The sequence below is a fragment of the Lepidochelys olivacea genome (assembly GCF_965140295.1).
Source record: "Lepidochelys olivacea isolate rLepOli2 genome assembly, chromosome: 6".
In the NCBI taxonomy this organism is placed as follows: Eukaryota; Metazoa; Chordata; order Testudines; family Cheloniidae; genus Lepidochelys; species Lepidochelys olivacea.
This window is the reverse complement of record NC_140416.1, coordinates 108,506,181-108,578,269: the sequence shown is the minus strand read 5'-3', so window position 1 is coordinate 108,578,269 and position 72,089 is coordinate 108,506,181. Positions and strand designations below refer to the sequence as shown.

The 72,089-nt window shown below is 43.7% G+C and overlaps 1 protein-coding gene across 1 annotated transcript; it reads left to right on the top strand.

Moving 5' to 3' along the window:
* Positions 1-35,973: 35,973 nt before the first annotated feature.
* Positions 35,974-71,283, top strand: LOC311521842 (myb/SANT-like DNA-binding domain-containing protein 7). Its single transcript, XM_084630521.1, has 4 exons — positions 35,974-36,112; positions 47,978-48,078; positions 53,376-53,544; positions 70,608-71,283. Exons 3-4 carry the CDS (start codon positions 53,485-53,487, stop codon positions 71,226-71,228), a joined length of 681 nt encoding a protein of 226 aa, XP_084486647.1. The 5' UTR covers positions 35,974-36,112; positions 47,978-48,078; positions 53,376-53,484; the 3' UTR covers positions 71,229-71,283.
* The last annotated feature ends 806 nt before the right edge of the window (positions 71,284-72,089 follow it).

The following is a 72,089-nucleotide window of genomic DNA, read 5'->3' as shown; positions in this document are numbered from 1 at the left end:
GACGTAACTTAGGTTGACTGACAGCGGTGTCTACACTGTGCTGTGTTGATAGGAGACATTCTCCCACCAACTTACCTTATTCTTCTCAGGGAGCTGGAGTACAGGAGTCAATGGGAGAGCACTCTGCCATAGACTTAATGGGTCTTCACCAGACCTGCTAAATCGACACCATTGCATTGATCGCAGCAGTGCTGTTCTAGCCATAAGTTTAGAGAGAACCTTAGTTTTTGTAAAAATGAATAACAGATTGTGGAATACAAGATAGTAGCTGATGTGCAAAAGTACTGGTTCACTGATCACCATTAGTCATACCAATTCAACATCTGCAGCCAGGCCCTTGATAAAGAGGGAATATCCTGCAGCCCCAAGGCAACTTATGTTATTGGAATAACTTACACTGTATATCATGAGGCACTGGAAAAAAAGTTATGTATTAATAGGCTTTTCTACGGGACTCATCACTATAGCATTTGGGCACCTCACAAACACAATATTGCCAACCTAATCAGATATCATGAGTCAGACCTTCAAAAAATGTGATTGGCCCCCAAATTAATGATTTTAAAAAAAATCAAATCACATTTTTTAGTTTGTCTCTTGACTTTTTAATTCCCTTCTGTTCCTCTGCCCATGAGCCTGTTTCAGGCTGAAAAAATAACCTATAATGCACACAAAAATGGCTGCTCATATGGAGACTCTACTTACCTGCTTTTCATCCTTAAGCTAGTGGAAATTCCCTCCACTTCCTTTTACTGTCTTCACCCAACAGCCCAACTCTCCTGCCTCCCACTACCCCAGGACACTCTGTCTGCTCTAAGGCTGCACATGAAGTCAGCGTTGAGTCGCAGGGCAGGTTTGTTGCAGGCACCAAAATCCTGCGATTCACGCTCAGTTTGTGAGAGTGGCAATACTGCCTTCCCTGGCTGCTCAGAGGGGACTTCCCTTCCCCACCACTACCTCCAGGCTGTGGGAGCTGCTATCCAACTGCCCATCACTATCCTCTGTACCCCTCAACACCCTGCACCCCATTCCTCCTAAAACTACCTCCTGCTCCCCCTCATTTTCCCCATGCACCTTTCACAGTGTCTCTGCTGCTCCTCACAATCCCTGCATCCTGTCCAAACAAACTATAGAGTGGCAGCCATTTTGCCTGTTGGCATGGCTTCAATCTCATTGAAAACAATGAGAAATGGTTTATCAAGAGCAGCTTCGCTCCCATATGCAGATAGACTTAGGCAAATGGCAGCCACCTTGCTGGCTGCAGCCACGCTGATAGTCAGTGGAAGTTGCCCTTTGAGTCTATTTTCCTTCGTCCTGAGACCATGAAACTTCAATTGAAATAAATGGGAGCTGTGGACGCTCATCACATCTGAAAACCTGCAAGTGCAGGCAAAGTGGAGACCATGCCATGGAGGCAATTCCCTTCTGTCACCCATTCTGCCCAGTCAAGATCTGCTGGGTTCTGCTCTTCTCCACCCATAGAAGCTGAGGGCAGCATTCAGGCCCATATTGAATTTACCTCATTTGGCTGAACATGAGCTCTCCTGCCAACACTACATATTAAAAAAGTAACATGTACTGTATAGTATTCGAATGCATCAGGTATGTTAGAAAACATGAAAAGTCCTTGGTATTTTATGTTATTTATAAATTAAATCACCAGTGCATACAAAAAGGTTGTCACATCCATTAACAAAAACAATCTTGAGCTTTGGCTTGATTTCATATCCCTGACCAATTGTTGGAATTAATACAATTGCTTGCATTTTAAACAAATCCCATGCTTTATGTGTGTGAATTGTCAGAGGGCGTGAAAACGTACACATGTCCCTTGTAATGGAAGGTCCAGAGCCTCAAAGTGAGCATGACAGTATAAGAGAGACTGGGGTGAGGGATAATAATTCTGCTTGGCTGAAGATTCCATGTAATTGGATTCCTATTCATCAGTCTTAGTTATGTGATATAAGACAGGCCGGAGTTTTCTTAGATCACAAAGATTTTTGATAGAGCTAGTTGGAAAATATTGGGGATTTTTTTTTCTGCCACAAATTTTGTTTTCGTCAAGATTTTAAGAAAATTTCAACTTTTTATTGAAAAACTGAAACATTTTCAACTTTTTGTTTTTCAACAAAAAATTGACAATTTTTGAAGAAAGGAGACATTTAGGGCTGCTCTACACTATGGGGGAGATCAATCTAAGTTAAGCAACTTCAACTACATGAATAACGTACTTAGTTCTCCCGTCGATTCCCCTTGCGCTTCTTGTTGAGGTGGAGTACCGGAGTCGATGCTAGAGCGATCGACGGTCGATTTATCACGTCTATACTAAACATGGTAAATCGACCCCCGCTGGATCTATCGCTGCCTGTCGATCTGGCTGGTAGTGTAGATAAGCCCTAGTTGAAAATCCAAACGTCCAGAACTGAGTGAGCTTAAAAAAAAAACCAAACGACGAAGCCCATTTAACATACCCCAGAGTGAGTCCCTGTTGGCACAAGTGAGCTCATTGGAATCTAGATACTGTACCTGGGATGTAAGAAATTATTGTATTTTCCCAAAGTATAAAGAAGAGCGTTCTTCCAATCTATGCTGTAGCAGGCAAGAAGAATATGAGCAGCAGCTCTATACTGTGAACCTGAGGAATATGCTGTTTATCATGGGAGTCACTCCTCTGAACAAATATAAGAGTTTTCATACAGTAGAAAATTGACTTTTATGCTGGATTGTAGACTGAAAGATCGTAAGCACCAAATGAGGTTCTGATGATATAGGATAAAAAACTTTCATTAAACTCAGGACAAATTTCTAACAAATAGGGGATGTCAGATGTGTTGCTCATGTGAAATACATTGGGCTAAAATGTATGACTGTAGATACATAGGATTCTCCCGTACTTCCAAATGTTTTATGCCAGATCTCTTCTGTATGGAGGTTAATGGGATGTGGTTTGATACAAAAGTGGCACCTTTTAGCACAATGCGGCACCTTTTAGCACAATGCATCACAACAATCAGATGATCCATTCCTGACAGTGCCTTAAATAAAGGCCACTTCATTTGAAAGAGGTGTTTTAGCCTTCACATACAAATGTCAAGAAGCATACATCAGAGAGGAGACACCAATAAGTAGAAGGCTGAATAAATATTCATGAAAATGGTAGCACTTAATATTACATGAATTTCATAGATTCTAAATCCAGAAGAGACCACTGTGATCATCTAGTCCCCAAACTTTAACAACCTGTGAACCTCTTTAACTAAAATGTCAAACCCCCCCTCCTAATATATGGCTCGTGAACCCCCCTCCTAAAAATGAATATTTCCAGGGATTTTCTCCTTTACCTGAGTATAAATTATAAAAGCAGTGATCTTGGAAATATAACATTTGTTTTTATGACATGCTTATTACACACTATTTATTATAAATTATTATTTATCATTATTTTTATTACATTATGAAAACGGCAACACTCTTCCAAGCTCTCACTTTTGTAGCTTGTATCACTTTGAATAAGCCTGTTATAAGACAAGGCTCCTATGTTTCATCAAGGAGTATCAGATGTGAAACAGCATGAAAGTATTTAAGAAGCCAACTCAAAGAGTTCCTCCTACACAAGTATTCAGGTCTTGAGCAGTCCAGGCAAACAACACAAATTACAACAAAGCTTAAACTTGTTCTTCATAATAATTTTAAAAACAATACTAGCTACCTATTTAATTTTAAAAACAGCAAAAAATATCCACCTCCCTTTCCATTTCTTATAAGGAGTCTTGAAGTTTAAATCTCCTCAGTGTGATAGATATGCTTGGTTTGATCTGCTTAGCTCTTGGAAGTCCAGGAGCTCCAGGCTGCTGGCCCCATGCTGCCCAGGGTCCCTAGGGACAGCTCCGTCCGCCATTATGGAATTTTTCCCAGAGAACCCCCTGTAACATTTTGCAAACCCCAGTTTGGAAACCACTGATCTAGTCTGACCTCGTGCATAACGCAGGCCATAGAACTTCTCCAAAATAATTCCAAGAGCATAGCTTTTAGAAAACACTTAATCTGGACTCAAAAATTGTCAGTGATCCACAACCCTTGGTAAATTGTTCCAATGGTTTATTACCCTGTCAAAAATTTACACCCTATTTCCAGTCTGAATTTGTTTAGCTTCAACTTCCAGCCTCTGGATCATGCCACACCTTTTTCTGTGAGACTGAAGAGCCCACTATTAAATATTTGTTCCCCATGTAGACACACATATACTATAATCAAGTCACTCCTTAATTCTCTTTGTTAAAGCCAAATAGCTTGAGCTCTTTGGCTCTGTCACTATAAGGCATGTGTTCTAATCCTTTATGGCTTTTCTCTGAATCTTCTCCAATTTATCAACATCCTTCTTGAATTGTGGGCACCAGAACTGGCACAGGATTCCAGCACCAGTCGCACGAGTGACAAATACAGAAGTAAAATAATCTCTTTACTTCTACTTGAGATTCCACTGTTCATGCATCCCAGGATCGCTTTTGGTCACAGTGTCACACTGGAAGCTCATGTTCAGTTGATTATCCACGTGACCCCCCAAATCTTTTTCAGATTTGAGACTTGGAGCTGGATTTTAGTTAGTTTTTTAAATATATCTATTGGGTAGGTTGGTAAAAGTATAATGCTGTCCTCATGCTTCATCCTAATTAATGGTAAACTACTCATTGTCCTTAGACCAACACATTGAAATGTAACAATAAGAATCATGGCACAGCACAAATCTACTTGTACCTGCATAAAGTTCATTTGGGGGCACCTGCTGAAATCGGATACTTCTAGGATAAGCAAGCTGGGTTATAGAGTTTTCTCAAGTGTATGAACACCACTGAGTGAGTGAGTGAGAGAGAGAGCGCGCTCTCCAATGCTGAGTCATTTCAGGTACCTGCTTTTCAGGTGTTGCAGTAGGAAGGATGGTCTAGTGCACTGGGTGATAAACTGGGTTTCAAAAAACTGGGTTCAATTCCTGGCTCAGCCACAGGCTTCTTGGATGAATTTGGGAAAGTCACTTAATAGATGTTGTTCTTCAGTTTTCTATCTATAAACTGGAGAGAATATGGTGGGGGGTGGGGAGCGAGCTGTTTGGAGCCTAAATTAGATAGTTTGTGAATTGCTGAAGTACTACCACGATGGGGGCCACATAAGCATGTAAATAGATGGCAGGCAGCCTCCCCAGTGCTATGCCACAAGCTAGCATAGAACAGCCAGAAAGTAAATCCCAGTCTTTTCTAAGGAAAAGCTATCATTTGCAGGATATCTATATATCTTCCGCTTCACTGACCTACATACCACAAAATGTTACAACCTCTCCTGCTTCCTTTTTAAATAGAATCTCTCGATAATTGTAAGCATGATTGACAGAGTCCAGCGCTCAAGTTTCATGATCTTTATCCTTTTGGTAACATGACATTTTTGGAAAACATTGTTCCATGATGGATTATCCCAGTCTTTCATCTTTTCTGCTGTATGATGCTGCTTTTCCAGCATAAGCACAGAACTTCCAGTAATGTTAGTCCCTATTGGGCTCTACAACAATCTTTCAAACAAGTGTTTAAAATGTGCACTGTATTAAAAGATGAATGAAAATGAGCCAGCTGGCCTATTGCTAGTGTGTCATGCAACACAGGGCAACAGAACTAAGAAGGTTGCTTGAATAAGAGAAATACAAACCTTAATAATTTTAAAGACAAGACATAACCCATGAATTCTGAGTTCCCTCGTCTAGGAACAGCTCTATTAAAAAGAGGGGAAATGGTCAATACTGTATATAAGGAACTGGAATTGAATTTAGAATAGTTTATACAGAGGAAAGTGGCCATTAACTGCATAAAAAACAACGTGAGAACATTCAGTTTGCAGGGCATGAGTTTGCTTAACTGACTAACTAAAATGGCTTCTGTATTATATGCGGAATGGGAAATGAGACCCCCCCCCCAGATGCCATTTTGTATTTTTCAAGCAAGTCTTTGATGTACCAGGTCTTCAAATAGGTCTATTATAGGCTTTTAATAAATTGTGTAATACATCTATGGGACATACAGTAGTTGAATGTTATGTACAGATGACATTTTACAAAATTGGAAAGAACTGAAATAGAGCAAAATCTAACAATGTCTTATTCCATAAAACTTTTTTTCCACATTACATGAAATATTATACTATAAGCTAGACTAGAAAAATATGACAAGGTCTTTTTTTAGTTTCTACAAAGTTTTTTCATCCAGAAAAAATACAAAATAACCATTGAGTTTCAGATAGACAACACTGTTGTACAGAGACAAAATAATGACACATAGACCTACAAATTGAAGAAATAGGGCTTGCTTTTTAAAAACAATGTTCTCTCTTTCCACCTTGCTCTTTTCTCTAGAGTGTCTGGCCTACTTTCAGGAAAATACAAACTTTTTTTTTTTTGTTCTGTGAGTTTTGTTAAACTGAGGCCATTTGGCTTTAGTGGAAAGCTTTAATTTTAAGAATCCATTCACTTCCATTAAAATGCTTAAAAGGAGTAATATGAAAGAGGAAACAGGGAAGAGGAAAATGATTAGGTTGAACAAATGAGAAAGTACAGCAACTCTGTATGGGCTGTAGTCCTATGTAATTCAATGAAAAAAGTAATACTGTGTGGCTATCTTGCCAATTTATGCCTAGGGTTTTTTGTTTTGTTTTGTTTTTTGTGCTTCCTGGGAAAGTCCCTTTGTCTTCAGCTGGAAACAGGATATGGCCCCTATGGGGTAAGAAAGGGTAAGTTGTCCAAAAGCAGAAAGAGAATATTGGGGAATAATCAAGTTTTTCCATTTTGAAAAGAAAAATAAATGAGGTGGCATGTTTCAAGTCACCCCAAGTTCAGTTGGGCAAAGCTGCAGGTTATTACTTCAGTGAATTCTCAGAGCTAAACTCAGGGTTTTTCCAGGCTGTTGTGAAAATTCTTGACAAGGAAAGCAAAAGTCCAGTATTTTAGAGCATGCCACACACCCACTCAGTTGCCTCACTGCTGTGGTTGGCTACCTGTTTGTTTTTTCTGTCATAGTGGAAGTGATGTAGATCATACCAACTTAGGCCCCACTGCCCTGCTCCTGTCAGTGCTGTGTTATCACTGCATCCATGCCTGGTCCCTGGGTACTCAATGTGTTACTCAAACAAAAATCTTGAGTTTGTTCTCACTTTTTTTTGGTAAGAGCAGTGCCACTAAGACCACCAGGCAGAAGGGGCTAACAAGAGTCAGCAGCCAGACGCTGCAGAGGGCTATGAGGCCCTCCTCAAAGCTTCAGGTACTGTTATGAATTCTGGACAGTCTTTAGCCAGAATCCCATCCAGCCAACAATCTCATTTTGTGAAAGAAAAGGTATGAAAGTCTACAGCAAAAGGCAAAACAGACTGTTATAAATGTTTGAAGAGCAAAGTTCAACCAAATATTACATTATAACTATACTACGCTGCTTATAAAATGGTCACAAATCCCAAACACCCCAAATAGTGAACTATATACATATACATACATTAATGTTGCTTTGAAGTAAAATAGTCTCTTTCCTTTGTACTAATAAACATTCATTCCACAGAATTCTTTGTACGTAAATATATTAAATTTGGTGGCTAAGAATGTATAAAATTATCTTATTAACACATCTGGCCAGTAAATTTTATTGATCATCACACACTGAAAAGCTTCCTCTAGAGAAAATTATTACTGGACAAAAGAATGCACTTGAAAGTAAACAGAGTAAATGCTGGAAGAAATTGTATTATTTCTTTAAATCTGTAACAAGCTGCTTTTTCCGTCTGAGACATTAACTGGAAATACAGGACCCATCCAGTCCTGAAAAGGACGGAGACGTGGACAGTTCTAATTCCATAGTTTACAAGGCTTTTGTCAGTTGAAGAGTGGAATCCTGCTGAATGTATGCATATCCTCCATCAAACACTATCCACTGGGTAATATTTCTGGCCCAGATCATCCCCTCCCATGGGATGGGGCCCAAGGACAGGGAATCTCTGTAAGGCTCCTCTCTGTTGGGGGCAAAGCCGGCTCCCCAGAGAAGGCTGTAGGGCCCATCCCCAGACATGGCTGATATGGAGAATCCAGGGGAGCCCAGGGCATCCCTGGAGGTCCTGTGTCCCAGCACCAGCTCTGGCCTCCAGAAGATGGCTCCATGGGAGCTGTGCTACCAAAGCCTCCCCCTGGCTGCAGCTGCACCCAAGAGCTTAGCAGAAGAGATTAATGCAGGTCCAGCCCATATTACTTTTGCTGATTGATGACAGGGCGGGATGGGGGAGGATATGCATTTACCCAGCACTATCCCACCCATTCCTACCAGAAACTGCCCTATCTTCACTCCCTCCCCTGGCGCAGACCTCACACCATGTGGCAAGGCCTCAAAGAGTCCAGAGGAAGGCTGATACCATTGTGGTCCCCCACTTTTGCAGGTCGAGGCGGAATGGTTTGCACCTCTCTACTTATTTTTGATACACTAAACATAATGAAAGAATAATCACAACAGTTCCTATTAACATCTTGGGGCAAATTCAGCCTTGGTGTAAGCAGGGGCCATTTCTACTGGTGTTGGTGGCGATGACACTCAGTTACACCAGGGCTGAATCTGGACCCTGCAGTGTGTGTGTACAAACAGCACAGTCAACCCCATCAAATCTACAATAAACAGTCTCACTTCACAAACACCAGTGACTAGCTATTCCGGTTCAAGAATTGTACATCAACAAAGCATTTCTAAGACTTTTGCTCCTTGTTTAAAACACTGTTAATAAGAGGCTGGTTCATTTGAATTTGCACAGATTGGTCAAAGGGAGAGTACTGCTCTTTTCTTCACCTGTAAAGGTCATCTTCAATTTCTGTGTAGCCATGTATGCAAATGTTATACTTGTGTCTCTATACAAAAAGTTACAAAGTCAAAGAGTGACATTATATTAAATCTATTGTCCATAATATCACAGTGCTAGTTTTAAATGGCTAAAAACAAAGAAAGGTTTTAGATTTTAAGATGTTCCTTCTGTAGAAATGCAAACCCTTTGTGCTGCTGTTGAAAGCAGCTTGGTTCCAATAAGGCGAATCCACTAAAATGTGCTAATTGAAATTGTGAGCATTTTCACTTTGTGATCTCACAGTAACTGGAATGTATTTCCTAATGTGTCCCATTGTTTCCTAAGGAAAATTTAAACAAATAATATGAATCCCAGCCTGAAAAATTAAATGTTCAAAAGAACAGTTCTAAAGCCCATACACTTCTTACCATGTACTAACTAAATAAAACCTTTGCAGATTTAAATACAGATTACTTTAACATGTCTTCAGAATGTGTTAGCTTTTCAACAACATTCACAATGAAGTTTCACTTCTGAGGCTGTGGAGTTCCTAGTCATCCTTTTCAGTTCTGCTTTCAGTGTTATCTGTATTGCCTTCCACTTCTGGAGCTGGATGTGCTAAAATATCTGTAAAGAAACAGTTCATTGGTGTTTATTTCCCCATATGACTATGATAACCTTACTTGATTCACTGTGTTCACTGAAGCAGATGATGTGTATTTATGGGCTCAGACTTGCAATTAGTAATTAACTGTACTTGCAAACCAGCTGTGAAATCCAAAATAAGAAACACTAACTACACAGTGACTTGACTTTACAGGTGACTTCAGAAACCGAAGACTGATATTATGCAAATGGGGAAGTACTGAGTCCTCTTGTTTGAGATATAATGCCCACTGAAGTCATGGCAGTGTATTGGCTGAGTAAGGACTACAGGAGCATGCCTTATATATCCAATGTATTAGGCCTTCCACTACTTAAGGACCTCAGGTACAAGTGTCAGAAAAATGTTGTGGTCATGATGTGCAGACCAGATTTTTGAATACAGATCATGTTCACATTTCCTCTTGGAGCAGACAGAAGGATTATATTCTTCTATTGCCTCCAGCCTAAAATCCCAACATATTGACTGACATGGTGAATGGTTTGATTGATTTCAAGAACAGAACTATTTGTCCTTCCTCAATTTTTGGAGATAAGGGGGGCTGCGTGCACTGAAGAAAGATTTTGCAGCCCCATCCTGCAACCATTTTTCTCACAGGCAGTCCTACTGAAGTCAACAGGAGTTTGGGGTAAGAAGGGCATGCAGTTTGGGATTCCAATGTTGATGCATTTAAATGCAAACTCCATAAAGGTTTAAGAAGACAGTCCTTTTTTCTTGGCCTCAAGTATTCTACTATCTATAACAATCTACAGAATGTAGGACTTCATGTAAGAACTATACCCTTACACGTTTATATCTTTTAGCCAGATATTTACCACCCATAGTCATAATAGTCCTAATATATGTATGTGTTAGCGTGTATGTTGAACTAATGCATGTTTCAGTGACATAGTGATGCTTTGGAAACATACAGTTATTAAATACTTTGCTTCTAGGCTTTTATATATATAAATAGAAGGGGATTATGACTGTTGACACATTTGTTTCCCAGTTCAGAGTGAAGTGCTAATAATGTGCAATAAGCTGGCTGTTAGCCAGCTGAATGACCAGTGGTAAACTTGAGTTTTAGGCATTTCAGATGCTCAGCAGCTAACCTTGATTGTTCATTCCTTAAACAGATCTATATTCACCTCAGGTATTTCGAAGGCACCTGTCCCTGTAGTATCTAACTACACATTTAGTGGCTTCTGTATATCAGCAATGAATTCCAACATATTACCCTGTCTGGAAATGTCATTTTTGTATAGTGGAGGGTGAAGATCATGAATTCATACTTTCCAGATCCATTTGCTGCTGTTGAACACAGACTCTTTGGTCAGCAAGGGGATTCTTGTCTTCCATGGATTTCAGGTCATCAGGTGGCCAGCGTAGCTCTCCACTTTCAACTTCCCCTGACTCAGTTGGCTCTACCACAATTGATGGCAACCTTTTTGACAGCTTGGGGTACTTCTCACATGAATCTGGAAAAGCCTAATAAAATACTGGGTTATATGTGAGTCAGAATAGCACACACTGATATTTTTTGTATTCGGGCTGTGATGGTGAGTACAACAGAAGGCCTTCATAGGGAAGAGGTCCTCCTCCTTCCTAACTAACTCCAGGGTATCCTCCCCATTTGCCACTCTACTTTAATATCCATCATACTGTAAAGAGTGTGTGTCCCATCCACCCTACCTCCAGTCAAGAGGTACTGGATAGCATGCCATTGACACAGCTCCTTAATTGACTGATGTAATCACTGTCGGGGATTCACAGAAGCATTCCCTCCGGTTAGTGCTATGTGCATTGTCCTATGCACTGACAATCCTTGATTGTCTGAAGAGTAAGAGATTGGGCCCAGGAATCCAACACTTCTCCAGCATGCTGTGCAAGCAATTAGTGATCACTAGGGTGACCCAACATATTTAATAAAAATATTAAAAGAGTTAAGCAAAAAATTCCATTTCAATATAGGTCGCCTACTAGTCTAACATTCATATGTAATCACTGGAGGAACTGTAAGACACAAGACCACATCTGTGTTACTAAATCACACATCTTCAATCCTTTGCCCTTCACTACTATTGCTCAGATGTGATTTATTCATGATTTCTTGCCATGAAAGTTTATTTAGAAGCCAACATTTCGATGAGCTATTTTGTAAAAGGTACAATTCAATATTTAATAGCACATTCATGCAAAACAGGCATCCATGGAGACCATCATAGCCCAAAGAACAGCTCAAGTTATTATTTTTAGTTGACCCATTAAATCTCCAGGTCACACACTATATAGAAATCAAAGATAGAAACAGAACTTTTTTTCTTTTTTTAAAGGTAAGAAGCTTCATATATTAAATTGAAAACTAGATATTCTTAGCAAAGGATATATTACAACTTGTCAACAATTGTCTTTTGCTTTTCAACATTTGTAGATCATATAGTATTTTTGAATCCTTTGTTTTCTTAGGAAAGTAAGAAAATTAAATACAAACGCTTCCAGCATGTTAATACAACGTTAATATTGTTGCCACTTTGCTGAAGCCTTACACTTGGATCTTCCCCAGCTTTTCTATGTTCAAGTCAGTACAGGTGTATTGTGTTATTTTCTTCTCAACATTTAAATTTCTCTTTATAACACTAGAGGAGAGTTGGAGACTAGTGGACGAAGCAAAGGACTGGGGGGCCAGGAACTCTCAAATTCAATTCCAGGCTCTGCCACTGATTCACTGTGTGATGCTGGGCAACTCACAAATTCCACTCCCACTCCCCCACCTCCATCTACACTAGAGTTATAACTAAATCAGGGAACCCAGTTACATCATGGTTGTTATCTGACCCAGCTATAACCCATTTCCAGTTAGAAGTAGAAACAGGACCTTTACCATGTTCCCCAACGAGGCTAAAACATTGAAAACGTGGTTCAGGTCCTGTCTACGTGACAAACTGGAAATGAATCACAAGACAACTGCATTTTACCAGGTGCCTTGACTCAGAAAGTGGGCATAACTAAGTAACCACATGACCTTATTTTTGTAACCCTCATCCACTCAGGCTCCTAGTTACCCCAAATGTTGCGGCAGCTGTCATGTGTCGTATCATGTCTTCTATTAGAATGTAAGCTCTTTGGGGAAGGCGATGTCTATTCCTGTATGTCAGGAAAGCACCATTTTTGGCACTGCTATGATAGATAAAATATGTAACTGTAACCTCTGTACAGGTCTCCCCATCTGTAAAATGGGAAGGATGATAATTCGCTACCTCACAGTGGTGTTGTGAGGATTAATTAGTGTTTTAAAGCTCCCTGAAGATGCAGTGTTACACAGCATGCTTAATGTGACAGACTGCTAAAGAAATTATTAAATAAAGGCCTTCAGTATACTAGAAAATTCCACTGTTTTAGCTCAACAGTTTAACAATTGTTCTAGTTAAACCTTTCCACCCCTAAAATAGATGCACTTTAAATGGCTGGACCCTTCCTTATTATAATCAGGGTTGGTAGCACACCTAGTACTAAGGTTGCCTGACACCTCCCATTATATGACCATATTTTCAGCTGCTTATAACTTTGCCAAACTTTAACCATTTGGTTTGAAATTCTCCATCTCAGATGTCTGCCTCACACTGAATTTTTCTGGAAAATTTTCAGCCAAAATTGTTCAGCTGTATATGGGAATAGGGCTAGGGAAAAATTATAAATGGGTTGGAGCAGGGACTTGAAATCTGTGTGAGGCATATGCCTTTTGCCTTCTATGGGAAAACCTGCCCAAATTTGCCCAAGTATTAAACCTTTGAAAAACTGCAGTTTGTACATGCTTAGTAGAGACTTAGGATTTTAGCTGCTAAATTCCATCTTCACTGAGCATGCTCCTGCCTGGGGCCGAGCAAAACTTTCCCTGCAATTGCAGTTCTGGGCTCCTGTGAGCAGTGCTGGCTCTGGGTCTGATCACCTGAACTGGGAGCAGGAAGAATGCGTCTCTCTCGTGTACTCTCAATGACCCCTTCTTGGGCCAGCCAGTGTGGAGAAGGAAGCTGCCGGATTTGCATGCAGAGCAGACAAGAGTCAGAGTGGCGGGGGTGGGGAAAGTAGATTGGGACAAAGGGTGGGGGGGACGGAGACTGGACTAAAGGCTGGCTGGAGGGAAAGAGTGGGAGTTGGGATGGGGGGATCTAGTCCTGGCTGGGCAAGGAGACTGGCAGCTGGGGAAAAAGTGATACCGGTTGGGGGAGGATACAGGAACTAAGAGCTGTTGGAGCGGGGAAAAGGTGGTGAGGAGAGACAGATGTGACTAAAAGCCAGCGTGCAGGAGGAGAACTGGGCCTGGCTGGGCAAAGAGATTGGGTCAAGGAATCCTGGAAGGCAGGAGGAAGGCTGAGATTGGACGAGGAGCTTGGTGAAAGAGATTGGGATTGGGAGCCAGTGGGGACAGGGAATGTGGGTGGGATGGTGGGGTAACTGGAGGCCAGGGTATGCGGGGAGAGAGGGAGATCAGATGAGGAACCAGGAGGGGATGAACTGGGACTGGCTGGGCAAGGAGACTAGGGACAAGAAAATGGGAATGACTGGGCAAGGAGAGTAGGAATGAGACAGGAGAGATCGGGACAGAGAGTCAGGTATGATGAGACTAGGACTTTAATCCTAATTTAATCCTGAAATAGATGATACGCATACTTGCAAAATCTACTTTTTTTAAAAAACAGTATGTTATGCCTTGTTGATAAACTTTACTCTTTGTCCGTACTGTAGCCCTGTCAGTGTCTGAACATTTATTATTGCATGAAACAAGGCTTCCTCCCATTCAAGTCAATAGCAATTTTGCAATTGGCTTCACTAGGAGAATGATCAGGATCACAGACTTTACATTTTTAAAATTAAAACTGAATAGGATTACAAGTATATTTTAGACATTGTTTTTCTGTGTCCCTTACTGTCAGTTGATCTAGGTTGCTGGTTAACGTATAAAAGCTACCAGTTGTATTACGTTGCATATGTTTTTTGTAAAGCAATACAAAATACTTTCTGATTCAGCTGAACTTACCTGGGTAGAAGGGCCGCCTTCTTCCATAACAGGTTCCCGTGTGTTCATCACCTCTGTCATGCTGCAAGTATTAAAATCAAATTGGATAAATTCAGCTTTGCACTTGTTAAAATAATTTTGTTACAGGCTGTCTTTTAACATAACCTCTTGAAATCTGTTTACTTATTAACAGTGTTTTTCCTCCTGTCAAGGTTCCTTCCCCACTCTGAACTCTAGGGTACAGATGTGGGGACCTGCACGAAAACCCCCCTAAGCTTATTTTTACCAGCTTAGGTTAAAACTTCCCCAAGGTACAAACTATTTTACCTTTTGCCCTTGGACTTTATTTGCTGCCACCACCAAGCGTCTAACAGATATATAACCGGGAAAGAGCCTGCTTGGAAACGTCTTTCCCCCCAAAATCCTCCCCAAACCCTACACCCCCTTTCCTGGGGAAGGCTTGATAAAAATCCTCACCAATTTCAATAGGTGAACACAGACCCAAACCCTTGAATCTTAAGAACAATGAAAAAAGCAATCAGGTTCTTAAAAGAAGAATTTTAATAGAAGAAGAAAAAGTAAAAGAATCACCTCTGTAAAATCAGGATGGTAAATACCTTACAGGGTAATCAGATTCAAAACATAGAGAATCCCTCTAGGCAAAACCTTAAGTGACAAAAGGACACAAAAACAGGAATATACATTCCATTCAGCACAGCTATTTTATCAGCCATTTAAACAAAACAGAATCTAACTCATATCTAGCTAGATTACTTACTAAATTCTAAGACTCCATTCCTTTTTTGTTCCCAGCAAAAGCATCACACAGACAGAGAGAACCCTTTGTTTCTTCCCCCCTCAGCTTTGAAAGTATCTTGTCTCCTCATTGGTCATTTTGGTCAGGTGCCAGCAAGGTCATCCTAGCTTCTTAACCCTTTACAGGTGAAAAGGTTTTTCCTCTGGCCAGGAGAGATTTAAAGGTGTTTACCCTTCCCTTTATATTTAAAACACCTCCTTTGTACACACAATTATTGCTCATAGTCACAGGACTACTAAGATTGGGCCACATGCTACACTCTGCTATATGGTGCAGGAAGTTGCTAAACTGCCAAATGAGGAGCCAAATCCATGGGGGGGGGGGCGGGGGGCTGCAATATGCCCTCTTGTACGCCACAGACTCCCTGGAGGTCCGTCCATCTGGTTGGCACTTATGGCTCTTGGAGGTACAGTCAGAGGTGGGGAGAGGTATTGTATCAGATTCTAGATAGATAGGAAAGGAAAGAGCTGGCAGAACAGCTGCTAGACATGACATGGTCCTTTTCAGTGTGAGCAGAATTCCAAGCAGAAATCTACAAGCTGTTTATTACTGGTTAGTCCTGACATCTCTGGGTTTATGTGGTCAACCCTCTTCTGCCTCTGAATGGGAGATTAGAGAAGAAACTCCAAATTCCCACACTCCTTGATAGAAAAATTGGCACTAGGGCAGCATTTTGCAAAGCAGAAGTATCAAAGTATTTGTGTTGGGGGAAAACAGAGAAGGAGAAACATATAACAAGAAATCAAGGCTAGTTTGGGGCCTGCCAACCTTGACAGTGACCTGTTAATTATTAATATATGGTCATATAGATTGTATCTATAGGCAAATATGTACCCAAAGAAATACTAAACAAACTTGAACTAAACTAACTTGTGATATTTTATAATGACAGACGCTTACAATGACAAGATGTCTTTATTATTTATTTATTTATTAATGACACAATAATTCCTACTAAACCATTAACTGCATTCAACCAAATTGTTTTGATGTCTAGGGGCCAGACTTTCAAAGGTGTAGATAGGCACCTAGTGGATTTTCAAAAGCACCTAAGCTGATTAGGCCTGTAGGACCAGATTTTAAAGGTAGTATCTGGGCACCTAGCTCCTGTTGAAATCAATGGGAGTTAGCTACCTAAACACCTTGACAAATCGATCCCCCAAATCTTATTAAACCAATGGGTGTTAGGTGCTTAACCTGCTTAAGTGTGGCTATAAATCCCACTAGCACCTATCTGCATCTCTAGGCACCTAAATGCCTTTGCAAATCTGGCCCTAGCTTTCTTCTGATTCTGTCTAGCACACATAACTGAAAATAGAGGGATCTAAGAGGGACCAGACACTGGCAAGGAGATGGTCACACAATGATCTTCACTACAGTGAGTTACTTAGTCTACTGCATGTCTATTATTTATACTTACTTCCATACAATTAGGATTTTCCCCATACTTGAGCTTTATAAATAAAATATTTGTCCTTCTACTGAAAAAAAATATGGTAGTGACTGAAAATGACACAAATTATTAGGAAAACTGCAGCCATCAAAAGATAAATCAATCTCCCAATTAATTATCTAAATGTATGATCTACCGACAAAATGGGCTAAAATCATCTTGGGTGTAACTCCATTATTTTTAGTGGAGTTATGCCCTGGATGAATTGGGCCCAGTGTGTTTAGTTCTATCTACTAAGAGTTCAGCAAATGAAAAGCTACTCACTATGTGAGACTCCTTTAGAATATGTAATGCCGGCACTATCAGTTACACAGTTCTGCTATTTGCCACAGCAAAGACTGTTTGATGCATTCTGAAATGCCACTAGTCCTATTGGTCTCATCTCTCAAACTGAGGCCTACATTGTTAAGACTATTTCTACACAAAACAACAAACTAACACATCTTAAGGAGAACATTTTTCAGGCCCATGTGACCAACTGCCCCATGAATCTAAAACATACAATCTCTGGAGTTAATATAAAACTCTTCACAATTACTTTAATTAACAGCAGCACAGAACAGCATGGTATCATTGGGATTGTAAAATCCCACTGAATCATGTTTTTAAAACCAAACCAAACCAAACCACAGATCTGCTACAAACTTGAGATTAGACATGGGCCGGAACCAAAATCGCAGAAGCATTCTCTGGCTTCAAAAATTTCTTTGGCCAGATTAGATCTAATATATGCTATTAGCTCAGTTGAATTCAATGGTGTTTATTCTGATAGACAGCAGAGTAAATGAGAGCAGAATCAAGCCCATCATCTCTGCAGTGGGCAGAACCAAAAGCCTGAATCTGAGCATTCCTAAGCTTAGATGTTCTAAATCCACATCAAAATCTTCAAGTTTTTTCAAGAATCTCCAGATTCTGTCCATTATAGATAGAGGTTCAAGATGAGGGCTCTAATCTGGGACTTGGACCCATCCTAAGGAGATAGGAAGATTGACAGACATTTCACCTTGCTATTCACTCTGCTTCTGCTATCCAGTATTGAAAACACTTCCCTGCCCTTGTTCCATAGAGCAATAGCCTTATGCATATATTTAAACGAGTTGTCTAAGCAAAAAAATGTCACTGCGACATAATGAAATCTCATTATTGGTCAATAACTGACTTGGTACTTCCCTGAGACCATGGTAAGCCCTGCACATTGTTTCTCAATGACTAAGATAAATTATTCTGGCTGGGAAAGTGGAGACTGTCGTGCCAGCGTCACAAAAGATGCCTTAGTGAATCAGAACTCAAGCTGTTGAAGTCCAGTTCATTCCCTTCAAAAAAATCTATGGACCTTCAGCATTTGGTTCAATAGGATGGCAGAAGTAATTGTACTTCATGCATTTCAGAAAAGAATGTAGGGCCATAGAATTGGCAAGGAATTAGGTTTTAACTGAAATAGATTAATTGTTCACAAGCTCTGGTTATAAACACTGAAGGAGAGCAAGAGCTCTCTCTATAGTCTAGGGAATGCAGTGATGTTTGTAACACACTTAACTAAGTATTTAATATTAATAGCTAGCAATAAGAGAACTGAAAATGCAGCTGCACATCAATTCAGCTGAAAGATGGAAATCGCTTGCAGGACACTGGAGAATGATTTCTAGCACTGCTGAATCTGAAAGACCTTTTGTGGCTGTGACATGATATTAACAGAAAATAATTTTTTATTGTTGAGGTGATCTTGGTGGGTTTTATTGCTGCTTTTATATAAGTAGCTCTAAACCACAATGACAGGTAATTAACATAAAATTTATCATTTATCATAAGAACTGCATACTCTTTTACACGGGGTCTTGATTTCATTTTATGTACAGTACTCTATGTGCTGACATCACCAATGACATACAGTAGCCATAGCAATGCAAAGCAAGGTGATAAACAGCATTTTACAAACAAAGGGAATAAATTCTGTTCTAATGGATGAGTCACCTACTCTGAGCCTTAAAATTCTTTTAGCGATGAATTAAGAGATACATTTACATTCCCTTGGCTTTAATTGAGCTAGAATGTACTAATTAAAAAAGTAGCAAAATCTATTCTTGCTTTTCTGTGAAAAACCTAGATGCAGAGAACATTCTCTCAAATGCAATCAGTCAAATTTTAAACTAAATGTGATGAAGACACAGCAACAATTCCATGCTCTGTTGGTATAATCCCGTCCCAATTTCGTTTTGGAGGCACTAGCAAACAAACAAGCTTTGTCTTTCTGCTGGTGATGCTACTTAAAAAGGTCAGTGGGGTAAAGAGCACTAAACTGTTTGACAAATGATGAGCCTCTTATCACATGAGTGAATACATAGAGAGAATGTCATAACTATGTTTAAAAACAATATAAGAAATTGCTTTTTTACACAGGCGTTAACCTGTGGAATTCACTGTCAAAAGATAGCACTCAGGCCAAGAAGAGCTTCAGCTTCAAAAACATTAGACACTTATATGGCTAATAAGAACATCCACAGTCACATAAGACATGTTAATATTTCATAAACAGGGTAAACACACTTCAGGGCAAAAACCACCACAAATTAGGACTAAATCTCCCCATGAGCAGGTATTGTCCATTCCAGGATTTCTTGCACTTTCTTCTGAAACATCTGGTACCTGTCACTGCTGGATATATGATATCAGACTGGATGGGCCGCTGCTCTGATCTAAACAACTCTGAAATGGTTGTACACTTGGTTTAATGGAGGCTGCAGCTAGGGCAGGGATAGAAATAGCTCAGTATCACTGGCAACTTGCCAGGAACCTTGCTCTTAAATTGGATGTACGTATACTATACGTTTCTATTAAAGATGAATGAAAGCTAGATACTTGTACTTGCATGTACCTCGATAGAAGAACTGAAATGGCGGTTTTAGTTCCCCTCTATAAACCTGTCATCAATCAGCTTTGGCCTCCCCTTGCAATTCCCAGCTGCATTTCATGACTCTGTGAGTATCTGGCTCTCTGGTATCATGTAGGGTGTCACAGTCCAGTGAATCTTCAAATAACTGTAGAGTTCTCAGACTTCATGCTCCTCTCGCTGGCATCAACACTTCCTCCGTTGATTTCGAAGAAGTTAATCCAGATTTACACCAGAGTGCAAGAGCAGCATTAGACCCACTACGTGTTTGTATACCAGTGCCACTAGAATACGTTTCAAGAGAGGGACCATGATGCGGCACAGCCATTCCAGAAGATTACAGTACCGACACTGGAAGCATTTGTTTGCAGCACTCAGACAAACTCGAGGGTGAACAGTCATCTGTTTCAGATATTTCATTGTGCTTCAGGAAGAGACCCTGTATGATACTGCCAAATTTTTGCAGTTGACAGACAGAACCATATAGTTCACTCTCTGACTCAATGAGGTTTTTTTTCTTTTTTTTTTCTTCTTTTTTTTTTAACAAAAAGCTAAGACTGAAATTGAGAGCAAAGGCTTTCAGACTGTCAGGATAGGAGCAAATATGACCCTGAGATAAATGCCAGGAAGGTCTTTTGATTCTTAGGAAAAAACAGGAAAGGAAGGGAGAGCAAGATAACAGCAACAGCTTCTAAACTGGAGTGATAAATAATAAACACAGGACAATGAAATGAGTAGTATATTACCTTTAATCACATGAATGGATGTCGTTTCCAAAAACTGTCTCTGCTGCCAATGTTCACTTTGGTGATGAAGTGTCTCTCAGAGTCAAATCCTAAATGTATCTGAAAGAGACAACATTAGAGAAAATCAAAAAATGCAATGAAAATGACAAAGCTGGCAGAGCCCGGTATGAAAGATTACTACTATAAACTTCATGCTTCAGAGGGAGGAGGCAGAAACTCCTACTTTGGAGGCTTGTATAATTTTCAATGCCAAATGGAAATCAATCTTGATTAGGAAACAGCTATTAGCAAATCCTAGTGAATTACTGAGGCAGTTAATACTCTAGAGCCCCCCAAAGGCTGTTGGTTCAAATAGCTTTGCATTTGACTCTTCATGACTAGAGAACCTTAGTCCCTAATCAGAAGCAAAGCCACATGCTCGTTATTGAAACTGGGACACGCTTTGATTCTTACACATAGGAATTTTGGTTTTATGAGGGAAAACAGCTAGTAAGTAGTAACAATAGTGTAAGTCATTTAGTTTAGTATTGACAATGTGCTTGGTGCAGTACAAAACATAAAGTAAAGACATTCCCTGCCCAAAGAGCCATCAATCAAGAAACATAGAAGACACATACTGGGAAACCCAGAGAAGGCGATAATTTAGGGGTTGGGGGGCAGATCTATATTACTGTATTCTTATGGGCATCACAGAAGAAGTGATTTTTAGGAGGAATCTGAATGAGAAGAAGGTGATGCCCTGAACAATGACAGAGTGGCTGCTTGGTGAACTGAGATAGGGCTCCCATTATAGTAACATGCATCACCCATTTTTCTACTTAGTTTTGGGTGTAAAATATTAGCTAAATAGCTTGAAAAGTTACAGTGATGAAAAACAGTACATAGCTGAACTAAACAAACTTTGAGAAATACATTTAGCCCTATGATTTGCCAAAGCTACTTTTATGCCAGCCACAGCTACTTCTTTGGACGTGAAAAAGGCATTTTCCCTGACGTGAATGGCAGTAGTGTATACATTTTATACTCTCCAGTGGTTTGGATTCTGACCCAAGTGATTAAACAAACCTACCTGTTCTGGAGGCCTTTCTGCCAGAATTTATATTCCTGCATTAACTGCACACTGATTTTATTCAAAAAGAGTGGCTAGGCAAAATTGCCTCTTGTGTTCTAAAGTTTCTTCTCTTGCTAGAGCCCATGGCTATTGCCTTTAAAGAAGGAGACAGTCTCAGTGTGCTTCTGGTGCAAGCCACGTACCTTAGCATTTCTCTCCAAGTCAACACAGTCCTCTCATATCCCCAGAATTCAGTTCAAAACTGTTTAATTCTTGTCAGGTGATTTTTCACTCCTCTCCAATTATCAGATCAACTTGAGAGAATCGGTTACTCTGTCCCTTAAGAAATTCATGACTGTACTCAATATTTTACTCTTATTTGGAAACTGGACAGCATTCAAAACCTAGTGATCCAATACACCGGTAGGAAGATTTTAATCCCACTGACCACTATAATACTGCTATTAGTAAAACCCATGAAAATGCAGCAAGAACTGACCTATGTTAAATCTCTCCTTTAGAAAAGATTAGATGTTGTAAGGACAGTTATTATACACTGAGTCAGCTATCAGTGACAGAGTAAATGATGTACGCGATTATTAAATGGTTATAGAATTGCTTTCCTCTTGGTCACTGCTATGAATCCAGCACAGGACAGCAGCTCCCTGAAATTATCACATCTGATAGCTGTTCAGTGGCTTATAAGAATCCAGTAGCTTCAGTCCACTCCCTGCAGAACAATTCACCAAAAACACCATCATTACTACCACTTGTCCAGTCTCAGCAGAGAAGCCAGTGATTGAACTGACTGGGACACTGAACTTCTGCCCAGAACAAGGTTGAGCCCCCTTGGCTATGTAACACCTGCCCATGCAGCACCTGCTCTCTGAGGGAGATGTTAAGTCACACCTCTGATGTTAAGTCACATGAAAATTATAATGAGAAAGAATCAACCTAAAAAATGTCCAGTGGAAAGAGACCCAAACCCTCCAGCAAAGCCATATTTAAAACAAACAAACAAAAAAACTCTCTCAGTCTAGAAGTCTTAGAGGGAAATTCTTCCAAAGTACAAAGCAATCAGAATGCCGTTATTCTCTGCGTGGAGATATACTCACTTCATCCAGCAAATAGACATGATTATCTTCTTTGGTTTACATTAAAGGAAACATTAACAAATACCCTTCCTTCAGCAATATTGCTTAATCTTTTAAAACAAGGCACAGCTATTGAGGCCACATGGTGAGCTTTAATGATGTGGAAGCACTGCCTGAAAATGACTCCAATAAAACCCCTCCCTGTTGATCTGCTCTTGTCTCTTATTACACTACCGCACCTCCTTTGCTGTGCCACTGATGCCAGCCTTGAGTGCCAATTTGTCTATATTTGTCACAAATAAGTGTGCACTTTCTTCCACGCTACCCCTTGCACATGGAATGCCCTCCCTGCATTAATCTGCAGACCCATTTCCCGTCCCCTTCTGATGCCCCTCCTCAAGACAACTTCTGCTGTGATGCCTGTAAGGGATCAGCCAAAGGATGATGACTTAGCTAGGCAGCTGTCTGGGATAGCTCCTATTTTATTTTATTTATGTCACAAGAAACCAAAAAATTCAGTTGATCTGAAAACACCAAGTTGTGCAGCAACTGAGCTATGTCACTGGGTGAGCCTGTAATCCTTACCGCCAACCTCCCTTTCTCATCAGCGGTTTGTCATACTCATGTGCCGGGTCTTAGATGCGATTGTAAGATTTCTGGAGCAGGGATTGTGTGTTGTATTGTGCCTAGCACAATGGAGCCTGAATTCTGATTGGAGCCTTTAGGGCACTACTGCAAGAAACATAATAAATATATGAATGATGCCTACAGCATTGCCAAGCGGGACGATTTAATCAGCTCTTCTCTGAAAGGTAGGTTACTCCAAACTCCCCTTGCCTGCAGGCGGATATCCCTCGTACAACTTTTGGGGAGGCAGGAATTCACTCAGGAACCACTCCAATGCACAGATCTATTCACACACCCTTCTCAGCATGGCGAGCTGAACCACAGTGTCCCCGATGGGCACTGTGACTGAGAGTGCAATGACATCAATCCAGGATGCTTAACAAAAGAGCCCTGATTCCCTCAGTAACAAACAGCCCAAACAGCTCCTTCAGCAGAGGTGACGTGTGGGGGAGTATTTGGGGGTCACATGTCCCCCCACCAGATTTGCTGCTTGGCTTGTACTGCGCATGCTCAGTAACATCTCCTGAAGCCACTGCCCTCACTCTTCCTCCCCCCCTTTCCCCTCCCCCCAATCAGCAGGTATGGGTCATCTCTGCCCTTCAGCCTTGGTTCATTAGCCCAGATTAGGTCACCACCTTCCCTTTGGGCCATGACTGATTTGTACGTCCAATGCCCAGCAAGCATCTCTGGCCACAAAGCAAGGCAGCTGGCTGGGCCTGTCTCCTGGTCCAAAGCTCAGCCTCTGGGCCTGCTGTCCCAAATGGTGATTTCTAGAGTGGCATTTCCATCCTCCAGAAGGAAAAGAGCTGGCAGCAGGAAGCAGGGGTGGGATTTGCAACCAGCTCTCTAGCCTCCCCAGGTGGATTGAAGCCAGTTGCTCCTTTGGGCTCCGCCCCTAACCAGTCAGAGCTGTGGGGGCAGGGCTGGCCTTCCCATGTGGGGGAGCGGGCGGCTCCGTGATGGTCTGTGGCAGATTAACTACAGTATTGGCAACCCCGAAGGTTCAAAAAGTCATGAGCCAGACACCAAAATGCCATGAGATTGGCCAAAAATCATTCAATCTTTACAACAGATTATACTGTGCTTTTGGGGCCGTCTTTTGATTCTTGAACTCCCCCTGCCCATCCCCAGGGCGTGGGTAACTTAGTGTTGCCAACTCTCCCAGGTTTATTAAGGTGATTTTGGCCCCCCCAAGGGCGATCATCCATCCATCCCTTATTTCAAGAGATTGTTCCTTATTTCATTGATTTTCCCCCGAGGGTGACCACCCATCCCTTATTTAAGATGTATTGAAATGTATTAAACCTGGTAAGTACCATTTCAAACAGTAAATTGAAGCTTATGATAATTGCATTGTATACTTGAGGGCAGTAGAAATTTACACTTGAGAGAAAAATACATGCTATGCTAAAGGAAATGGTGTAAAATAAAAGCATTCTCCCTTATTTTTCATGTGGTTTTCCCTTATTTCCATTCAGCAAAGTGGTTCACCCTATCTCACCCCCACATCTGCTCATCCCCCTACCCAGCAACTAATTCTGCCCCAATCCCTAAATCAATCCTGCTCCCCCTAATCCCCCCACATCTGTCTGTCCACTAGCTCCTGATCATTTCTGCCCCCACATCTTCCCCCGCAACTCCTCCAATCAGTTCTGACACCCCTGTTGCCTCACATCTGCTTATCCTGCAGTTTCACAGGTTTTTCACTCCACTCTCCTGGGCCCATGGATGGGGGAGCTGCAGAGGGTCCCGTCCCCCTTCTCAGGCCAGGCATTGCAGGGAAGCAGGAGCAAAGGAGCCGCCCTGTTGCACACAGAAGATGAGGAGAGTGTGGAGATGCTGGGCTCTTTCTGTTCACTCTCCCCCCTTCTGGGAGAATAGCATCAGCTCCTGAGGAGAGGAAGAGACCACAGCCTGCAACCTGCAGCAGCTCTGATTGGCTGCTCTTCCCCAGGAGGCAGGCAAGTGGAGACGGCCAGGCTGAAATTCACAAGGGGGCAGGAGCCTCTCATGTCATCATGAGACTGCCGGCTGAGAGTCCATGACTCATGAAAAAATCGTGAGAGTTGGCAACACTCACAGACTCATAAACTTTAAGGCCAGAAGGGACCATCATGATCATCTAGTCTGACCTGCAGATTGCAGGCCACAAATCCTCACCCATCCTTTGCTGCAGAAGGCCTATAACCTCTGGCTGAGTTACTGAAATCCTAAAATCCTGATTTAGGACTTGAAGTTACAGAATCCACCATTTACACTAGTTCAAACCAGCAAGTGATTCATGCCCCATGCTGCAGAAGAAGGCGAAAAAAACCCCCAGGGTCCCACCAATCTGACCAGGGGGAAATTCCTTCCTGACCCCAAATATGGTGATTAGTTAGACCCTGAGCATGTGGGCAAGACCCATCAGCCAGATACCTGGGAAAGAATTCACTGTAGCAACTCAGAGCCCTCCCCATCTAGTGTCTCGTCTTTGGCCACTGGAGATACTTGCTAACAGCAGTCATGGATGGCCCATATGCCATAATGCCACCCCCTCCATAAATTTATCAAGCTCAGTCATAAAATAAGCTAGGTTTTTTTGCCCCCACTACTCCCCTTGGAAGGCTGTTCCAGAACTTCACTCCTTTGATTATTATAAACCTTTGTCTAATTTCAAGCCTAAACTTATTGATGGCCAATTTATATCCATTTGTTCTTGATCCAGCACTGGCCCTTAACTGAAATAACTCCTCTCTCTCACTGGTGTTGATCCCTCAGATGTATTTATAGTGAGCGATCATAGCTCCCCTCATCCTTCCCTTTGTTAAGCTAAACAAGCCAAGCCCCTTAAGTTTCCTCCCGTAATGTAAGTTCTCCATTACTCAGACCATCCTAGCAGACCCTCTCTGTACCTGTTCCAGTTTGAATTAATCTTTTTAAACATAGGAGACCAGAACTGCACACAGTATTCCAGGTGAAGTCTCACCAGTGCCTTGTACAGTACTTCCCTATCTCTACAGATGCATCTTAGGATTGCATGAACCTTTTTCACAGTCGCATCACATTGGCAGCTCATAGTCATCCTGTGACTGACCCATTCCTCCAGGTCTTTCTCCTCCTCTGTCATTTCCGACTGATACATCCATAGTTTATAGCAAAAGTTCTTGTTGTTTGTCTGCAAATGCATGACCCTTCACTTCGCACTATTAAATTTCATCCAATTTCTATTACTCCAGTTGTCAAGGTCCTTCAGATCTTCTTGTGTCCTCCTCCATATTGGCAATACCTCCCAATTTTGTGTCATCTGCAAATTTTATTAGCACACTCCCACTTTTTGTGCCAAGATCATGAATGAAAAGATTAAATAGGATGAGTTCCAAGAACAATCCCTGAGGAAGTCCACTAGTAACCTGCCTCAAGCCTGAGAGTTCACCTTTCTGTATGATCCGTTATAGTCTCCCCTTTAACCAGTACCTTATCCACCTTTCAATTCTTGTATTAATCCCCATAATCTCCCATTTAACTAATAATTTCCCATGTGGAGCTGTATCAAATGCTTTACTAAAATCCAGGTAGATTACATCTACTGCATTTCCTTTGTCTCGAAAATCAGTTAACTTCTCAAAGAAAGAGATCAGGTTTGTCTGACATGATTTACCTTTCATAAAACCATTCTGTATTTTATCCCAATTATCATTTACCTCTGTGCTTTACTCTGTCTTTCAAAATTTGTTCTAAGACCCTGAATACAATTAATGCCAAAGTAATCGGCCTGTAGTTTCTCAGGTCACTTTCCTCCCCGCCCCCTTTCTTAAATATTGGTACTATATTTACAATTCTCCAGTCACAGTGTGTGACCCCAAAGTTTATGGATTCATTAAAAATCTGTGCTATTGGGCTTGAAATTTCATGTGTAAATTAACTTAAAATTGCAAAACTGAAATTCCCAATACTCATGTTCTATCAATGCAATTGAAATAAAAGGTGGTGAACTTTTTTAAGCTTAGGTGCCTAAAGTTGGAATCCTAAGTAAAAGTGCCCCTGTTTGCCAGGTGCTAAGCACCTGCAACTCCTACTAATTTCAATGAGAGCTGTGGATTCTTGACATGTCTAAAAGTCAGTCCACCTTTATTTAGGCACCTAGATATGCACGTAACAGCCACACCTCAGCCAACTCAGTACAAAACTGTTAGCCTGCTCACCAAAAGCTTTCCAGGTATCCTAGACAATAGAAAAATGATTATTACAGAAGTGACCTGTAAGAATATTAGCAAGACTGATCATCCAACACATTTAATAATAATAAATAAAAGTTTAACATCAGATTAACAGCTCTTTTACAGGACAGGTATTTCCCTTCCATATTCTCCGTCCTCTTTATGGTTCTCAAGTAAATAAATCTTCCATATAACAGTAATGGAAATATTAACAGCCTAACAATATTGCATTGAAGTTTCACCTTGTTATAAATAGCTGTAAATTGGCCGTATAGAGTTATTTGACATGCAAATTTATTTAAAAAGTCACTGCAGGAACTGTGCTGCCATACCATGAGCTTTACTGACTATTTAAATAGTACTCAGGGGTTCCACACCCTCTCCCCTCTGTAAAGGTGCACAGTAGCTCCATATATGGTTTAACTGTAAACAATGTAATCTTGGAGCTCAATCCTGCTATCTTGTACACAAAGCTACCACTGACTTTCAATGGAGTTTTGAGTGCACAATGATTTCAAGACTAGGCCCTTTGCCTCCCACTTCCTTACCCCACTTAACAGCTCTGTAGAATGGCAAGCATTTCTCTGGCCAACAGGGTGTTCTCTTCATTTTCATTACAAAAAGCTACTGACTGAGAAGAAAACTGAAATAAAGCTGATGTGGAAATATAACGTTAAAGCGGAGAAGCCATGATTTGCTGCTAAGTGTGTCCAAACTGGAGAGCCTCAGTAAACAACAGGGAATTTTGGACAGTGACTGAAAATGAGTATTTGGGTATCAACCAATTTACTCAATAAAAGAAGGAAGGAGATGCATTATTTTTGGCAGATTTCTCTGCAGAAGGTAAAGTCTGTCAATTTTGCAAAGCCTGGGAGTGATCGCTGGCTGAGTTGCAATTGTTGTGGCAAATGAAGAACAAAAAAAACCATGAGATGCTCATCCAGGAGAAGGAGGGTACATTCAGTTTTCTAGTGCCAGGTGTTTCTGCATAGCCAGTTCTTTTGTGCCTTGTTTAAGACTGATTCATCCTACGCTATTATCCTAGATAGCTTCTGGGTTTACTGATCTTTTCCCATTAGCATTGTTTCCATTATCAGCTATACAAGCTTTTTTTCCCCAGTTCATCTTTCTTAATGTATTCATTATAAAATCTCAATACCGACCAGGAAACAAAAAGTGGTTGTTGTCAGACCACCTCTAAGGTCTAAAAACTTCAGTTGACACGTGTTATCGACAGCTGAATGTGAATGTAAGATTAATATTATTAACAGTATTTTAACTTCCATTCACTCTTGTCTTCCCATCCATCACTTAACTGATGATCTTTAAATATTCAAATTCTCTCTTAAGTCTCATCAAACAAGAAGATTATGTTAAATCATGGCTTTGAAAGGAAGAAGAAATGCAGACAGTGTACTACCGATGTCAAGAAAGAAACCAGTAGATAATTCCCCCTCTGGTGAACTCTGGAAAAAGTTAACTATTTCTTCTTTGGGCTAGTTTCTGATCTCCACCCCTCTCAGCACTAAATGCAGTTTTATACTTTCAAATTATGCTCTTTGTATTTCCAGGTGTTTGTACTCTCTTCCCGCACACCTTGCCACTGTTTAAAATCTTGAACAATGCTCCCCTTTTCCTTAGTATTCATTGTAAGTAAGTACTGTAAGCACTAAACAGATTATTAATTCAGCCTACTCAATGGTTTGGTTCTTGCAGATGGAGAAATTCTGCATTTGCAACTTGTTTACTTATTTTAATTTAACATCTTTTGAGCTGTGCAAGCAGGGCACTTCCCACCACTATCACGTGTCCCTTCTGGGATCAATGGTTTCTACCCCAAGCTCAGGACACCATTCCACCACTTCTGTTCAAGTATTGCTTGTAGATAGATACAGTATTTGATTGGAAGGTCTTTTAGAATCCTCACAATGAGGTTGTTCAGGAGATGTGCTACAAGTGCAAAGAAAGCTATTTGCAGTTGCAACCATGCTGCTTTGGGCAGGGAGTTTGTCTGATCTCATAAAGTTGACTGGGATGGGCTAGGCAGTAGTATTTGGATGGAAGATCGCCAAGGTATTCTGCAGGAAGTGGTACTGTGTGTTTAGTGTGGGTATACGTTTTTTCCCCCCCATATCAACGCTGATTATATATTTGTACTGAACTGTATCTTAGGCACTTGGATGCCTAAGATATCACCTTGTGGATGAGATGTAAAAACTCCTGACCACTTGTGGTTATTAGAAACTCATGGCACTTCTGCAGGAGCTGGAGGACTAGCTTCAGTGTCCTGGAAAACTTCCAAGTTGAATCAGTACCTACCTTTGATCCTGCATCCTACAGTTTTGATGGAGACCACTTCCTTCTTCTCCACCTATCCTAAGCTGTTAAACAGTGGGAAACATTAGACAGTTTTCTTGTTTCCTCTGGCTGTACTTCTGTGATAGATGGATGTGCATTTTATAAAGTTCTTTGGGATCCAAGGAGCTATGTAAATGTAAATTAGTCTTATAACATGGACCACTGAATTGAGATTTACACATGTGTGAGAGATCTTGCTTAAACCTCCCACTTCTGTTTGGATGCAAATATTTTTCCTAAGCAACCGAGACAAGTGAAATGTGTGTCAGAGTCTGGAGGTTAGATATCTGTTCTATTCTTTCATTTCAGAAGGTGCTCTGGTCTCTTCCCTCCCACACTGTACTTGAGTTCTCCTCTCCACAAGTCCAGAGCTGCCTTCCTCTTCACAGCTTCCTGTGTTAGGTATAAGATGTTGATTTCTCTGAAAAAGCAGCAGCAAGCTAAAATGACTCGATGTGGAGGAGCAGCATTTCGGAATGAGACATAGCATGGAGTTCTAGAAAGTGAAAGGGGGTAGGAGGCTTCTATTTCTGGAGTGTGCTGCTCTCTCTTTGCTATCTTCATGAAGAGCTAGTTTTTACTTTTTTCTGTACCAGTCTCCAGATCAGCTAGCAGTGTAAGATCAACTCGGTCAGAGTTTTGCCACTGTTGATCTACAAAGTATTGGTTTGGGGCCTCCAAAGAGCTGGCAAGTCACTCTACTCAGTCTCACTAGTTTTTGTGGTTGTATTGTGAGTCTAATGATATTTAGTGTTTTTCTTAAAGCCTCAGCTCCTGGAGTCCTGTGATTACATGAGAATCTGAACTTTCTTTTCTTTTTTTTTAGTAAGTGTCTAGCCCTCCCGGTTGCAGAGTAAAGCTGGAAAAGTGAATCCTAACCACTCAAAAATAATAATAAATAAAACAGAAGGAAAATTCAAAATGTATTTTAAAAAACCTCATGGCCTCTGGGGGTGGCCTGACTCATGGTTTTTGAACACATAGGATTGGCAATACCGCTTGATACTCCTCTTTTCCAGATGTTTTACAGGCACTTAAGTTTGTGAACCCTTGATCTCAACACTTAATTACAGGAGCTTTCTGAAGAAGGTACTCCACAGGGGCAGGGGACAGGAAGAGAGGAAGCAAGGGCAGCAAGCCAGCATGAGCAGAGGCAGGAGGAGGGCCAGGCAGCAGGGAAGCAATATGCAGAGGAGCAGAGGGAGAGAGAAATGGAGCAGATGGGAAGAGTGACTAAATGAATTTCTCTGAATGCTAGTAGGCCTCAGTATCATGGAAATCTCCACAGACTCCACATAGAACTGTGGATCTGTGCCAAGGGAAGGATTTTTGCCATTCAATACAGGAACTGGTTGACGCGAGAGGACCTCATTAAAAATCAACCCCATAGATACTAAAGATAAGCCTCAACAAGCTGTTGATACATTTTTACAGATATGTGTTCTGTTACTTGCTGTACAAATAACATCTCTGTTGAGAACTTACTTTTGGAATCTGAAAATGCCCTTAATGAGCAGCATGTTCCTACACTTCACTTGTCACTGCAGAGAACGCTGTGGGCTTCCTGGTTTGTTCAAGAAGTATCACACACCAAACAGTTTACAAATGAGCATATAAACCCTCCTAATTCAAAGCACAAGCCAACTGGTCATTAAATGGGGTTAGGGAGAAACTTCCAATAATTCCATAATTATCCACGATGGGGTTTCTTGCACCTTCCTTGAATGAAGCTGGTACTTCTTTTTTTTTTGACACTGTTTGAGGCAGGACACTGGACACGCATTAGGGCGGTCCCACACCTTGTAGTTGCTTTGGGAGTTGACAGCAGACAAGATTCTGTTCCGCCTCCTCTACTTAACAGGGTCCTAATTTTAGTGCTTCTGATCAACAGAACAGGTGGTTGTCCTGGCTGACTCTTCTGTTCTTTAGAGCATGGAAACTGGATTCCCATACTTCACTACTTGTCAATTCTTCTGGATTGTCCCAGTATTAGATAGCATTTCCACTAGCAGAAGAATGTATGCATGTCAGAGCATCAGCACAGACTAGGCAATTAGTAGAAGGAAAAGTAGTCTGAGATGGATTCCAAATTGTCTGTTCTCTTTTTGGAAGGCATCATGAAAGAATGTTCCAGTTTGTCCATCACACAAAGTGCAGATTTATAGGTAACAGAATTAGGACAAGAGCAGGTTAGACATATGGAATTGCAGTTACCTCAAAGATGAAAACTAGGTATTTCCGTATAATTCCCTATATAATCTCTGATATATGCAATGAGGTACGATAGACACTACACTACGATCTTGTAACCAGGAGCCTTTTAGTTCAGAGTTTAATATAGCCAAAGTATTTGAACAGAAATGTAAAAGATTGGCCTTAAAAAGGAGACTATGCAATGCAAGTCTATGCAAGAACAAAGATACAGACTCGGCTCTTAATGTAATTAACAGAAGAATGGAAAGTGTCACGATACCATCTCTCAGCACTAGGGATAGAGGAGTTTTTTCTTTCTGATTTAAAAATCGAAAGCTCAGCAACAAGAATTAAATTGAATTTCCAAAGTACTAAACATTGCCACATTCTGAGTCGGCTAACATGGGAATGCAATGTGCTGTCCCAGAAGGGGTAGTCCAGTTGCATATAGCAGGCAACACATGGAAAAAATAAAGAAGGGAAACTATTTTTTTAAAAAAAAACAACAACACTGCCTGAGTCTTGAAATAAGCCATGAAATCTAAAAGCACACATGCTTAAACACTACAAAGGGCCACCCTTCCAACCAGTTTCCAAACATGCACCTGAAAGATCTGCAGGTCTGTTTGACGTACATTAGTCACTCAGTCAGCATGGGCAAATGCACATGCCCACTCAAGACTGTGGGCACACTGACAGACATTAATTGGAAATTCATGCAATTTGTTACAAATATTACAGAGGTTTGAACAGATGTGCTGTACTTTCAAAACTTTACTGACTTCTAACATAATGTGACTGCAGATTCTTTGTCAGTACACCCATACAACCCCATTGACAGCAACAGGCTTGCAAAGTTGTAGCACAGCAAAATTTGGCCCACACTGCTGACAAGAGATCTCCTGTTGTTGTTATTTGGATTATGGTGGCACACACAATATGCTAGGTGCTTTCCAAACATATAATAAGATGCAATCCCTTCCCCAAAGTGTTCACAATCAAAGAAAGAACAAAGGATGAGGGAGAGGGAGAAGACATACTTCTGTTCAAATTAAAAAATGGTTGTGGCAATTACCCCACTTTCCTTGTATTTAGTCATTATTAGTTGCCAGTTTCTATAGGCCTCCTAGTAGAAGGGAGTCTTGGGGAGGGATTTGAAAAAGGAAAGGGTGGTGGATTTATTCACACATATGTGCATGCACATACTTTTAGAAAGGACAAGGAAGTCATTTCACTGTGTATGATACTCTGCAGATCTGATAGCTGATCTATGCAAAAACATGTTGCTCAATACAAAGAGATCATTGTGAGGAAGAGAGAAGATAGTGACTGTATTTGCACATTCATTATTCTACTAAAGTAATGTACCAGAGAAGTTGGAGAAAATACCACATGATTGACATATTGTCAAGCCACATCAGGAAAGCAAGGAAACCATGTCAAATAGTTCCTTGTTTTTCTTCTTTGTAATCATAAGATTGACTCTTGCATTTAAAATGGAATAATAATTATTAGAATATTGAGCTACGTGCTGCATTCTTTTCTGGGGACCAAATGTATTGCTCATAAAGCTAAGGGACATAAAACACAGGCTTTGGAAGGGGTTTTGTGCAGGCATGCAGCGTGCAAGCTTCCCCGTGTCCAGCTCTGCCAAGTACGCTTCAGTCCAGAAAACGGCTATTTTGTTCTTGGGCTTCTTTCAAGATTGCTTATAGTGCCAAACTATAGGGCGGATTTGTAATGCAGACAAATTAGGGCTATGATGTGAGTACACTCTGCTGTGTCCCAATCCACTACATCAACTAGTTCATAGTATTTTAGTAAAGATGTCAGCCAACAAAACCTACTAAAAAGAGAAAGCTGCCCTGAAGGCGTATGTCCAGTACAACTTGCTTTTTTTAGCTAGAAGGTTTATTCTATCACACTTTTAGCCTAACTCTCCCCCAGTGACTGAGGCCATACTCAGAAAAATACAAACAGATCTCTGTACCAAATAAATGAAAACTTTTGTGGTATTTTTCATTTGGCAATCTCTGGGATCATATGAAAACATTCACACTTCATGCTCAGAGTAATCATTATCCCTGCTTACATGGAATAGTAGACTCATTATTTCTATAAATGAAATTATAATTGTGATATTTGCTAATTTAATGGAAAGCACCAGAACTCAGGATACTTTTAATCAGAGTATCCAAACTACAAGTAAAAGCCTAGTCTTTTAAAAGTTACATTTTGTTACCTTTCAAAATTCATCTTGCAAATGGTGAAATAAATGAGTAGCTAAGATAATCACCAACCAAAGTCTCTTGATGCTATTAGAAAAAGAGTATCTGTGGCACCTTAGAGACTAACGAATTTATTTGAGCATAAGCTTTCGTGAGCTATAGCTCACTTCATCGGATGTATCAGATGAAGTGAGCTGTAGCTCACGAAAGCTTATGCTCAAATAAATTTGTTATTCTCTAAGGTGCCACAGATACTCCTTTTCTTTTTGCGGATACAGACTAACACGGCTGCTACTCTGAAACCTGTCTTGATGCTATTGTTATTCATCATGGTTCCTTCAAACCTAGGCCATCCAGCTACCAAATGGGATTTTTTTAAAAGTATGCACTGACAATAACCATTCTTTAGTTAATCCTGCTTAACCTCCTTTGCTGGGTAAAAGAACTATATTTAAAAGGGGGGAAAGCAATGCACATGCAATTGTTATTCCTTCCTTCACACACAACTTACGATGCACGTAACTATTTACAAGCAGTAAAAGACATTTTCTAAGATGTTCCAGTATATTATATGCACTCATCTATATACACACTTCCTAAATTTCACTGCATAACTCCTAAGTAGTTGGAGCTAAAGAAGACCACATACGGTTGCGAATAGCGATAGGTTACAATTATTCCTTAAGTGGTTTATGCCCAGAAATTGTAGGTATAAACTTTTGACTGTTGTTGATGCCATTATCAGTGTTGTCAGATTCTATGATTTCTAGGGGGGGTTCTATTTCCAGGTGGTGCAGAATATCCTCTGCAGAGAGCTGTTAGAAGTGTAATCTCCTTCCTTTGAAGTATTTGGGACCTATGACTACAACTCCCATTAATGGGAGTTTGAGATATAAATCTACCATACACCGAGGGGAAGCGTGGCCGATGTATTTAATTATAGGTCCGTGTGAACTGATGGGTAGCAGACCGCAGCCACAAGTGTCTTGTGCGTGATCATTCCTACACAGAATGAAAATAAAGAGAGCTGCCTGCCCCTTTCTGTTTATACCATACCACTTTGTGCCCTTATCTTGAATAAAAATAGCCTTTTGGGTTGCCAAGAAATCGAATCGAATTCTCCCTCCAGTGAGGTTGCTCTGGGCTGCCTCCACGCCACGGCTGCGTCCTGTCCTTGCTTCGGCCCCCTTGCCCTGCCTTGGCTTCCTGCCCCAAGCGCCTTCCCTGCCTGCGCCTCCTACTCCAGTTCCTGCCCCAGCCCTAGTCGGGGCTCCCCGGCGCGCGAGAAGCTCCGGAGTCCGGCTCCTTGCCCGGGCAGAGCGGCCCCAGCCCTCCCGCCGCCACCCGTCCTCCAGCGCTGCCCGGGACCGCGCCACTGCGCTGCCCCAGCGAGCCCCGAAAGCGCAGCGGCTCCCGCGGCTCACCTGCTGCTGCGGTGCGAGGCGCCCAGTCGCCTCCGCGCGTCCCAGCCCGGGCTGCCCGGTGCAGCAGGGAAGCTGCGAGGAAATGGCCAGCAGCTGCCGCTTTGTGCCGCTAGGAGAGAGGCAGAGCTCCAGGCAGGCAGGCAGCCCTCTACCTCCCATGCACAGGAACAGAGGGAGCCTCCGCTCCTCAGCGCATCCACATCATCAGTGACCAGCGGCTGGCACCGCGCTGCTGCGGCCGCTGCACCTCCTCGCATGCAAACGAGCTCCGCCGCTCCCGGGGCCAGGAAACCCCTCCCCTAGGCTGAGTGCGGGCAGAGTTCGTGACTCGGCGGCGCGGGAGCCACGGGCCCCGGCAACAGTGGGGCTGAGCCGCCCCAGCTCCCCACGTCCTCCCCCGCCCAGGCTTCGTGTGGAAGCTCCTGAGTTTGGAAGGCAGGCAGGAGGAGACTGAGCGACGTGATTTTCAAACTGCAGGCCCCACGGAAAAGTCCTACATAGCACACTGAGCAGCGCGTGGTTGCTTTGCTACAGGTTTGTGTTAAACCGTCCTGTCGACTTTAACAGGGAAAATATATATATTTTTGCTATAGAAATTTGTGGGATGGTTTTTGAAAATGCCTACAGGCAGACATTGTTGTAGCCTGTTGGTGCCAGGGTTTTAGAGAGACATAAGCGGAAGATCATGCTCTGTGAAATTCTAGAGGATATTTAATGTAACTTTAATAAAATCCGCTGTTTGTACCGAACCCTCTCGATTTAAACATCTTTTACATTTTACAGGACTTTTCCATAAAGGAAGCAGCAAAGCTATTTCTACCCACCTCTGTGCGGAGGAGAAATTATATTACTCATATATTAGAGATGACACTGACCAAACACCTCCAGATTTGGGGCTGGAGGGAGTTTTGTCATCTTACCCTGCAAACGACCTTTATCATAAACAGGATGAAAAACCATAGTACAAACACCCATAAACTTTGAGATGTTCACATTAAACTTTCAGATCTGAATTTCATGGCTTGAACTCATCTGCCCAGGGCTAAAACATGACAGTATGCAAACAGATACAGTGCAAAATTCTATACATCATAGAATCATAGAATATCAGGGTTCGAAGGGACCTCAGAAGGTCATCTAGTCCAACCCCCTGCTCAAAGCAGGACCAATCCACAACTAAATCATCCCAGCCAGGGCTTTGTCAAGCCTGACCTTAAAAATATCTAAGGAAGGAGATTCCACCACCTCCCTAGGTGACCCATTCCAGTGCTTCACCATCCTCCTAGTGAAAAAGTTTTTCCTAATATCCAACCTAAACCTCCCCCACGGCAACTTGAGACCATTACTCCTCGCTCTGTCATCTGCTACCACTGAGAACAGTCTAGATTCATCCTCTTTGGAACCCCCTTTCAGGTAGTTGAAAGCAGCTATCAAATCCCCCCTCATTCTTCTCTTCAACAGACTAAACAATCCCAGTTCCCTCAGCCTCTCCTCATACGTCATGTGTTCCAGTCCCCTAATCATTTTTGTTGCCCTCCACTGGACGCTTTCCAATTTTTCCACATCCTTCTTGTAGTGTGGGGCCCAAAAGGGGACACAGTACTCCAGATGAGGTCTCACGAATGCTGAATAGAGGGGAATGATCACGTCCCTCTATCTGCTGGTAATGCTCCTACTTATACAGCCCAAAATGCCGTTAGCCTTCCTGGCAACAAGGGCACACTGTTGACTCATATCCAGCTTCTCATCCACCGTAATCCCTAGGTCCTTTTCTGCAGAACTGCTGCCGAGCCATTCGGTCCCTAGTCTGTAGCGGTGCATGGGATTCTTCCATCCTAAGTGCAGGACTCTGCACTTGTGCTTGTTGAACCTCATCAGATTTCTTTTGGCCCAATCCTCTAATTTGTCTAGGTCCCTCTATCCTATTCCTACCCTCCAGCGTATCTACCACTCCTCCCAGTTTAGTGTCATCTGCAAACTTGCTGAGGCTGCAATCCACACCATCCTCCAGATCATTAATGAAGATATTGAACAAAACCAGTCCCAGGACTAACCCTTGGGGCATTCTGCTTGATACTGGCTGCTAATTAGACATGGAGCCATTGATCACTACCCATTGAGCCCGATGATCTAGCCAGCTTTCTATCCACCTTATAGTCCAGCATCATCTCATTTTAATGGGATGGACCACTGCTAAGGAGGGAGTTTTGGTTTTGATGTCCCATTTGAGCAGACTGCTACTGAAGGGCAACAGGGGCCTCTTCTCAGCCACCAGGAACTCAGCAGAGGGCTGGGAGCAAACTTCAGACCTTCTGGGTGGTGGCCTGTTTGTGGGTTGTTGTTTTTTTATGGTGTATTCTTCTTGTTGAGAGATTTAGATCTGGGAGTAGTTTGTTGTGATTGAGAGGGTTTCCAATGGTGGGATGAAAGGCCAGCAGGGTAAGAAATCATTAAAATGAGACGCCTGTAGGATGGAATTTATGGGCTAGCTTCTGTGGCAGGGATTATGGCTATAGGTGATGGTGCCATCAGAAATGTGGATAGCATGCGGCATGTGGGTGGTTGTCTTGATGTTCCTCTCCATTTGGGCACAGTGACAGTGTGGTTATGGGGAGAAAGACCTAATGACTATAGAAATTAGGAGGATTTTTTTTCTTGTTTTGAGAGGGTTGGCACCGTAAGGTGGGAGGATATTCAGTGTGAGATAGTGAGTGTGGGGTGGGTTGGAAAGGATGTGGTGTGTGTGATAAGGGTTTTGTTGAGATGTCTTTTGGAGCACCCAGATGTATCCCCTTGATGGCCACTGTCAAATGGCCAAGAGAATGGAACAATACTGGGACTATGGAGGCCCAGCATGGGGTGTGGTGTGGGAGCTTGGAGTCCTCAATCCCTGTGGTAGCTGGCAGTGGGAGATCAGATGATAATACATTTGTAAGGAGACTCTAAACCAGGAACAAAAGGTTTAATTTCTGTTCCTTTGGTCTCTCAGGAGGTCTAGTTGTCAAGAGATAAGGATCCTGGTCTTCCGTTCATGATGATTAAGGCTTAGTCAGTGAGAAATAAAATATCAACTTTCTATGGTTTGTTAAAAGGTGAAACACCTGACTGTGCCAGGTGCTGATGGCAGCAAAAAAGGCTGAGTTCCATTTTCTAGGGGTTTCTGTAAAGACTTAACTAACACCAGCTGGAACTCGCATCCAGAATCCTGGGAAACTATATCAAGTCCCAAGGGCACCCTGATGAGCAATACTTCCCCACTTGCAAGCATTGAGTCTGGGGTTTAAAATAAAGAAAACTATATTAAAGGAGGCACCAGGGGGTGGGGGATGATAACAGAATAAACTTGGGAAAACTAGCAATTAATAAATTGAGAAATTATCTGAGGTAAGACTCCCTCCTCCCAGGAGCCCATAACAATCAACCTCAGTGCTCCTGGCGATTTGTCTGGTTGGTGTGCCTTCCCAGCTGTCCACTCTCAGTTAGCTGTCCTGAACAGGAAAAGTTCACAGATCCTGGCAGGCCCAGGCTGCTCTGAAGGCTCTACCACCTGGCCCAGCTGAGATGATTTCAGCTTTAACTGCTGGGTAGGGTGGCCATAATCCTTAGGCTGCTGCTCTGTCTGTGCCTTCAGGCCAAGCTGCCCCAGATCTATCCCAGCCCCTGCTGTTCTGCTCCATCCATTGCCTCCAATTTGCCTTTGCTGCACTGGGTCAGCTATCACCTCAGAGCTGCTGCCCGCCACTACAGCTATTTTGTGCTGCCTGTCGCTTCAAAGCTGCCACTGCCAGTCTGCATCATCCTCTGTCTCCGTTCAGCTCTTTAGAGAGGCATCGGGGCACTGATGGATCCTTAACAGAGTCCTCACCATCAGAGAGGCACTTCCCACAGCTGTCCCTCCCCTGCTGTCTTCTGGCACCCTCACCAAACTGTGCCTGACAGCAGTCCAGTCAGAGTGGCCGCAGTTGCATTTGATGTCGATGTCTTGTCCTCGTATTTCCTGCCAAGGTCAAAAGCATTTTGTTGCCCCCAAACTCAAAATTTAACTGTTTTTTAGCCAAAATGCCCCCAATCCGTCACATAACTAACATGCAAATAAGTCAGACCCATTTAGTCAGTTCCCCTTGCTCTCCCGCAGAAGCTGGCAGAGAACTCCATCCCCAGTGGAGCCCCTGCCTATCTGCCGTTCTTAAGCAGCTCTGGGCCGCTTTTCTCCCATTTCAAAAACAGGTGACAATGACGAGCTCCCTTCCCTCTAAGGCTTCAGGCCACAGGGCTTACCCACTTATTACTGACACCGCTTGGATGCTGCTGCTGGGCCAGTTTTGGCATAGTTGCTGCCATACATCATGAACCAACAGAGGCATCAGCAGAGAGGAGGTGCAGCTGTATTGAGTGCATCCTGCCCGAAGTGTAGGTCTCTCTCCTACAGCTGTGCAAAGGAGGGTTCCATGGAAGTGGGCCCTGGACCATTAGGGGCCCACAAAGGGTCCCTTTTTTACTTCTCGCTTTTTTCTTCCACCATGGGGCCTTAGTCTTCTCTGAAACTTATCTTTTCTCTTCACCTTTATTTATTTTATCCGCATTCCTGAGCTCTGGCTATTAGCTTCACCTAGAATAGTGCCGAGTTTCACAGAGATATTATGCAAAAAGAAAAGGAGTACTTGTGCCACCTTAAAGACTAACAAATTTATTTGAGCATAAGCTTTCGTGAGCTACAGCTCACTTCATCGGATGCATACAGTGGAAAATACAGTGGGGAGATCTTATATACACAGAGAACATGAAACAATGGGTGTTACCATACACACTGTAACAAGAGTGGCACATGATGGCATATATCACATTGGTAGATGCGCAGGTGAACGAGCCTCTTATAGCATAGCTGATGTGATTAGGCCCTATGATGGTGTCCCCTGAATAGATATGTGGACACAATTGGCAACGGGCTTTGTTGCAAGGATAGGTTCCTGGGTTAGTGTTTTTGTTGTGTGATGTGTGGTTGCTGGTGAGTATTTGCTTCAGGTTGGGGGGCTGTCTGTAAGGAAGGACTGGCCTGTCTCCCAAGATCTGTGAGAGTGATGGGTCGTCCTTCAGGATAGGTTGTAGATCCTTGATGATGCATTGGAGACGTTTTAGTTGGGGGCTGAAGGTGATGGCTAGTGGCAATCTGTTATTTTCTTTGTTGGGCCTGTCCTGTAGTAGGTAACTTCTGGGTACTCTTCTGGCTCTGTCCATGTGTTTCTTCACTTCAGCAGGTGGGTATTGTAGTTGTAAGGATGCTTGATAGGGATCTTGTAGGTGTTTGTCTCTGTCTGCGGGGTTGGAGCAAATGCAGTTGTATCAAAGAGCTTGTCTGTAGACAATGGATCGTGTGGTGTGGTCTGGATGAAAGCTGGAGGCATGTAGGTAAGTATAGCGGTCAGTAGGTTTCCGGTATAGGGTGGTGTTTATGTGACCATCGCTTATTAGTACCATAGTGTCCAGGAAGTGGATCTGTTGTGTGGACTGGTCCAGGCTGAGGTTGATGGTGGGATGGAAATTGTTGAAATCGTGGTGGAATTCCTCAAGGGCTTCTTTTCCATGGGTCCAGATGATGAAGATGTCATCAATGTAGCGCAAGTAGAGTAGGGGCATTAGGGGACGAGAGCTGAGGAAGCGTTGTTCTAAGTCAGCCATAAAAATATTGGCATACCGTGGGGCCATGCGGGTATCCATGGCAGTGCCGCTGATTTGAAGGTATACATTGTCCCCAAATGTGAAATAGTTATGAGTGAGGACAAAGTCACAAAGTTCAGTCACCAGGTTTGCCATGACATTATTGGTGATACTGTTCCTGACGGTTTATAATCCATCTTTGTGTGGAATGTTGGTGTAGAGGGCTTCTACATCCATTCATCCATTCAAAAACCAGTCGGAGAACACTTCAATCTCTTTGGTTACTCGATTACAGACCTAAAAGTGGCAATTCTTCAACAAAAAAATTTCAAAAACAGACTCCAACGAGAGACTGCTGAATTGGAATTAATTTGCAAACTGGATACAATTAACTTAGGCTTGAATAAAGACTGGGAGTGGATGTGTCATTACACAAAGTAAAAAGAAAAGGAGTACTTGTGGCACCTTAGAGACTAACATATTTATTTGAGCATAAGCTTTTGTGAGCTACAGCTCACTTCATCGGATGCATTCAGTGGAAAATACAGTGGGGAGATCTCCCCACTATATTTTCCACTGAGTGCATCCGATGAAGTGAGCTGTAGCTCACGAAAGCTTATGCTCAAATAAATTTGTTAGTCCCTAAGGTGCCATAGGTACTCCTTTTCTTTTTGCGAATACAGACTAACACGGCTGCTACTCTGAAACCTACACAAAACTATTTCCCCATGTTTATTCCACCCCCCCACACACACTGTTCCTCACCCATTCTTGTCAACTGCTGGAAATGGCCCACCTTGATTATCACTACAAAAGGTTCCCCTCTTCCACCACACCCCCCACTCTCCTGCTGGTAATAGCTCACCTGTCCTGATCACTCTTGTTACAGTGTGTATGGTAAGACCCATTGTTTCATGTTCTCTGTGTATATAAAATCTCCCCACTGTATTTTCCACTGTATGCATCCGATGAAGTGAGCTGTAGCTCACGAAAGCTTATGCTCAAATAAATTTGTTAGTCTCTAAGGTGCCACAAGTACTCCTTTTCTTTTTGCGGATACAGACTAACATGGCTGCTACTCTGAAACCAGAGATATTATGAACTTTCACCTGATTTCTCTGAGTTTCACAGAGATATTAGTTCTTTCACACACTGCCGCAGTCATGCCAAACCTAGCAATTCATTCGTGAAGGGCTTGGTGGGTGAATTCTTACAGTTAACCATGATTCCTTCCATGAGTACCGACAAGCACAAAAGTGGTGGTCAAAAGCACAAGCTGCAGCAGGCCTGTGTAAAAGATCAGAAAAATGTGAATGGTCTACAAAGTTTCTTGAAATGTGTGAAATACAAGCATGTTCCTGGTGAACAAGCCACAGACAATTCTGCTGTTCGCATTTCTGAGCCTTCCTTATCTCATGAGGACATTGATTTTGGTTTGTCAGGCTTCTTGGGTGTCGGAGTCCCTGACTCCAGCATAGAGCTTGGCATTAAATTGTTTGATCCTAGAGTCTGATTCTGGGATAGAAAGTTGTCTGTTGGTTGCTAGTACTGTTATGGATTTAGACACAAAGTGATCTGATTACTGAAAGCGTGGGGCAGAATTTTGACTTGGACAAGGCAGATACGACTACTTGGCCACAAGTGATGGTTTCTGTTCACTGGTTTTTTTGGTAGAAAACAGTCTTGTTGTTCATTTACAACAAGACATATCTAACGAATGCAGAGGAAGGCAATTATTAAAATTGTGATTCTTTGTCAAAACTCCTAATAGGGAGTTATGCCAGAGATTTTGGTTGATATACGGTTTGACTCCTGCCTTCTTGTTCTGTTTCACTTGTGTGCTTTTCTAGCCAAATTCCTCATCTTCCTTTGTGAACCATAAAAATGGGTTCACTGACTATTTCCAATTTAGCGAGTGAGTATGCCAGCACAAACATTCGAAGGACCACATGGAGGCAGTCCCTCGCTCGATGGAACTTGCAGAACGGTTGGAAAAGGGTTGCACAATTGACAAAGGTATACAAACCTGCTTTCTTTCTCAACAGGGAAGACCTAAAGAGGCATCCTCAAAACTTAGCAAGCACCTACCCTGAGGGTTTAAACTCTGAGAGTATTAAGAATACTGAACTCTTTGCCAGTTTTTGCAAGCATATTTTTAAGGATGACTTAAAAACAAAGGTGCCCATTGATCGCCTTGGCTACATTCACAAAAGCTCTTTAGATGCGAGTTTCCCTAACATAAAAACAGCACTGCATATTTTTTGCTGTCTTCCTGTAACCGTGGCTGCTAATGAAAGGAATTTCACCAAGCTAAAATTAATCAAGACCTATCTAAGAATGTCCATGGGGCAGTGTGAAGGGGCATATGCTCACTCAGAGAGGAGACTATCAAGCTTTTCTGGGCTTGTTCACCACTACCAGGGTGCACCAGTAAGGCTTGGTTTGCCTGGAAAGGAGGGGGGAAGACACTTTAAAGGGAAAACCTGTCACAGGAAGGAGTGGTGAACAGGAAAAAGACTACCGTACCTCAGAGACTGTCAGATCAGCCAAGAGGGAGACAGTAGCAGGCTTCATAGCCACTGAAACTGCATGGACCAGCTATAAAACCAGTCGGAGTGGTCTTTGGTCACTTGATTACAGGCCTAAAAGTTGCAATTCTTCAACAACAAAACTTCAAAACCAGACTCCAACGAGAGACTGCTGAATTGGAATTAATTTGCAAACTGAATACAATTAACTTAGGCTTGAATAAAGACTAGGAGTGGATGGGTCATTGCACAAAGTAAAACTATTTTACCATGTTTATCCCCCCACCCCGTTCCTCAGACATTCTTGTCAACTGCAGGAAATGGCCCACCTTGATTATCACTATAAAAGGTTTCCACCACTGCCCCACCCCGGCTTTTCTACTGGTAATAGCTCAGCTTAAGTGATCATTCTCGTTACACTGTGTATGGTAACACCCATTGTTTCATGTTCTCTATGTATATACATCTCCCCACTGTATTTTCCACTGAATGCATCTGATGAAGTGAGCTGTAGCTCATGAAAGCTTATGCTCAAATAAATTTGTTAGGCTCTAAGGTGCCACAAGTACTCCTTTTCTTTTTGCGAATACAGACTAACACGGCTGCTACTCTGAAACCTATAAAACAGGGTATCCCACGAGGAGGACGGCTGGGGATAGACCCTAATTAAATAAAAGAAAAGGAGTACTTGTGGCACCTTAGAGACTAACCAATTTATTTGAGCATGAGCTTTCGTGAGCTACAGCTCACTTCATCGGATGCATACCGTGGAAACTGCAGAAGACATTATATACACACAGAGACCATGAAACAATACCTCCTCCCACCCCACTGTCCTGCTGGTAATAGCTTATCTAAAGTGATCATTAAGTTGGGCCATTTCCAGCACAAATCCAGGTTCTCTCACCCTCCGCCCCCCCCAACTCACTCTCCTGCTGGTAATAGCCCATCCAAAGTGACCACTCTCTTCACAATGTGTATGATAGTAAAGGTGGGCCATTTCCTGCATAAATCCAGGTTCTCTCACTCCCTCACCCCCCTCCAAAAACCACACACACAAACTCACTCTCCTGCTGGTAATAGCTTATCCAAAGTGACCACTCTCTCTACAATGTGCATGATAATCAAGATGGGCCATTTCCAGCACAAATCCAGGTTTTCTCACCCCCCCCCTACACACAAACTCACTCTCCTGCTGGTAATAGCTTGGTTAGTCTCTAAGGTGCCACAAGTCCTCCTTTTCTTTTTGCGAATACAGACTAACACGGCTGTTACTCTGAAACCTAATTAAATACACTATCAGCTGATAAGCCAATCCCAAAAGACTGCCTAAGAGACAGACCACCTTTGCCTTTCTTTTCTTTTACTCTGATTCCCCTCCCTCTCAATGGAAAGAGAGAGAAAAGGACCAGTCTTTGGTTTGTTTGGAGAACCCCTTGTGTATTACAGACAGAGGAAGGACATTATGAACAACTTGGATAGGGGTTTGCTGGAGACTCAGGAGAGCCCCAAGCCCCCACAGGCAGGAAAAGTTAAGTGATGTGGCCATGGGTGGTGGGTGAAACTTCCCCTGGGGGAGGCAAGCACCTTGTCCTGCCTCTTCCATCCACAGCCCCACCCACACTCCACCCCTGCTCTGCCCCAGGCCCCACCACTGACTCGCCACTCATCTCTTCACCCTCCCTGAGATTCCCTCCTCCACTCCCCACCTCCTCCCCCACCCGCTTGCTGACCTCACAACTCCCCTCCCTACCAGACCCTTTCCCCAACCGCCATGAGACCCCACCACCACCACCTGCTGTGCAGCTGGCTCAACGCTCACCTCCTCACCCTGCTGCTGCACCCCCCCATGACACCCTCTCCCCTTTTCACCTTAAAGCACTAATAACATTCCCCCAAGGGAACTGAACAGACAAGAGGTGTAGCTCAGTTGCCAGAAAGAGTCTCCTCTGCGTGGCAGGGAGTTCCGTGTGTGCTGTATAGAGAGACCTGAAGCCTAATCTCTCCTTTGGAAAAAGTGCTTGCCATTGACAGCCTGCATTAAGTTTAATCACCTTTCTTACACAGAATTCCCTACCAGACTCATTTACTTACACTGGGTTTTATAATACAGCAGGGCCAGGGAGTAGTGGGAGAGTGCTAGATATATAAACTCAAGGCTAATTAAGGTGTGGTTCCCTGGAGACTACGGAAGGTGGCTGCAGGTTAATTGGAGCGCCTGCAGTCAATTAAGGCCCTGTTAGGAATCTAATAAAACCCCCTGCATCAGGCAGGTAGAGGAGAACTGAGGATTGGGACTTACCTTTATGGTGTGTTATGAGATTTAGAAGACCTGAGAATTGGAGTAAGGGAGACCTTACCCCCCAGTATCTAAGGACTGAGGGTAAGAAACCCACAGGGGTTGAGAGGGGCTGGGACTCAGAGCAAGAAGCAAACTTGGACCCCTCCCCCACTTCCCTTCTCTACCACCTGATTTCTACCCTACTATCAACCTCAGTGTGGACTGGTCCACACAATAGGTCCACTTCCTAGATACTTCTGTGTGTATATATATATCTTTCTACTGTATTTTCCACTGCATGCATCCGATGGAGTGGGTTTTAGCCCATGAAAGCTTATGCTCAAATAAATTTGTTAGTCTCTAAGGTGCCACAAGTACTCATCGTTCTTTTTGCTGATACAGACTGACGCGGTTGCCACTCTGAAACCTGTCAATGTGTAAAGTTACTCAAGGATCCCCTCCACTCACCTCCTCAAACTGTGCCCCCCTCCCCCCACCATCTGCCACTGACTCCCCGCTTGCATTCTCATACGTACCTATGCCCCGCTGGGGGCGGGGGCTGAGGAGATGCGGCAGCTGCCTGAACCTCCGAGGGCGGAAGGGGATGGGGTGGAAGAGAGGAGGAAGATTCACTCCAGGCAGCAGCAGCAAGCGGTGAGAGCCTCATGGAAGGGTCAGAGCAGGGAGGGGAAAAGGTGGGCTGGGGGTGGGGGGCTGGGACAGCTGTGCTAGGAGAGGCGTTCCTCCCCTTGCCCATTATACCCGCCGCCAATGGCTGTGGCAGTTATTTCTATGGAGGACTTGGAAGCAAGGCAGATAGACTGAGATGAGCTAATTAATGGGGGTGCTTTGGAGCAGGGGTTCTCAATCTTTTTCTTTCTGAGCCCCTCCCCCCACACCAACATGCTATAAAAACTCCATGGCCCAGCTATGCCACAACAACTGTTTTTCTGCATATAAAAGCCAGGGCCGGTGTTAGGGGGTAGCAAGGAGAGTAATTGCCCAGGGCCCCATGCTATAGGGGGCACCACAAAGCTAAGTTGCTCAGGCTTCGGCTTCAACTCTGGGTGGTGGGACTCGGGTCCCCAGGCTGAAGTCCCACATGGCAGGGCTTCAGCTTTCTGCCCTGGGCCCTAGCGAGCCTAATGCCAGCCATACTTGGTAGACCCCCTCACGTGGCCCTGGACCCCTGGTTGAGAACTACTGCTTTAGAGAAAGCTAGGAAGGCCCCTTTGTAAAAGTATTACTTAGTGGTGACTGCACTGTTGGTGGTGGGGTTTTTTTCATTTTGTTTTTGTGGTGGGGGAAAGGGGATCCAGATTTGAGTCTTTGAACCATTGCTGAAACACCCTCAGCATGCCACTGCCCTCTCCAAACCTGGATCTTATAGAGTTGTGTCCATTAATATCTGAGTCCTGGGATGGGACTAAAATGGGACCGGTCATACTGAAAAGCTTGCACTGCCAAATTGCTTCATGAGTTGACTAAATTCGTCATTGCAGTGGCATTGGAAATACAGATACTGATTGTTCTTGGCAATTTCAGTCTGCATGTAGATGATGAATCTTCAGAAGCAGCTCATGGGTGTATCCCAGGTAGTTATTTGCTCAACTCATATAGCTGGTCACACTTTGGATATGGTTTTTGACTGGAGTTGGCAATTAGTAAATTGGACCTTAAACCTGGTGTCATGGACCTACCATTACCACATATGGTTCGGGCTCATCTCTCCAGTCAGGATGAGAGACCTGTTTTGGTGGTCCGTCCTTAAAGATTAAAGGAAACAAGAAATGTTCCAGAGAGCTCTGAGAACAGGGCCGAATTTAAACCTTACGCACGCCTAGCCACAGCATCTTCAGTGCCCTGCCCTGGCCTACAGCTGTCTTTCGTGTTTTCCATAAAAAATGAAACTTTTAATCTCTTTTTAACTTCTAGGCACCTCTAGAATGCCGGCACCCCTAGCCACATGCCTACTGTGCCTAACTGGAAATCCGGCCCTGTCTGAGAACACTGACAGACTGCTCCTTTGAGGGTTGGTAGGTGATTATAATACTCTGTACTATTGATAAGGTGTCCCCTAGCCATCCTCTTCACTGGCTTTGTTCTTGATGGTCACTTTGGTTTACTGATTATCTGTGATAAATGAAACGAGAAGGAAGATGATTAGAGTGCCAATAGCAGAAGACTTATGCCAAGCCTGACTGACTGCAGCATAGAGATTTTTTAAAACTCTTATTCTGTGGCTGTGTGGGAAGCAAGGAGAAAGTTCTTTTCCTCTACCGTAGCATCTGCAAGATCTCAGAGAGCAGATTTGTTTTGTATGGTAGTCTGGTAAATGCAGTCTGTCTCAGCTCACTAGCTTGTCTGAGTCCCTTCCGTTCTAAGGAAATTACTTGCTATTTTACAATCCAAATTGATCAGATTAGGGATGCCCTGTCCACTTCTGTGGTGACAAAGCAAGGTCTTCAGGGAACAAGAGCTTTGTTGTCTTGGCTGGAGTTTCAGCCGGTGATGCTCCCTGAGGTGCTGGGAGAATTTTGTCCCACAACTTGTGCTTTGGAGCCATGTCCTCTTTGGCTACTGAAGGCCAGTATAGAAGTCTTGGGTTCCTTACTTGTGGAGATTGTCAATGCATCTCTTAGACAGAACAGGCTGCCTGTTGCTTCCTGGAAAGCAACAGGCAGCCTGTTCTGTCTAAGAGATGCATTGACAGTCTTGCTAATTATCAGCCAGTATCACATCTTCCCTTTTCAAATCGGAGTATGGAGAAGGTTGTGGTGGTTAAACAACTTTCATAGTATCTAGCTGTTTGTGATCTCCTTTACCCTGGTTAAACTTTCAAAATGCTTTCCAAACAATAATGCCTTAAACCTCACACAATCTTTTGAAGGAATACACGTAAGGAAATCAAAGCACAGAGATAGTGATTTGCCCAAGGTCACAGGGTGGAACAAAACCTCTTCTCTGAACTTCCACTCCTGTGTTTTAACCATAAAATAATCTTTCCATCCCCGGTGATTTTCCTTCCCTTAATGGATAATGTAAGTTGCTGTTTATTTTATTAGATTTATTTATTAAATGCCTCCCTGGAAAAAATTGCAAACCCAAGTTTGTAACAAACTGCCTTGTTTTCATAATACAGCTCTAGGAGATACTCATCCAGGTCTGGTCACCAAGCCCCAGCTACCCTTTCTTCCTTCAGTCCTGCTTAAATCACCTCTTCTTTTATCATTGCCACAAATGAATCATCAAAATCAATTATTATAAATAATACCTAATAATGCCATCAAGATATGTGTGTTACAGCCTTGGCTGAGTTTCCCCTTGTGGATGCTCCTCATGCTGTTGTATCAGACCCAAATCTTGCACCCGACACAAGTTTACTGAGTCTGAGCAGCATCCAGACACTGGATCTGTGTCTGACCATTCAGGCCCACTCCTGGGATAAAGATGCCAATTCTGGTACCCGTTGTGATGTGGGACACATGCCTCAGCTGCCCTAGGGCCCAAGACCAGTGAGAACCCTCCAAATCTCCCCAGTAGCTGATATATGCCCTCTCCAGAGCTCCACCCGTGGAGATACCTTAATTTAACTCTGATGACTTTTTGACAGTTAAAGTAAGTAACACAGACACTTTGCACAGGCTCTTCTAAAACACACACACTTTACTCATACACAAAGCACGAGATATACAGGTCTCTTGTAGCAAGGGGGCATAGCCTCCCTCTGAGACAGACAGGAAGGAACCCCCCCACCCCTTGGTGGGCAGAGCCAGGACACCCACACCTGCCCCTCTAGAAGCAGAGGGTGGGACAGGAAGTATAAAAGGTGAGTCCCGTAGCTTAGTTGGGCTGGAGCCACTGACTCTGAGGTACACAGATGCCTTCTACCTGCTGCTAGTGCAGGAACCTGAAGAGGATGGACCTCCACTGTGCTGAGCACTCACAAGGATTGTCAGAGCTGCCAGCCAACCAGGATGCTGAGGAGGCTGCTGTGATTGTTGCTGGCAACATACCTAGGGAGACAACCCCAAGACCCGGGTACACAGCCAGGAGAGTGTAGGAAGTAGCCGAGGGACACCAGACTTTAGTCCATTTGCGTTGTTGCTTGAATCCAGGTCAGTGTGGTTTGGCTGGATCCCTGCTGACGCAGTGGCAGAACCATCTGCAACTGTTAGTCCCTGGGCTGGCACTCAGTGGAGTGGGGTGGGCCTGGGTCCTGCTACCCCCTCCTGCCATCCCCACACCTGGGGTGGCTTCCTCCCCACCTTCAGTCAGAAGTTCTACGTTTGTCTGCCAGAGTTAGGTTATAAGACTGTTTGGAGCCTGAGGGCCCAAGCCCTGAACTGCTTGCTGCCTGGCCCCGCTTAGAGAGCCAGCACTTCTGAGATCGCTAATTCCCCAGTAACCCTTGCCTGAACAGGGGCCTGACAGTTAAGGGGTGTGGTATCCCTCAGAGACTGATGCGAATGGATGACTGCACACTCCTACGTGCCTGTATGGAATACCCTGTCTCAGTTTCCTCACCCCTCCTTCACAGCCTTCTCTTCTGGTTCTGCTAGAGAGAGTCTCTCTATTAACAGAAGATTCTAACACCTTTGTCTCTCCCCATCCTACCCTTGGGGATTTTCCATTTTTTCAATCCTCTGTTCATAGAATATCAGGGTTGGAAGGGACCTCAGGAGGTCATTTAGTCCAACCCCCTGCTCAAAGCAGGACCGATCCCCGACTAAATCATCCCAGCCAGTGCTTTGTCAAGCCTGACCTTAAACTTCTAGGGAAGGAGATTCCACCACCTCCCTAGGTAACGCATTCCAGTGTTTCACCACCCTCATAGTGAGAAAGTTTTTCCTAATATCCAACCTAAATCTCCCCCACTGCAACTTGAGACCATTACTCCTTGTTCTGTCATCTGCTACCACTGAGAACAGTCTAGATCCATCCTCTTTGGAACCCCCTTTCAGGTAGTTGAAAGCAGCTATCAAATCCCCCCTCATTCTTCTCTTCTGAAGACTAAACATCCCCAGTTCCCTCAGCCTCTCCTCATAACTCATGTGTTCCAGTCCCCTAATCATTTTTATTGCCCTCCGCTGGATGTTTTCCAATTTTTCCACATCCTTCTTGTAGCGTGGGGCCCAAAACTGGATACAGTACTCCAGATGAGGCCTCAACAATGTCGAATAGAGGGGAAGGATCACGTCCCTCGATCTGCTGGCAATGCCCCTACTTATACATCCCAAAATGCCATTGGCCTTCTTGGCAACAAGGGCACGCTGTTGACTCATATCCAGCTTCTCGTCCACTGTAACCCCTAGGTCCTTTTCTGCAGAACTGCTGCCGAGCCATTCGGTCCCTAGTCGGTAGAGGTGCATTGGATTCTTCTGTCCTAAGTGCAGGACTCTGCACTTGTCCTTGTTGAACCTCATCGGATTTCTTTTGGCCCAATCCTCTAATTTGTCTAGGTCCCTCTGTATCCTATCCCTACCCTCCAGCGTATCTACTACTCCTCCCAGTTTAGTGTCATCTGCAAACTTTCTGAGGGTGCAATCCACACCATCCTTCAGATCATTTATGAAGATATTGAACAAAACCGGCCCCAGGACCGACCTCTGGGGCACTCCACTCGATACCGGCTGCCAACTAGACATGGAGCCATTGATCACTACCCATTGAGCCCGACAATCTAGCCAGCTTTCTATCCACCTTATAGTCCATTCATCCAGCCCATACTTCTTTAACTTGCTGGCAAGAATACTATGGGAGACCATGTCAAAAGCTTTGCTAAAGTCAAGGAACAACATGTCCACTGCTTTCCCTTCATCCACAGAGCCAGTTATCTTGTCATAGAAGGCAATTAGATTAGTCAGGCATGACTTGCTCTTGGTGAATCCATGCTGACTGTTTCTGATCACTTTCCTCTCCTCTAAGTGCTTCAGAATTGATTCCTTGAGGACCTGCTCCTTGATTTTTCCAGGGACTGAGGTGAGGCTGACGGGCCTGTAGTTCCCAGGATCCTCCTCCTTCCCTTTTTTAAAGACGGGCACTACATTAGCCTTTTTGCAGTCATCTGGGACCTCCCCCAATCGCCATGAGTTTTCAAAAATAGTGGCCAATGGCTCTGCAATCACATCCGCAGATTGGAGTCATTAACAAATCAACAGTGCAGTGACAAAAGCTGGGGATTTCCCATATTTTTCTTCATTTAGTCTTATCAGAAATAGGTCTCCTGGGTTAACCCTGGATAAATTTTGGGCTGCATTCTGATGATTAAGGGAAAAAAGCCTGAGACTTCTTAGATCTGGCATCTCTCAAGCCACATTCTATAACTATGGCCAATTTGATCTGTTGGCCCTCAAGCAGCTGAGTTGGGCCTAATCTTGTGACTGATGTGGGCACTGCCCGATAGCTCAGTAGAGCTAATATGGAATCTCCGTGTTGTAGACTTCTCTTAGCAATTGATACTGTCCATTCTCTGTAAGTGGTAGGGGCTGGAGGCAATATATTTAAAGTCCTACTGTGTATCCCAAGAGCTTAGAATTCAGAGCTGGCCAATGGTAGCTCACCGTCAGTGACTATTCCTCTTTAGAATGCCAAAGGGCAAAACAGTGGCTTTAAACTTTTCTCTGACCTATTGACGTGGATCTGGTGAGAATCAGGTGGTCTAGAAAAAATAGTCCATGACTGCCAGATAGATATGGCCTTTTTCTTCAGAGTGCTGTACTGCTGCTAATTCTAGTCCTGTTCTATCCACTAATGCTGTGGGTCTGAGAGGTTCTTTGTGTTTACTTTTTCTGGTCGTTCTGCATGACTTGCCTGATTCCCTCTTGCATTTTAAGCTCTGCCCTATGCTGAGCCAGCAGACCAACTGTCAGGCTCACTCCCAGCATTTTGTGAGGCCTCTTGTATCTTTACTAAGATGTTGTCCTGCAACAACTGTGGGACTACAATATGATTGCCATGGGGTAATCAGACCTTCCTTTTTGGAGACTTTCCCTCTCATGATGCAGAGGTTACGAGCTGTATACAGTCCTGTGTAAGTAACTGAGCCACCCATGCTTATAAACTTGAATAACTTTGCAGTTTCAGGCTGGTAGGCCACTCAAAATAGCACCCAGGAGTGCTACTATATCACCCTAAGTCACTGGAGAATCAATGAGACTACTTCCCTAGTGCATATTATGAGAGAACTCTTGCATGAAGAGGCACCTTGTCTAGGTCTTTGCTATATATTAATAGTATGGGTGGATTGTGATGTGCCACTTGCTCAAAACTGAGACCCTGCCAAAGTTTTCTGAACTTCCTGTAACAAACTTGCCAAATGTTCTTTCTCTAGTTGGGCCTCCTGGTTTTGGCCTCTGGAACAACCTGCGAGAAGCTTCCAATCATTTCGTTGTAACTGGAGGGGCACCACACCAAGAACATAGCTGCTGGCATCTGTTGGAATGGCTGTTGACTTGGAAACCTCTTCAGCGTCAGTCCATGGAGTTACTGCAAGTGACGAGGTAAGTTATGAAGAGGCTTTTTTCCCCCTGAGGAAACCAACTATCCTCAGCATCATGTTCAGTGGCCAAAGAGAACAGCCTGAAACAATTCTAATTTTCTAATGATAAACAATTTAGCATCATAAATAGAATATATGGGCTCGCTTAAAGGTTTTCTTTAAGTTATTTTCTCCATGATTCCCCTTTGACACCATTAGGACTTTCTGGCTGCTCATTTTGAATGATTTAGTTTCAAAAGAAACTATTTGGAAACTTAGGTTCTAATGCAGGACAATGATTACCCAGCAAACTATGAACTTAACCAACAACCCGAGGCATTTGTGATTTACAGCTTTCAAAGGGACTGATGCTTGCTTGCCTTTTGTCTTTCCACTAATGCCTCTATAATTTGTACTCTGGACACAATGTCTTTTTTTCCTTCTTCAATAGAACTTTAAGTCCCTCTACCACCTAATTCACTGCACACAAAAGAAGATTTAATATCTTCCAAATGACTCTATAAAAAACAAGCCTACCAGATGGCAGACTTAGTTGCCCTGTGGGATGCGCTCTGCCTTTCATGCAGAGGCTTTTGAATGGAGGTTTGAAAGAGAACCAGTGAACACAATCTTTTAGTGGGGTGCTGTGATCTAACTTCAAGCAGAGGTACAAGAGAAGGGAAATTTAGTTCATGGCTCAACAAGAGAACAAATGAAGAAGCACAAGAATACTGCTTAAGTGTGCTAGGAAAAAAACCCACCGTACATGTCCTCTTGGGCATCTCTTCAGAAATTTTGGGCAACAGTGTTTGGATTATGTCCTTAGTCACTTGCCATCCAGTGCCTCAGTATACCTTAGACCAGAGGTGGGCAAACTATGGCCCGCAGGACCGTCCTGCCCGGCCCTTGAGCTCCCGGTCAGGAGACCAGCCCCTCCCCCGCAGCCTCAGCTCGCGGTGCCGCCAGTGTGGGAGGGGGTTACACTGCGGGGGCAGGGGAGAGCAGAGAGGAAGGCCCCCCTGAAGCCACAGGGGAGCAGGCGGGCGGTGCGGGTGGCGAAAGCACAGCGAATGAGGGCGGAGGACTCGGGAAGAGCACCGGGCAGCCACGCAGCTGGCCAGAGAGAAGCACCACTTTGAAGGGGAAACAGCCACTTCTCTCTGGCTGCTGCTGCTCCTCCTGAGTCCTCCACCCATGTTCGCAAGGCTGCATTCTGAAAGGGGCTTTAGAGGGGGGCCTGTCAGGGGGCGGGGGTGTGGATAGGGATCGGGGCAGTCAGGGAGCAGGGGGGGTTGGATAGGGGGTGATGGCCCGGGGGGCCATTGGGGCAGGGGGTACCAGGAGGGGGTGGTCAGGGGACAAGGAGAAGGGAGGTTGGGTGGGTCAGGGATTTTGAGGGGGGCAGTCAGGGGGCAGGAAGTGGGAGGGGGTGGGTAGGGTAGGGGGGCACAGCCTTCCCTACCCAGCCCTCCATACAGTTTTGGAACCCCAATGTGGCCCTCCGGCCAAAAAGTTTGCCCACCCCTGGCTTAGACTATGACATACCCTTTGCCTGGATTAATAGAGTTAAGATTTGAGATCATTATTGTTTATCAGAGACTCTTTGCTATTCCTTCACTCCAATATTCAAACCAAGGATGTTGTCTGAATATGTTTAATTTTTCAGTGAGCAACAGGAAGTAGCTATTCTGCTGTTTTGTGTTTTGGTTTTTTTTTCTTCCAGGTTTCCCTATAAGAAGCTACCTAACCTAAGAAATCCATCTAAAAGGGTGAATTTCTCCAAGACCAATTGTTTTGCATCTTTCTTGGTTATTTTCTGAGTACTCCTGTGACTTATTCACGTAGCAAATATTGTATTTGATTTTGCTTCTCTTCCTGTCCATGGCTTATATGTGAACAGATCACAATTTTCTCAGATTCATGTGTTGAGAATTATTTGTAGGACTCTACCAAATTCACGGCTATGAAAAAAGCCTCATGGACAGTGAAATCTGGTCTTTTGTGTGTTCTTACCCTATACCAGGGGTTCTCAAACTTCATTGCACTGCAACCGCCTTCTGACAACAAAAATTACTACATGAACCCAAGGCGGTGACAATGAAACCTGAGGCTGCCCGAGCCCCACCACCCCAGGTGGGTGGGCCCAAGCACAAGGGCTTCAGCCCCAGGCAGGGGGCCTGTAACCTGAGCCCTGCTCCCCAGGGCTGTAGCCCTCAGGCTTTGGCCCTAGGCCCCAGCAAGTCTAAGCCAGCCTTGGTGACCCCATTAAAATGAGGTCATGGCCGACTTTGGGGTTCTGACCCACAGTCTGAGAATCACTGCCCTATATTATACAGATTTCATGGGGGAGACCAGCATTTCTCAAAGTGGTGGCCAGAGAGTGGCCAGCTCTGAAGGCAGCACCCCACCAGCAGCAGTGCCAAAGTAAGGGTGGCAATGCCATACCATGCCACCCTTACTTCTGCGCTGCTGCCTTCAGAGCTGGGCAGCCGGAAAGCAGCGGCTGCTGATCAAGGGGCCAGCTCCGGAGGGAGCAGTGCAGAAGTAAGGCTGACCATACCATACTATGCCATCCTTACTTTGGTGCTGCTGCTGGCAGCAGTTCTGCCTTCGGAGCTGGGCTCCCGGCCAGCAGCCTCTGCTCTCCAGCTCTGAAGGCAGCGCCACCATCAGCAGCAACGCAGAAGTAAGAGTAGCAGTAGTACAACCTCCCTGTAACAGGGTGTCACTGGGCCCCTGCTGTACCCACAGACCAGCCAGAGACCTCTGTGTTGGTGCAATCACCCATGCTCTTTATTTACAGTATACTTTCCCACCACCTTCTAACTAGAAACAGCTTCAGTATTACAGCCTCAGGGACTGCTAGCTCCTGGAGCCAGCAGAGAAGTACTCCCTCTAATTCTCTACCGCCTCCCTGTTCTTCTCCCCCCCCAGCTTCTTTCCTGCCAGCCTTTATGTAGCCCCTCACTAACGAGGCCAGCAGTTGCTCCCCGTTTGTCAATCCGGCTTGGGCTTACTCAGCCAGCTCCAATTCCCCTTTCTTGATTGGCGCTGATGTGACAGAGACCAGGCTCAGATTTCCTTAGCCAGCACCCTATCACACACCCCTACAATAACCTTGTGACCACCACACATGTCCTTTTAGGGTCAGGATCCCTACAATTACAACACTGTGAAATTTCAGATTTAAATAGATGAAATCATGAAACTTACAATTTTTAAAATCTTATGACTGTGAAATTGACCAAAATGGACAGTGAATTTGGTAGGGCCCTAATTACTTGCTAAGTAATTTTAGAGAATAACTCTCTATTTTAGCAATTTGCAAGCAGTACCTTGGGAGTATTTGATATTCAAGCTGTTTCACTGTAGATCACATGATACACTCTGTCAGTTAGGGAACAGACATTTAACGCTTGGAATTGGTTTTTCTGGTGCATGTACTTTTGATTATAAATTCAGTTTTTGTCTTCATAGTCACATGAAAATCACTCTTGGTAACTATTCCTACCAGCAAACTCATTTACTAGGACATTTGTGGAAAGCAAACACAAAAGGGGCAGGAACATCGTTGAAGCATAGCCATTAAAAAAAATTCAGATGAACAGTCACAGAAATGACGTTTATAGGATTCACCCAGCTCTGTTCTGAAGCAACATGATTTAAGTGGGGAAACTTCAGCTTCACAAGGTAGAGGCTGCTAGATGTTGACTGGATGCAAACCATGGGAAAATGGCAACAAGTAACTCAATTGTTACTCACCCTTAAACAAAGGTGATCCAAAGTCATTTCATTTCTTTGCTTAATGAATGATACATACCAAAGAGTCCAGTTCAAAATCCAAATAATAAACATAAGGAAGGAGTAGGGCATATTATTAGAGTGAAGAAAATCCCATTATTAGGAACAGAGGAGAGTCGGATTTGCTATATTGCATTAAACCAATATGGCATTGTTAGGAGTTGGGAGAAACTTGTTATGGGTTAACTTAAATCCCCAAGGAGATTGCGAGATGTGAACTCACCCTTCAATTAACATAACTAAGCATAAGCCCCCACCTAAGACAAAAGATGTGCGTGAAACATAGGAGCTTTGGGCTCAGTATTGTGTTTTGGGTAGGGGTTGTGTGTTGGTGTGTGAGAGAATGCACAGAAACTGAACAGATAAGAACAGAGAGGCAGAGCATCCAATGAAGTGGGTATTCACCCACAAAAGCTTATGCTCCAATACTTCTGTTAGTCTATAAGGTGCCACAGGACTCTTTGCTGCTTTTACAGATCCAGACTAACATGGCTTCCCCTCTGATAAGAGGCAAAGCAAAAACTCCAAGCAGGAGTCTGTAAGCCCAGTATGACCTTGGAAAAAGTTAGAGGGCTTTGGGTCTGTTGGCTAAAGAGGCTTGGAGCTAAAAGCTGAAATGCATCTCCTTTTGTTCTTGGTTATCTCGGAATGCAGAGACACAGGACTGCATGTCTTTGTAAATAAACAAAGGTGCATCAAAGAAATACCTATCAATAATTTTGCCTCTCAACTGGAACATCCACAGGGCCCCAAAATCTGACTCACTCCTCAAGTTGAAAAGGGGCAATGGTATCCTTTAGCAGTGGCCAATACGTGATGCATCAGAGGAAGGAAAACATGTTCATCATGTGTCTAGTGATTAGCTTTCACCCTGAAGTATGAGATCTGATCCCCCTTATCTTAGCATGCATTACTGGGATAGCTGCTTAGTAACAAGTAAAGAATTCAACTTAACAACGGCTCATTCATCCATGTGCTGTGTCAAGCAAAGAACAAGCTTTTAGAGAAAATATTATTTCTCTATAGACCTTCAGCTAACAGCATGATTGCTGGTGATGCCACTGTGCATATTAAATAGCAACCTGTTATCGTAAAAGAGAAGTCATTTATTCTTACATAAAACTGATAGGAGAGAAGATCATTTTTTCCCCAGTAGGAAAGCCAATTCAAAAGGAAAAACTATAAATATATAGAAATCCAGTGGTGGAAAAACAAATACTGGTTGGATCCATTTTCTGAGCTATTGTAGTAGCTTTCATTTTGCAGTCCTTCTCTATTCTTTTCTCCCACTTCCCTGGGAAGTTCATGAGCCAGCCAGAGGAGGTACAGATGTACCTTTCAACTTAGCACTGATTAATATGTTGGAAGCATCCTGTAATACAGATGTATTTCTTTGACTGTATAACAGGTTCAGGAATATGAGTGCTAACAACCAGTCAGGAAACATAAAATATTAGAATCATAGAAGATTAGGGTTGGAAGAGACCTCAGGAGGTCATCTAGTCCAACCCCCTGCTCAAAGCAGGACCAACACCAACTAAATCATCCCTGCCAGGGCTTTGTCTAGCCGGTCCTTAAAAACCTCTAAGGATGGAGATTCCACCACCTCCCTAGGTAACCCATTCCAGTGCTTCACCACCTTCCTAGTGAAATAGTGTTTCCTAATATCCAACCTAGGCCTCCCCCCACTGCAACTTGAGACCATTGCTCCTTGTTCTGTCATCTGCCACCACTGAGCTCCATCCTCTTTGGACCTGTTATCAAATCCCCCCTCACTCTTTTCTCTTCTGCAGACTAAACAAGCCCAGTTCCCTCAGCCTCTCCTCATAAGTCATGTTGCCCAGCCCCCTGATCATCTTCGTTGCCCTCCACTGGACTCTGCAATTTGTCCACATCCTTTCTGTAGTGGGGGGCCCAAAACTGGGCTTAATACTCCAGGTGTGGCCTCACCAGTGCCGAGTAGAGGGGAATAATCACTTCCCTCGATCTGCTTGCAGTGCTCCTATTTATACAGCCCAATATGCTATTAGCCTTCAACGTGACCAACTCAAGACTACCACAGGGCTTCCCACCCTCTGCTGTGAATATTAGCTGTTCTTTCTTGGTTTTTATTTATATACCATTCATGATTTGCTAAGTGCTTTTCAGGCTTGTTTAAATACAAGCTCTCTGTCCTAGAGAGCGCACAAACTAAGTGGTCCATGTACAGTGTGACTGAAGAGTGGAGTTTAGCATTCGTTGTATTACTACTTCAGTTTTTGTTTGTTTGTTTTTGGATTTTCAGTCCTCTAACTTGTTAGCAATTCTCTGGAAGGAGGACTAGGGTTTCTAGGTCTCTTGAAAGATAGGTATTTGAAGAAGGGACTTGAAAAAGTTAAGGAAAGGGACTTCAGTTTTAACTCTGTATCAGCAACCATATGGAACTCTGAAACCTGTCATGTGTACCTTATCTCTCTTCCCTCCAGTTCTAGTACATTTAATATAGTCGTTCGAAACAAACAACAAAAAGGGTGAGGTGGCAGAGAGTGCTGGCACACTAGCCTGTTACCTCTGGACATGACATGTCCAATCTAGCTGAGGTCACCAGTGAAAATAGAGTTGGGTTGTCCCAGTTGATTCCTAAGGGGACAGCTGGTGACTAATTTTCATAAACTCTCTTGGTTTTTCTTTAGACAGTGTGTTCTCACTTCTTTGGGTTTCCTCTCGGTGCTGCATTCCCATCCCTTGCATTTCAAAACAAGAGTGATGGCTGATCAAAACCCTATAATGTGAACAGACACAGGTGAGTTGGAAGGAATAGGTCAGCAGCACAGATGCATCATATGGCAACAAAAATTAGCCACGTTAGAAAAGATTAAACTCTATAAATATTAATGAGCTATAATTAGGGCTAATATGGCCTCACTCCCAATTTTCATTATTAAACACCCCCATGGTAGAAAAGTAACTAATTGTGACCTTTTAAAAGTTGCTTCTTTGCTTACATTTTTGACTGAGCATTTTTCACTCTCACAGGTGTTTGCTGACACAATGGGTGAAATCCTGCCCAATTAAAGTCAATGGGAGATTTGTCACTGATTTCACTGGAGCCAAGATTTCACGCAACATGTTCTCTGAATAAGTGATTATTAGGTAGAAATCAAGGCTCTCTTCCATGCAGGCATGCTGGGCTGGGGGGAGACCTGGATGCTGCAGGGATCTGCTCTGGCCTCAGTGCCCCCACACAGGAGTCAGCAGATATGCAACTGCCACTGTTAGCACACCCTGAGTTCAGACTCCATGTCTACTCTGCAATGGGGAGATGTGGCTGCAGCAGGTGTAGACATACCACAGTTAGCTTTGTTCTAGTAGGAAGTAACAATAGTGAGTAACAATACCAAGAATCTAGCGAATAACAATAGCCACGAAGCCACCTCAGCATGGCTGGCAACACAACCTAGCCCCATCCACCCAGGACCCTGGATATATATTACTTTGAGCTAGCGTTGACCTACCTAGATCAAAGCTAGCTCAGATATCTCTATGTGCTGCAGTTACACCTCCCAACTGCAATGTAGACCCACCCTAAGGGTGTAGCTTAGGCTCTTTCAGACTCCTCCTGCTATTGGATGCAGCCCTAGCTGGGGGGAAAACTCTGGCCAGCTGGGGATGGAAAAGGGAACTGCATCCCATCCTGTCATACTCAGACCTGGCCATAGGATCTACATATCTGTGACTTCCATGCTCAGTTATTGGAACTCCTCTCAAAGAATGAAACCTCACAATCTAAGTTAGTACAAAGCATAGCATCCTCTCTGCTTAGCAGCACAGGTTTCCATGAACACATGCTAGTGCCCCTCTATCTGGAGTGGCTCACCATTCAATACCAAATCTAGTTCAAGGTCTTTGTTCTATGATTCAAAGCCCTCCATGGAACTGTCCCTAGCTTCCTCCTCTGCAACCATGACCTTTCACAACAGCTGCATTCCACTGTAACAATGAAACTGACCAGCGGGGGAGTCTCATAAGTGCAGGAGACAGAACTTTCACATGGTCCAGAGCAAGACTATGGAACTTGCTCTCTTTCTCCCTCCCCCTGGAGATGAAAAGGACCACGGACCTCACCCCAATCAGGACTCTGTATGAAACTCATCCCTTTGAATTAGTTTTCCCTCCATTTTTTCAGAATTGAATAATCAACCAACAAAAAACAAACCTAATTTCCAACCCTAGAATCAAAGCGAGCAATCTACTCCTTCCTGCAGGGGAACGGGGAGAGAGACTGATATTTGTGGGGGGGGGGGGGTTCGTAACTGAGAGGCACTTAGATACTGCAGTGATGGGGGTGATAGAAGAACCTAGAGAGCGAGATCAATCAGATTAGCTAGGTAGCTCAGGTAGTGCCATCTGCATTAGTGTGGGTGGCTGAGAGGCACTCCTCAAAAGGGGAGTGACTGAGAAGTGGGGCCAGAGCCATCCACCCCTTGCACCTGCGCAGACAGCGCACTAGGAGGAGATGGGTTTGTATGGGCAGTAAATGTGGCTCCTGAGGCATTCAATCGACCTCTGTCAAGTGCAGTCAGAATGCCTAGAGGTACCCCCACTGAGACCACGTCCCATAGCGCATCTCTGCACTTGAAGGCACAGTTTAGTCCAACATTTTTAGTCTTGCACCATGTTGCCATTGTAAATGCAATCTATGTTGTCTGTCTTTGTAAACCCATTCCAGAGCCCTATAAAAACAAGAGGAGGTGTATGAACCTCTCAGGATTCATGGAATTATACCCTACAGTTCTACTAATTGGGTGTTAATCATGCTGACTTTACTCAGGCAAAACTCCCCTAACACTGACTTTAATAGGAGTGCAGCAGATTGCAGGATCAGGCCCTGTGTGTCTTGGAAGACATGAATAATAATCAGTATGTGCAGAAATTCTGCAGTTTGCAACTCAAAAGAACACTTTAAATCTGCTTAGCAATTTGTAACGCCCACAGTAGCACACTGTGTAACGCTGCAGTAGACAAATCCACTTAGACAAATTCTGAAACCATATTTAATGTGTATCACAAACTCACAATCAGAAAAAGGAGGAAGAGGGGAAAAAACCCACCAATATGCAGGTTGATTTGAGAAAGAAGAGTGGGTGTCCTCTCCCCAAAGATGCTGTTTTATCCTCTTAATATTTTCTGAACTCTCAGTAATTACCACCCTGATGGGCCTGATTGCTCTGTTGTCTCCACTGACAGTTGTTTCCTCTCAAATGTAAATGTTTTTCAGAACTGACAACTTTCTTTCAACACAAGCATTAGTGCCCGGGAAAGCCAACCCACCTTTCACAAAAATATTTGGTGAATGACGTTATTTTCCTAAAGTGAAAATCTCAACACATTTTGATGGGCTGATGTCGTCTTGTCCTGCCAGGCTTCTAGCTTTATATTAGCCACATGCTGTTTAATCTGAATGGATTCATGCTGCAGGCCACTTTGATCAGTTAGCTAACATTATATATGGTCCCTACCTTAAAATTTTCTCAGTCATACTGTTTCTGTCATTGATGGATGATATAAAATCCACTTTAAGGGCCCTTTGCGCTTGTATTTAAATCCATATCTTTTTACTGACTCTTGATCTAGAGAGCAGAACTGTTCCAACTGCAGTATGCTATTATTTTACTGGTTGGCTGTTCAGCACTAATGGATTTTGTGCTGTTCAAGACCGAAAGATAAAAACCGTAGGCAAGATCCTCAGCTGGTATATTGAATTGAACCCTGCTGATTTGCACCAGCCGAGGATCTGGTTCAAACCGTGCTGCAGAGCATACAATCTCAAAGACCAGTCTAAAGGCAGGGTGCACTGGGGATTCCAGAGGAGGGAATAACTGAATGTTATTGGTAACTTATGTCCTGCACGATATAGGCATTGCAAAAGGGATGGGTTTTGGGCATGGGTTTTGAATGAAGGGGGAGGATATTGGCTTTGCAAACTAGGATGGGGAGGTCATTCCAGGCAAAGGGGTCAACACTGGGAAAGGAGATGAATTGACTGAAAGTAAGAAAAGAAAAGCTGGCAATTTGTAATGCCCAACCTGTTGAGCAATAAAAGATGGGCATCACGTAGCGATGTGACAAACCAACAAGGCAAAGGCCATTAGGGCCAAATTGGGGAACTGAGCGTTCACTCCCTAGTGTTTTAGATTGTGTTCTAGGGACCTTCCTCGGGCCTGAGGGAAAGGAATCTTTGCCCCCAGCCTGCAAAGAGGGAATGGCACTGATCAGTAACCCTTGCAGCTGGCACATTTCACCTCCACTGTGGAGAATGATCAGTGGATCCGAACACTTACAGATCTACTTGCACCTTTCCCCAACCCCTTGTTCCTTCTGAATTCTTGCACCCTTGTTCTTTCCCCAACGCCTCCCCAAACTTCCCTGCACGCTGGGGTGCAACAAGCCCTGACACAGCAGTTTATTATTAGACTGATACAAGTTGATCACTGAAATACTGGTGAAGAGGCCACAGAAGTGTCTGAACTGTAATCAACCATGGCGACTGGCAGTTTACCAAATTATTTCTTCAACCCTGGCTCATCCAAAATAATTCCAGTTCTGAAGAAGTAAGATGAATAGAGCAAGCTGCTGAATATAGCTTCTTACTAAGAATATGAAAAGACTCAGGACATCCTGAAAATAGACATATTGTTTGAAGTACTGGAAGAGGGAGGACTACAAGCTACCTTGAAACATCTACATGAAGAGTACAATGGCATTTAAGCCTGACAAGGTTAATGAGGAAAACCAGTTGATTGGGGAGTTAAAAAAATTACACTGAGATACTGACACTTATCTATCTCATTCCTAGAGAAGATTTTCAGAAACCTTGAATGAGAAGAAAGGATATCAAGATAGAGACTATTGCTGAACCCCCTAGAGATTTTCAAACAATGGTCAGAGGAGAACTCAGAGAAGGAGTTTACCCTTAGGGTGAGTACACAGAAGACCAAGACTGTGTGTAATACAAACATGGAAAGAAAAAAAAAAAATTCACAGCTGATGGTGTGGGGAAGGGATAGGAATTAAAAGACGGATGTCTGTCTAGATCAGAGAATCTGTTATATCAGACCATAAGAACTGGATGAATATGAACTAATACTGGATAGAGAATGCTTAGAAGACTTAACAAACATACAAAGAATAGGTTTCTTGCAGATTTTATGGCAAATAGTTTTGGTCCTAAACCAGGTTCTCACCATTAGGAGAGAATCCCGTAAAATGAATTTTTTAAAGTTTTGCCTACAGTGCTGGAAATCCAAACACAACAATATTTGTGCTAAAACATGGGAATTGGAAAGCAACGCTGCCTATAAACAGAAAAGTAAAATTGACTTCTCTACTTTCACTGTCCAAGGGGAAAGAACTATAAAAACTAAACAGGATACAGGGCATACTAGTAAATGAAATGTTTATAATTTTCAGGGGATTATACATAGTTAGTCAAATTGGAATCTGATCAGAACTCCTGGATCAATACACTTACCCAGGTGGAAAGTGTCATGGTATCATTAACGATCACTAGTGGGCAGTTTCTCAGTCTTACATCTCACCCAGAGGTGATCCCTCCAGCCTTTAACACATTGGTTCTGTGCAGATTAGGAGGAAGAAATGCCACCAGATTAGTCACAAGCAACATTTTCTGCAGCAGATTCAGGTTTTCCTTGAAGGTCTCCCATCCATGCACAGACCAAGTCTCATCCTGTTCATCTTAGGAGAGCTGACAAGATCACAGCTCATAGCTACAGTCAATTCAAATTGGTCTGGTGTAAGAATAAACACTGACTCATTAACCTTTGCAACCTAGAGTCCTGTCAGGTACCTGGAGCCTGGAAATAAAGGTTAATACCCCCATTCCATGACATGGGCTAATATCTAGTGAGTCCGATGGTTATATTTGTTTCTTCAAGTGGTTTGTCTGGCCCTGTGTTTGCAGCCCTGATTGTCTGCAAGATGATACACCTTACAACTATTATTGATCGAGGACTGAATAGGACAAGCATATATATTAATTATTACATAATGTGGTAACACCTAGAGTCCCCGATCAAGAATTGGGCCCCCAGTATGTTTGACACTGTGTGCACATATTACAAAAAGGTCCTCCAGCTGTAATTTGCAATCTGTTCTTTCACGGGTCCTAAATTTTTGTGGCAGGTTCTCTATAAAAGAAAATGAGAGGCAACTGTTTGATGGCTGCTGGGGGGGGGAGGGTTGGAATATTAGCAGCAGTCCTGACTGAGAAGGATTAATAGGCAGAGTGCAAGGGAGGAGGTCAAAGGTGAAAAATAAATGTAGTTTATCAGAGGGTTGCAAAAATAAAGGAATTAATCACATTGTTATCATCACCCCATATGTCGTATAGAGTTAATCAGCTCCGAATGAAAGCATATTAGCTCAGGGAGAATTATTCATGCATAGCAGGTGTTCTCCCAGTCCCCATCCATGGAAGCAGTAATTGGTATCCAGGCCTTCTCTAGCCAGCAGCTATCATTCCTGCTGGCCTGAATTAATCATCCAAATTGCTATGTTTGTCTACAACAGTGGTTTTTCAACCCATGGTCCGGGGACCCCTTGGAGTCCGCAGACTCTGCAAGATTTCCAAAGGGGTCCATATCACTATTTTAAATATTTTTCGGGGTTTGCAAATGAAAAAAGGTTGACAACCACTGGACTACAAAATATTTTTCAACATAATGAGATTTATTTATTTATGTAGTGGTTGAGTTATCGAAAAAGGTTGACAACCACTGTGAAATGAATAGGAGATGGTATTTCAAAATTTCCATGATTTATTTATTAGTTTTTGTAGTGGGTGAGTTATCTAGATTGATCCCAACCTTAGTAAGAGAGAGAAGGAGCCTCACAGTGGTTTGAAAAATGATGATGATTCATTTATCCAGTCTGTCACTGTATGTTAGGGAGTGGCAGCAGACTTCTAGCAACAGGTACCGTGTATACGGGTGATTCAATACTTGGCAGAAAAAGGCAAGTCAGATATCTACCTTCAAATAAGAATTTGTCTTTTTTTATACATTTCAAAAATGCAGATTGTATTTGTAACAGTTCAGGCTCAACCTAGATGCAGAGGGAAACATCTCCACAGGCCCTTGATCCTACAAAGAGTTAAGTGCCATCTGCTCCTACTTATTTCACAGAAGGGGCTGAGCACCTTACAGGATCAGATCCATAATGACTAATGATCTTCCTGCCATTTAAGTCAATAGCAAATCTTCTGTGGATTTCAGTGGGAACAGGACTGGGCCCTAAGTGAGAAGCCTTACCTACTGTACATATAGGACCCTGTCCTGCAAAGTGCTAAGCAGTCTGGCTGTACATTCAACAAAGCACTATAGCACATGCTTAATTTCAGCACATGAATAATCCCCCTGACTTCAGTGGGACTATTCATGTACATAGCTTTAAGCATGTGCTTAATTTCTTCACTGGATAGGCTCTTGAGGGCTCATTACCTGGATTCCGATTTCACGTCCAGTGAAATCGATGGAAACTCCCATTGGTTTTAATGTGCTCTCGAAAAGCAGCTTTAATCTGCACAGGAATCTGGGACCATCTCACACCCATCATTCCTTCTCAAGTCACACTCATCACAATTTCTTCATCATCCACACACAGAGAGGGAAAGATTGGATTCAGTGGCCTACTAAAGGTCCTCCTTATAGTCCTAACAATTCTGTCTCAGAAAGCACTGGACAGTGCCATGTTCTTTCCATCACTCAATCCAGCTGCTATGCTGTGAATTTGATGGAACATTTATATCTCTGACCAATCTCACAAATTAATAACATGAAAACGCACCTGTACTACTTAATGCTGAAATTTTCTATTGTGATGTCTCATTTCTTTAAGATATGAAGCTAAATCTGAGTATTATGGGAGCAGGAATAAGGGCTTTAAGTGGGGAATGAAGGGTATTTCCAACTAACACTATAAGTGATCAGTGCCCCATATCCATTTTAAGCTTTGATAGTAAAGATTATGGGCCAAATTCATCACTGTATAGCCCCAAGGAAGTCAGTAGATATGTCTACAATCTCTTATTTCATGCTAAATCATTATGACTTAATCACTTATTTAACTTTTCTTAAAATAAGTTATGGCCAAATTTGGATTTTATTGGAGCTGTATCCATTTACACCAAGTCTGAATTTGGCTCTCTGAGACAGGTGTTCAAGTTGCAGTGGGGGAGGTTTAGGTTGGATATTAGGAAAAACTTTTTCATTAGGAGGGTGGTGAAACACTGGAATGCGTTACCTAGGGAGGTGGTAGAATCTCCTTCCTTAGAAGTTTTTAAGGTCAGGCTTGACAAAGCCCTGGCTGGGATGATTTAATTGGGGACTGGTCCTGCTTTGAGCAGGGGGTTGGACTAGATGACCTCCTGAGGTCCCTTCCAACCCTGATATTCTATGATTCTGTGGGGAGCTCCCCTGAAGCTAGTGGGTTTACATTAGGGTTCATTTGGCCTAATATCTCTTCTAGTCACTCCAACTTATTGTCAAATTTTAGGTCCTGATTCTGCAGTTTGCAACACAAGAGTGGGCTGCTGCATGCATGCAGAGCCCTGTTCTGCCTGTTCTAAATGGCTGGATTGGGACCTTAGCAACCCCTTCAGCACGCTAACTAGGCAGAGGAGACAGAGTATTGCCTGAAGCTTTCTTCTCGTCTCCAGAATGTTGCAATGTCTGTACAAATGTTTTAATTTACTTTTAGCTCCCTCTTGTGGATCTTATCAAAAGGCTGCATGATCCCTGTGACATTTTTCTGAAGTTATCTGTGCACACTAGCAGTATAACTGTACATAACCAACTGATCCAAAGCCCATTAAAGTCAATGGGAATCCTTCCACCTACTTCAATGGACATTGGATCAGGCCTAAATGACTCTTCTGTGTTCATCTTCTTTGCTTGTCTGACCAAGTAAACTCATGGTTCCAGCTTGGCTTCCTTAATCAAAGCATTTTAAAGGCTGAAATGCTTTCCCTTGGGCCAGGGGATCATCTCCCTTGTACACATCTCACTCACTTCCACCGTTTGCAACTTTAACGTATCCTCTCCTTTGTTTTCCTTCCTCTTCTGTAGCTCAGTCTGCCCATCAGCTCTGCCTATTGCCGCTGTCCCTGGTGTACTCCTGCTTCCATCCTCATCTCTTCTTTATCCTGAGGCCTTGACTTTCACAGCTCTCTTCCAAAGTGCCAGTGCTCTCTAGACTGCAGCATGTGCAGAATGCTGCTGCCTTCCTTCTCCTTCATAGTCCACGCTCGGACAATGCTGCTAGCTCCTCATCCATTTCCAGAACCAGTTCAGATTCGTTCTCCTTGTTTTAAAATGCTCCGTGGCCTTGCTCCAGCTTATCCGACGGGCCGCCTCTCTCTCTGCTAAAGAAGCACTAACCTGAACGACAGTACATCAAACAATCTCATTGCTGCTGCCATAGCACCTGCCACCTGGAACAGCTTTTCTGCAGCTCTGCACCTTATGGATTCCTTCACTTCTTTTTTTCTTCAAATCTCATGAAAATGTGTATTTCCTCCCTTGCCAAGATCTCTCTCTCTCTCTCTCTCCCTCTCCCTATGTGCCATCAGGTTTTACTTTAATTCTGTAACTGTTATTTACATCTGTATATCGTTTTGGGATGCAATTGGAATGAAATATGTTGTGCCAAATAAAATGGCGTTGTGAGAAGGAGCTGGTGTGGTCTAGTGGTTGGGGACTGGCTATTCCAGGGTCTGTTCCTGACTTGCTGTGTGACCTTGGATAAGCCTCTTTACCTCTATTTTTCCCCTCCCATCCTTTGCTGGTTTAGTCTGCAAGCTCTTTGGGATAGGGACGTTCTCTTAGCAGGGGCGGTGGAGCCTTCCCAAAAGTGGGGGGGGCAGGGCCCTCCATGGCCCCACTCTGCCCCGCCTCGCCCTGCCCCGCTCCTCCTCTTTCCTCCCGAGGCCTCAACCTGGATCAGGGCTGAGGAACCTGAGCCCCTCCATCTGCCCAGGACAGGGGGGACAGAGAGCAGCTCCCAGCCCATGTCCCCAACTCCTGGGCTCCCCACGCAGGGCAGGCGGAGGATCCATGGCTCCCCACAGCTGCTTGTGCAGCTCTGACCCTGACCCAGCTCCGGCCAGGGGGCGGGCCTTGCAGCCACAGCCTGGCCATGGTAAGAGCCGCCCAGGCAGATATATGGTGTTGCAGACCCTCCATCTGCTCTGGATGGGAGGTTTGGGGGTGAGCACACAGGCCGGGGGCTGCTTTTGGGGGCTCCCCTTCCCTGGGCAGGTGGAGGGTCTGCAGCGGCCCACGCTCCCTGACTGGGCTCCAGTTGCTGGCCTGGCTGGAGGGCTGGGCCTTGGGGGGGAAGAGGACGGGCAGGGGCAGACCCGTGGTGAAAAGTGGATGGGCCAGGTCTGTCCACTTCCAAAAAATGGGAGGACCATGGCTCCCTGACCCCGCCGTTCTAGTGCTCCTGTCTCTTATTGTGTGATGCCAGACACAATGGAGCCCTGACTTCCAGTAAATTTCTAGGCCTACTAATAATAATATTGTTTCTAGATATTTAAAACATATTTTTATCAAATGCACATATCATTGAAGTGCAGCTCACTAGTGTGGCACACATTATGCATCCCATGAAGGCCGGTGCTCCCCAAACTTTTTTGGTCACACCCCCACCCTTACTTGGCCAGGAGCTGGTGATTGAGGCTGGGGCTGGAGCTGCTGCTGGGGTTGGGGGCAGAGCGGGGCTGAGTGTGGCCCTCCCTCCCTGGCCCCCATGGGGGCTGGTCTGTGGCCCACTGCACCCCCTGAATATTCCTCTGCTCTCCTGTAGGGGGGCTGTGCCCCACAGTTTGGGGACCACTGTTCTAGTCCAATTTATTTCAGTGCTATCTCATTTTCTACTTGAGATACTCATAGCCCTGGTCTACACTAGGACTTTAGGTCGAATTTAGCAGCGTTAAATCGATTTAAACCTGCACCCGTCCACACAGTGAAGCCCTTTATTTCGACTTAAAGGGCTCTTAAAATCGATTTCCTTACTCCACCCCTGACAAGTGGATTAGCACTTAAATCGACGTTCCCAGCTCGAATTTGGGGTACTGTGGACACAATTCGATGGTATTGGCCTCCGGGAGCTATCCCAGAGTGCTCCATTCTGACCGCTCTGGACAGCACTATCAACTCAGATGCACTGGCCAGGTAGACAGGAAAAGAACTGCAAACTTTTGAATCTCATTTCCTGTTTGGCCAGCGTGGCAAGCTGCAGGTGACCATGCAGAGCTCATCAGCAGAGGTGACCATGATGGAGTCCCAGAATCGCAAAAGAGCTCCAGCATGGACCGAACGGGAGGTACGGGATCTGATCGCTGTTTGGGGAGAGGAATCCGTGCTATCAGAACTCCGTTCCAGTTTTCGAAATGCCAAAACCTTTGTGAAAATCTCCCAGGGCATGAAGGACAGAGGCCATAACAGGGACCCGAAGCAGTGCCGCGTGAAACTGAAGGAGCTGAGGCAAGCCTACCAGAAAACCAGAGAGGCGAACAGCCGCTCTGGGTCAGAGCCCCAAACATGCCGCTTCTATGATGAGCTGCATGCCATTTTAGGGGGTTCAGCCACCACTACCCCAGCCGTGTTGTTTGACTCCTTCAATGGAGATGGAGGCAATACGGAAGCAGGTTTTGGGGACGAAGAAGATGATGATGAGGAGGAGGTTGTAGATAGCTCACAGCAAGCAAGCGGAGAAACTGGTTTTCCCGACAGCCAGGAACTGTTTCTCACCCTAGACCTGGAGCCAGTACCCCCCGAACCCACCCAAGGCTGCCTCCTGGACCCAGCAGGCGGAGAAGGGACCTCTGGTGAGTGTACCTTTTAAAATGCTATACATGGTTTAAAAGCAAGCATGTGAAAGGATTACTTTGCCCTGGCATTTGCGGTTCTCCTAGATGTAGTCCTAAAGCCTTTGCAAAAGGTTTCTGGGGAGGGCAGCCTTATTTCGTCCTTCATGGTAGGACACTTTACCACTCCAGGCCAGTAACACGTACTCGGGAATCACTGTAGAACAAAGCATTGCAGTGTATGTTTGCTGGCATTCAACCAAAATCCGTTCTTTATCTCTCTGTGTTATCCTCAGGAGAGTGAGATATAATTCATGGTCACCTGGTTGAAATAGAGTGCTTTTCTTCAGGGGACACTCAGAGGAGCCCATTCCTGCTGGGCTGTTTGCCTGTGGCTAAACAGAAATGTTCCCCGCTGTTAGCCACAGGGAGGGGGGAAGGTTGAGGGGGTAGCCACGCGGTGGGAGGAGGCAAAATGCGACCTTGTAACGAAAGCACATGTTCTATGTATGTAATGTTAACAGCAAGGTTTACCCTGAAAGAGTGTAGCGACTGTTTTATAAAATGTGTCTTTTTAAATACTGCTGTCCCTTTTTTTTTCTCCACCAGCTGCATGTGTTTCAATGATCACAGGATCTTCTCCTTCCCAGAGGCTAGTGAAGCTTAGAAAGAAAAAAAAACGCACTCGCGATGAAATGTTCTCCGAGCTCATGCTGTCCTCCCACACTGACAGAGCACAGACGAATGCGTGGAGGCAAATAATGTCAGAGTGCAGGAAAGCACAAAATGACCGGGAGGAGAGGTGGAGGGCTGAAGAGAGTAAGTGGCGGGCTGAAGACAGGGCTGAAGCTCAAATGTGGCGGCAGCGTGATGAGAGGAGGCAGGATTCAATGCTGAGG

Bases quoted from the DNA above. Each gene is read 5' to 3' on its own strand.
- LOC311521842 (XM_084630521.1), top strand. From the start codon at position 53,485: ATGGCTGTTGACTTGGAAACCTCTTCAGCGTCAGTCCATGGAGTTACT. The intron at 53,545-70,607 runs GTAAGTTATGAA...CTGTTTGGCCAG, and splicing joins GAGTTACTGCAAGTGACGAG to CGTGGCAAGCTGCAGGTGAC.